Source organism: Mya arenaria, chromosome 5 (genome assembly GCF_026914265.1).
Source record: "Mya arenaria isolate MELC-2E11 chromosome 5, ASM2691426v1".
In the NCBI taxonomy this organism is placed as follows: domain Eukaryota; kingdom Metazoa; phylum Mollusca; class Bivalvia; order Myida; family Myidae; genus Mya; species Mya arenaria.
In genome coordinates this window covers 24,280,945-24,353,033 of record NC_069126.1, presented here as the reverse complement: position 1 = coordinate 24,353,033, position 72,089 = coordinate 24,280,945, and the positions used below count along the sequence as shown (strand labels likewise).

The window sequence follows — 72,089 nt, the reverse complement described above, 5'->3', positions numbered from 1 at the left end:
TCATTGTTGTAGTAGTTAAAAGGTAGTGCTGATCACTGTCACAGTAGTAGAACTGGTGATCTAGAAGTTGTTATCAGTGTGGTTATAGTAGTAAAGCCAATCATTGTGTAGTAGTTAAAAGGTAGTGCTGATCACTGTCACAGTAGTAGAACTGGTGATCTAGAAGTTGTTATCAGTGTGGTATAGTAGTAAAGCCAATCATTGTTGTAGTAGTTAAAAGGTAGTGCTGATCACTGTCACAGTAGTAGAACTGGTGATCTAGAAGTTGTTATCAGTGTGGTTATAGTAGTAAAGCCAATCATTGTTGTAGTAGTTAAAAGGTAGTGCTGATCACTGTCACAGTAGTAGAACTGGTGATCTAGAAGTTGTTATCAGTGTGGTTATAGTAGTAAAGCCAATCATTGTTGTAGTAGTTAAAAGGTAGTGCTGATCACTGTCACAGTAGTAGAACTGGTGATCTAGAAGTTGTTATCAGTGTGGTTATAGTAGTAAAGCCAATCATTGTTGTAGTAGTTAAAAAGGTAGTGCTGATCACTGTCACAGTAGTAGAACTGGTGATCTAGAAGTTGTTATCAGTGTGGTTAGTAGTAAAGCCAATCATTGTTGTAGTAGTTAAAAGGTAGTGCTGATCACTGTCACAGTAGTAGAACTGGTGATCTAGAAGTTGTTATCAGTGTGGTTATGGTAGTAAAGCCAATCATTGTTGTGTAGTTAAAAGGTAGTGCTGATCACTGTCACAGTAGTAGAACTGGTGATCTAGAAGTTATCAGTGGATATGTAGTAAAGCGCTCATTGTTGTAGTAGTTAAGGTAGTGCTGATCACTGTCACAGTAGTAGAACTGGTGATCTAGAAGTTATCAGTGCGGTAGTAGTAGTTAAGTCGATTATTGTTGTAGTAGTTAAGGTAGTGCTGATCACTGTCACAGTAGTAGAACTGGTGATCTAGAAGTTGTTATCAGTGTGGTTATAGTAGTAAAGCCAATCATTGTTGTGTAGTTAAAAGGTAGTGCTGATCACTGTCACAGTAGTAGAACTGGTGATCTAGAAGTTGTTATCAGTGTGGTTATAGTAGTAAAGCAATCATTGTTGTTGTAGTTAAAAGGTAGTGCTGATCACTGTCACAGTAGTAGAACTGGTGATCTAGAAGTTGTTATCAGTGTGGTTATAGTAGTAAAGCCATCATTGTTGTAGTAGTTAAAAGGTAGTGCTGATCACTGTCACAGTAGTAGAACTGGTGATCTAGAAGTTGTTATCAGTGTGGTTATAGTAGTAAAGCCAATCATTGTTGTAGTAGTTAAAGGTAGTGCTGATCACTGTCACAGTAGTAGAACTGGTGATCTAGAAGTTGTTATCAGTGTGGTTATAGTAGTAAAGCCAATCATTGTTGTAGTAGTTAAAAGGTAGTGCTGATCACTGTCACAGTAGTAGAACTGGTGATCTAGAAGTTGTTATCAGTGTGGTTATAGTAGTAAAGCCAATCATTGTTGTTGTAGTTAAAAGGTAGTGCTGATCACTGTCACAGTAGTAGAACTGGTGATCTAGAAGTTGTTATCAGTGTGGTTATAGTAGTAAAGCCAATCATTGTTGTAGTAGTTAAAAGTAGTGCTGATCACTGTCACAGTAGTAGAACTGGTGATCTAGAAGTTGTTATCAGTGTGGTTATAGTAGTAAAGCCAATCATTGTTGTAGTAGTTAAAAGGTAGTGCTGATCACTGTCACAGTAGTTAGAACTGGTGATCTAGAAGTTGTTATCAGTGTGGTTATAGTAGTAAAGCCAATCATTGTTGTGTAGTTAAAAGGTAGTGCTGATCACTGTCACAGTAGTAGAACTGGTGATCTAGAAGTTGTTATCAGTGTGGTTATAGTAGTAAAGCCAATCATTGTTGTAGTAGTTAAAAGGTAGTGCTGATCACTGTCACAGTAGTAGAACTGGTGATCTAGAAGTTGTTATCAGTGTGGTTATGTAGTAAAGCCAATCATTGTTGTTGTAGTTAAAAGGTAGTGCTGATCACTGTCACAGTAGTAGAACTGGTGATCTAGAAGTTATCAGTGGTATGTAGTAAAGGCTCATTGTGTAGTAGTTAAAAGGTAGTGCTGATCACTGTCACAGTAGTAGAACTGGTGATCTAGAAGTTATCAGCGGTATAGTAGTAAAGTCATTGTGTCGTAGTAGTTAAGGTAGTGCTGATCACTGTCACAGTAGTAGAACTGGTGATCTAGAAGTTTTATCAGTGTGGTTATAGTAGTAAAGCCAATCATTGTTGTTGTAGTTAAAAGGTAGTGCTGATCACTGTCACAGTAGTAGAACTGGTGATCTAGAAGTTGTTATCAGTGTGGTTATAGTAGTAAAGCCAATCATTGTTGTAGTAGTTAAAAGGTAGTGCTGATCACTGTCACAGTAGTTGAACTGGTGATCTAGAAGTTGTTATCAGTGTGGTTATAGTAGTAAAGCCAATCATTGTTGTAGTAGTTAAAAGGTAGTGCTGATCACTGTCACAGTAGTAGAACTGGTGATCTAGAAGTTGTTATCAGTGTGGTTATAGTAGTAAAGCCATCATTGTTGTAGTAGTTAAAAGGTAGTGCTGATCACTGTCACAGTAGTAGAACTGGTGATCTAGAAGTTGTTATCAGTGTGGTTATAGTAGTAAAGCCAATCATTGTTGTAGTAGTTAAAAGGTAGTGCTGATCACTGTCACAGTAGTAGAACTGGTGATCTAGAAGTTGTTATCAGTGTGGTTATAGTAGTAAAGCCAATCATTGTTGTAGTAGTTAAAAGGTAGTGCTGATCACTGTCACAGTAGTAGAACTGGTGATCTAGAAGTTGTTATCAGTGTGGTTATAGTAGTAAAGCCAATCATTGTGTAGTAGTTAAAAGGTAGTGCTGATCACTGTCACAGTAGTAGAACTGGTGATCTAGAAGTTGTTATCAGTGTGGTTATAGTAGTAAAGCCAATCATTGTTGTTGTAGTTAAAAGGTAGTGCTGATCACTGTCACAGTAGTAGAACTGGTGATCTAGAAGTTGTTATCAGTGTGGTTATAGTAGTAAAGCCAATCATTGTTGTAGTAGTTAAAAGGTAGTGCTGATCACTGTCACAGTAGTAGAACTGGTGATCTAGAAGTTGTTTTCAGTGTGGTTATGGTAGTAAAGCCAATCATTGTTGTAGTAGTTAAAAGGTAGTGCTGATCACTGTCACAGTATAGAACTGGTGATCTAGAAGTTGTTATCAGTGTGGTTATAGTAGTAAAGCCAATCATTGTTGTAGTAGTTAAAAGGTAGTGCTGATCACTGTCACAGTAGTAGAACTGGTGATCTAGAAGTTGTTATCAGTGTGGTTATAGTAGTAAAGCCAATCATTGTTGTTGTAGTTAAAAGGTAGTGCTGATCACTGTCACAGTAGTAGAACTGGTGATCTAGAAGTTGTTATCAGTGTGGTTATAGTAGTAAAGCCAATCATTGTTGTTGTAGTTAAAAGGTAGTGCTGATCACTGTCACAGTAGTAGAACTGGTGATCTAGAAGTTGTTATCAGTGTGGTTATGGTAGTAAAGCCAATCATTGTTGTAGTAGTTAAAAGGTAGTGCTGATCACTGTCACAGTAGTAGAACTGGTGATCTTGAAGTTATCAGTGGTAGTAGTAGTAAGCCAATATTGTGTAGTAGTTAAGGTAGTGCTGATCACTGTCAGAGTATAGAACTGGTGATCTAGAAGTTATCAGTGCGGTAGTAGAAGTTAAGCGATATTGTCGTAGTAGTTAAGGTAGTGCTGATCACTGTCACAGTAGTAGAACTGGTGATCTAGAAGTTGTTATCAGTGTGGTTATAGTAGTAAAGCCAATCATTGTTGTTGTAGTTAAAAGGTAGTGCTGATCACTGTCACAGTAGTAGAACTGGTGATCTAGAAGTTGTTATCAGTGTGGTTATAGTAGTAAGCCAATCATTGTTGTAGTAGTTAAAAGGTAGTGCTGATCACTGTCACAGTAGTAGAACTGGTGATCTAGAAGTTGTTATCAGTGTGGTTATGGTAGTAAAGCCAATCATTTTGTTGTAGTTAAAAGGTAGTGCTGATCACTGTCACAGTAGTAGAACTGGTGATCTAGAAGTTGTTATCAGTGTGGTTATAGTAGTAAAGCCAATCATTGTTGTAGTAGTTAAAAGGTAGTGCTGATCACTGTCACAGTAGTAGAACTGGTGATCTAGAAGTTGTTATCAGTGTGGTTATAGTAGTAAAGCCAATCATTGTTGTAGTAGTTAAGGTAGTGCTGATCACTGTCACAGTAGTAGAACTGGTGATCTAGAAGTTGTTATCAGTGTGGTTATAGTAGTAAAGCCAATCATTGTTGTAGTAGTTAAAAGGTAGTGCTGATCACTGTCACAGTAGTAGAACTGGTGATCTAGAAGTTGTTATCAGTGTGGTTATGGTAGTAAAGCCAATCATTTTGTTGTAGTTAAAAGGTAGTGCTGATCACTGTCACAGTAGTAGAACTGGTGATCTAGAAGTTGTTATCAGTGTGGTTATAGTAGTAAAGCCAATCATTGTTGTAGTAGTTAAAAGGTAGTGCTGATCACTGTCACAGTAGTAGAACTGGTGATCTAGAAGTTGTTATCAGTGTGGTTATAGTAGTAAAGCCAATCATTGTTGTAGTAGTTAAAAGGTAGTGCTGATCACTGTCACAGTAGTAGAACTGGTGATCTAGAAGTTGTTATCAGTGTGGTTATAGTAGTAAAGCCAATCATTGTTGTAGTAGTTAAAAGGTAGTGCTGATCACTGTCACAGTAGTAGAACTGGTGATCTAGAAGTTGTTATCAGTGTGGTTATAGTAGTAAAGCCAATCATTGTGTTGTAGTTAAAAGGTAGTGCTGATCACTGTCACAGTAGTAGAACTGGTGATCTAGAAGTTGTTATCAGTGTGGTTATAGTAGTAAAGCCAATCATTGTTGTGTAGTTAAAAGGTAGTGCTGATCACTGTCACAGTAGTAGAACTGGTGATCTAGAAGTTGTTATCAGTGTGGTTATAGTAGTAAAGCCAATCATTGTTGTAGTAGTTAAAAGGTAGTGCTGATCACTGTCACAGTAGTAGAACTGGTGATCTAGAAGTTGTTATCAGTGTGGTTATAGTAGTAAAGCCAATCATTGTTGTAGTAGTTAAAAGGTAGTGCTGATCACTGTCACAGTAGTAGAACTGGTGATCTAGAAGTTGTTATCAGTGTGGTTATAGTAGTAAAGCCAATCATTGTTGTTGTAGTTAAAAGGTAGTGCTGATCACTGTCACAGTAGTAGAACTGGTGATCTAGAAGTTGTTATCAGTGTGGTTATAGTAGTAAAGCCAATCATTGTTGTAGTAGTTAAAAGGTAGTGCTGATCACTGTCACAGTAGTAGAACTGGTGATCTAGAAGTTGTTATCAGTGTGGTTATAGTAGTAAAGCCAATCATTGTTGTAGTAGTTAAAAGGTAGTGCTGATCACTGTCACAGTAGTAGAACTGGTGATCTAGAAGTTGTTATCAGTGTGGTTATGGTAGTAAAGCCAATCATTGTTGTAGTAGTTAAAAGGTAGTGCTGATCACTGTCACAGTAGTAGAACTGGTGATCTAGAAGTTGTTATCAGTGGTGTTATAGTAGTAAAGCCAATCATTGTTGTAGTAGTTAAAAGGTAGTGCTGATCACTGTCACAGTAGTAGAACTGGTGATCTAGAAGTTATCAGTGCAGTAGTAGTAAGTCATTGTGTGTAGTAGTTAAGGTAGTGCTGATCACTGTCACAGTAGTAGAACTGGTGATCTAGAAGTTGTTATCAGTGTGGTTATAGTAGTAAAGCCAATCATTGTTGTTGTAGTTAAAAGGTAGTGCTGATCACTGTCACAGTAGTAGAACTGGTGATCTAGAAGTTGTTATCAGTGTGGTTATAGTAGTAAAGCCAATCATTGTTGTAGTAGTTAAAAGGTAGTGCTGATCACTGTCACAGTAGTAGAACTGGTGATCTAGAAGTTGTTATCAGTGTGGTTATAGTAGTAAAGCCAATCATTGTTGTAGTTAAAAGGTAGTGCTGATCACTGTCACAGTAGTAGAACTGGTGATCTAGAAGTTGTTATCAGTGTGGTTATAGTAGTAAAGCCAATCATTGTTGTAGTAGTTAAAAGGTAGTGCTGATCACTGTCACAGTAGTAGAACTGGTGATCTAGAAGTTGTTATCAGTGTGGTTATAGTAGTAAAGCCAATCATTGTTGTAGTTAAAAGGTAGTGCTGATCACTGTCACAGTAGTAGAACTGGTGATCTAGAAGTTGTTATCAGTGTGGTTATATTAGTAAAGCCAATCATTGTTGTAGTAGTTAAAAAGGTAGTGCTGATCACTGTCACAGTAGTAGAACTGGTGATCTAGAAGTTGTTATCAGTGTGGTTATAGTAGTAAAGCCAATCATTGTTGTAGTAGTTAAAAGGTAGTGCTGATCACTGTCACAGTAGTAGAACTGGTGATCTAGAAGTTGTTATCAGTGTGGTATGTAGTAAAGCCAATCATTGTTGTTGTAGTTAAAAGGTAGTGCTGATCACTGTCACAGTAGTAGAACTGGTGATCTAGAAGTTGTTATCAGTGTGGTTATAGTAGTAAAGCCAATCATTGTTGTTGTAGTTAAAAGGTAGTGCTGATCACTGTCACAGTAGTAGAACTGGTGATCTAGAAGTTGTTATCAGTGTGGTTATGTAGTAAAGCCAATCATTGTTGTAGTAGTTAAAAGGTAGTGCTGATCACTGTCACAGTAGTAGAACTGGTGATCTAGAAGTTGTTATCAGTGTGGTTATGGTAGTAAAGCCAATCATTGTTGTAGTAGTTAAAAGGTAGTGCTGATCACTGTCACAGTAGTAGAACTGGTGATCTAGAAGTTGTTATCAGTGTGGTTATAGTAGTAAAGCCAATCATTGTTGTAGTAGTTAAAAGGTAGTGCTGATCACTGTCACAGTAGTAGAACTGGTGATCTAGAAGTTGTTATCAGTGTGGTTATAGTAGTAAAGCCAATCATTGTTGTTGTAGTTAAAAGGTAGTGCTGATCACTGTCACAGTAGTAGAACTGGTGATCTAGAAGTTATCAGTGTGGTTATGTAGTAAAGCCAATCATTGTTGTAGTAGTTAAAAGGTAGTGCTGATCACTGTCAGAGTAGTAGAACTGGTGATCTAGAAGTTATCAGTGCGGTATAGTAGTAAGCCGATCATTGTTGTAGTAGTTAAGGTAGTGCTGATCACTGTCACAGTAGTAGAACTGGTGATCTAGAAGTTGTTATCAGTGTGGTTATAGTAGTAAAGCCAATCATTGTGTTGTAGTTAAAAGGTAGTGCTGATCACTGTCACAGTAGTAGAACTGGTGATCTAGAAGTTGTTATCAGTGTGGTTATAGTAGTAAAGCTAATCATTGTTGTAGTAGTTAAAAGGTAGTGCTGATCACTGTCACAGTAGTTGAACTGGTGATCTAGAAGTTGTTATCAGTGTGGTTATAGTAGTAAAGCCAATCATTGTTGTAGTAGTTAAAAGGTAGTGCTGATCACTGTCACAGTAGTAGAACTGGTGATCTAGAAGTTGTTATCAGTGTGGTTATAGTAGTAAAGCCAATCATTGTTGTAGTAGTTAAAAGGTAGTGCTGATCACTGTCACAGTAGTGAACTGGTGATCTAGAAGTTGTTATCAGTGTGGTTATAGTAGTAAAGCCAATCATTGTTGTTGTAGTTAAAAGGTAGTGCTGATCACTGTCACAGTAGTAGAACTGGTGATCTAGAAGTTGTTATCAGTGTGGTTATAGTAGTAAAGCCAATCATTGTTGTTGTAGTTAAAAGGTAGTGCTGATCACTGTCACAGTAGTAGAACTGGTGATCTAGAAGTTGTTATCAGTGTGGTTATAGTAGTAAAGCCAATCATTGTTGTAGTAGTTAAAAGTAGTGCTGATCACTGTCACAGTAGTAGAACTGGTGATCTAGAAGTTGTTATCAGTGTGGTTATAGTAGTAAAGCCAATCATTGTTGTAGTAGTTAAAAGGTAGTGCTGATCACTGTCACAGTAGTAGAACTGGTGATCTAGAAGTTGTTATCAGTGTGGTTATAGTAGTAAAGCCAATCATTGTTGTAGTAGTTAAAAGGTAGTGCTGATCACTGTCACAGTAGTAGAACTGGTGATCTAGAAGTTGTTATCAGTGTGGTTATAGTAGTAAAGCCAATCATTGTTGTAGTAGTTAAAAGGTAGTGCTGATCACTGTCACAGTAGTAGAACTGGTGATCTAGAAGTTGTTATCAGTGTGGTTATAGTAGTAAAGCCAATCATTGTTGTAGTAGTTAAAAGGTAGTGCTGATCACTGTCACAGTAGTAGAACTGGTGATCTAGAAGTTGTTATCAGTGGTTATTGTAGTAAAGCTCATTGTTGTAGTAGTTAAGGTAGTGCTGATCACTGTCACAGTAGTAGAACTGGTATATCTAGAAGTTATCAGTGCCGATATTGTAGTAAAGCCGCTCATTGTCGTAGTAGTTAAGGTAGTGCTGATCACTGTCACAGTAGTAGAACTGGTGATCTAGAAGTTATCAGTGCGATAGTAGTAAAGCCGTCATTGTCGTAGTAGTTAAGGTAGTGCTGATCACTGTCAGTAGTAGAACTGATCTAGAAGTTTATCAGTGTGGTATGTAGTAAAGCCAATCATTGTTGTTGTAGTTAAAGGTAGTGCTGATCACTGTCACAGTAGTAGAACTGGTGATCTAGAAGTTGTTATCAGTGTGGTTATAGTAGTAAAGCCAATCATTGTTGTAGTAGTTAAAAGGTAGTGCTGATCACTGTCACAGTAGTAGAACTGGTGATCTAGAAGTTGTTATCAGTGTGGTTATAGTAGTAAGCCATCATTGTGTAGTAGTTAAAAGGTAGTGCTGATCACTGTCACAGTAGTAGAACTGGTGATCTAGAAGTTACCAGTGCGGTAGTAGTAGTTAAGTCGATTATTGTCGTAGTAGTTAAGGTAGTGCTGATCACTGTCACAGTAGTAGAACTGGTGATCTAGAAGTTGTTATCAGTGTGTTATAGTAGTAAAGCCAATCATTGTTGTTGTAGTTAAAAGGTAGTGCTGATCACTGTCACAGTAGTAGAACTGGTGATTAGAAGTTGTTATCAGTGTGGTTATAGTAGTAAAGCCAATCATTGTTGTAGTAGTTAAAAGGTAGTGCTGATCACTGTCACAGTAGTAGAACTGGTGATCTAGAAGTTGTTATCAGTGTGGTTATGGTAGTAAGCCAATCATTGTTTAGTAGTTAAAAGGTAGTGCTGATCACTGTCACAGTAGTAGAACTGGTGATCTAGAAGTTGTTATCAGTGTGGTTATGGTAGTAAAGCCAATCATTGTTGTAGTAGTTAAAAGGTAGTGCTGATCACTGTCACAGTAGTAGAACTGGTGATCTAGAAGTTGTTATCAGTGTGGTTATAGTAGTAAAGCCAATCATTGTTGTAGTAGTTAAGGTAGTGCTGATCACTGTCACAGTAGTAGAACTGGTGATCTAGAAGTTGTTATCAGTGTGGTTATAGTAGTAAAGCCAATCATTGTTGTAGTAGTTAAAGGTAGTGCTGATCACTGTCACAGTAGTAGAACTGGTGATCTAGAAGTTGTTATCAGTGTGGTTATAGTAGTAAAGCCAATCATTGTTGTAGTAGTTAAAAGGTAGTGCTGATCACTGTCACAGTAGTAGAACTGGTGATCTAGAAGTTGTTATCAGTGTGGTTATGGTAGTAAAGCAATCATTGTTGTGTAGTTAAAAGGTAGTGCTGATCACTGTCACAGTAGTAGAACTGGTGATCTAGAAGTTGTTATCTGTGTGGTTATAGTAGTAAAGCCAATCATTGTTGTAGTAGTTAAAAGGTAGTGCTGATCACTGTCACAGTAGTAGAACTGGTGATCTAGAAGTTGTTATCAGTGTGGTTATAGTAGTAAAGCCAATCATTGTTGTAGTTAAAAGGTAGTGCTGATCACTGTCACAGTAGTAGAACTGGTGATCTAGAAGTTGTTATCAGTGTGGTTATAGTAGTAAAGCCAATCATTGTTGTAGTAGTTAAAAGGTAGTGCTGATCACTGTCACAGTAGTAGAACTGGTGATCTAGAAGTTGTTATCAGTGTGGTTATAGTAAAGCCAATCATTGTTGTAGTAGTTAAGGTAGTGCTGATCACTGTCACAGTAGTAGAACTGGTGATCTAGAAGTTGTTATCAGTGTGGTTATAGTAGTAAAGCTAATCATTGTTGTAGTAGTTAAGGTAGTGCTGATCACTGTCACAGTAGTAGAACTGGTGATCTAGAAGTTGTTATCAGTGTGGTTATAGTAGTAAAGCCAATCATTGTTGTAGTAGTTAAAAGGTAGTGCTGATCACTGTCACAGTAGTAGAACTGGTGATCTAGAAGTTGTTATCAGTGTGGTTATAGTAGTAAAGCCAATCATTGTTGTAGTAGTTAAAAAGGTTTTGCTGATCACTGTCACAGTAGTAGAACTGGTGATCTAGAAGTTATCAGTGCCGATATTGTAGTAAAGCCGCTCATTGTCGTAGTAGTTAAGGTAGTGCTGATCACTGTCAGAGTAGTAGAACTTATGATCTAGAAGTTATCAGTGCGGTAGTAGTAGTTAAGTCGATTATTGTCGTAGTAGTTAAGGTAGTGCTGATCACTGTCACAGTAGTAGAACTGGTGATATAGAAGTTGTTATCAGTGTGGTTATAGTTGTAAAGCTAATCATTGTTGTTGTAGTTAAAAAGTTCGAGAAGTTGTCATCAGTGTGGTAATAGTAGAAATTCAGCAAAACTTTGTTGTTGTAGTGAAAAAGGGAGTGCTGATCACTGTCACAGTAGTTGAACTGGTGATCTAGAAGTTTTCAGTGCAGTAGTAGTAGTAAAGCTAATCATTGACCCTAGAAGTTGTCTTCAGTGCGTAATAGTTAAGCAAATCATTGTTGTTGTTAAACAGGTAGTGCTGATCACTGTCACAGTAGTTGAACTGATGATCTAGAAGTTTTCAGTGCAGTAGTAGTAGTAAAGCTAATCATTGTTGTAGTAGTTAAAAGGGTAGTGCTGATCACTGTCGCAGTAGTTGAACTGGTGATCTAGAAGTTTTCAGTGCGGTAGTAGTAGTAAAGCTAATCATTGTTGTAGTAGTTAAAAAGGTAGTGCTGATCACTGTCACAGAAGTAGAACTGGTGATCTAGAAGTTATCAGTGCCGATATTGTAGTAAAGCCGCTCATTGTCGTAGTATTTAAGGTAGTGCTGATCACTGTCACAGTAGTAGAATTTATGATCTCGAAGTTGTTATCAGTGCGGTAGTAGTAGTTAAGTCGATTATTGTCATAGTAGTTAAGGTAGTGCTGATCACTGTCTCAGTAGTGGAACTGGTGATCTAGAAGTTGTTATAAGTGTGGTTATAGTAGTAAAGCTAATCATTGTTGTTGTAGTTAAAAAGGTAGTACTGATCACGGTCACAGTAGTTGAACTGGTGATCTAGAAGTTGTTATTAGTGTGGTTATAGTAGTAAAGCTAATCATTGTTGTTGTAGTTAAAAAGGTAGTGCTGATCACCGTCACAGTAGTTGAACTGGTGATCTAGAAGTTGGTATCAGGGCCGTTATTGTAGTAAAGTCAATCATTGTCGTAGTAGTTAAGGTAGTGCTAACGGTTTAAGAAAACATCATTTTTCAACTTAAACAGAAGTCTGCGATCTAATTTTTTATCAGCTGTGTTATAGAACTGGTTTCCATGCATTTTTGCAAAAATTGTCTTGTTCAAACTACACAAAGACAAAAAATAAAAATCTTGTCAAAATGTTCAATCTGTGAGTGTGCAGCTTTGAAGGGGTAGTGCCAATCATTGACGTAGCAGGTTAAGGGGTAGTGCCAATCATTGTCGTAGTAGTTAAAGATGTAGTGCTTATCATTGTCAGTGTAGTAAAAGGGGTAGTGACAATCATTGACTTAGTAGGTTAAGGGGTAGTGACAATCATTGTCGTAGTAAGTGAAGGGGTAGTGCCAATCATTGTCGTAGTAGGTGAAGGGTAGTGCCAATCATTGTCGTAGTAGGTGAAGGGTAGTGCCAATCATTGTCGATGTAGTTGAAGGGGTAGTGCCAATTTGTGCCACAGTGATCAATACTGCAGTTGTTAAAGTGTTAGCGTTGATGTAATATAAGTAAAGTGGTAGAACCAAGTGCTGTCACAGCAAAAGTTGTAAATGCCTGCTGCAATAGTAAAAAAAGGTAGTGTGACGTGTTGCAGTAGTAAAAAAGGTAGTATGACGCTGTTGCAGTAGTCGAGATGCTAATTATTATTGCTGCAACACTATGCCAGGTTTGAATGTATGTATTTATAGAGCTCTTATAGTCATTTACTTATGATTTCAAATACAAAGTTATTTTGCGGCTGTTCTGGTTTCGATCATATATTGTTTAGTTTTTGGTTACAAATATGTGTTTGGTTTCTTTAAGATATAAACAAGTATTGATGGACCAGATTTGAATGAAAAAGTGTTTAATCAAGGCTGCCTATTTCATTTCCAACTGTTGCATTTTGCTTGCAGGTAGCTAAATAAATAGTACCTCTTTTACAGCACTTTAAACAGTTTAAACGAATCACCAATATGCCTTAAAAGTAAGTTATCATTTATTTTAACTTATTAATTCCCCCTTCCATTAGAAAATGTAAGGTTATAACACAATTGTTCAGTTAGGGTTCTCACTTCTTACCAACGCAATCCGAAGTTCGCATCCGGGCCAGGGTGCACTTCACAGATTCACAAATATTGAGTTCATTTCCGCATTTAAACATGGCCAAGCAAATATGTATAATGGGATAAAAACAACAAAGGCATTTATTGCTTCTAGTTTAACATATACAAAATACCGTACAACATGGTTTAATATTTTCACAGGCTGTGACCAGCCATAAATACGTACATCATAATTCATTAAGTATATTAGCAGTCACTGGACAAAAATACAAACATCGTTATTAATATTAATAGGTATGTTGTACATAATTTATTCAACAATTTAAAAAATATTTATATTACAATATATGACCAAACAATAATATATAAAGCAAATTATTAAAACATTTCTAATACAATATATGACATCACAATAATATATTTAGCGAATTATGAAAATATTCATAATACAATATATGACATCACAATAATACATTTAGCAAATAATGAAAATATTCATAATACAATACATGTATATGACCAAACAATAATATATTTAGCGAACTATGAAAATATTCATAATACAATATATGACATCACAATAATATATTTAACAAATAATGAAAATATTCAGAATACAATATATGACCAAACAATGACATATTTAGCAAATAATGAAAGTATTTATAAAACAAAATATAACAAAACAAACACACATGTATTAAAGGATTCTAAATGACATACAAATTCTGATTGATAGATGCACATATTACGTACATCCTAGTGCATAAGATGAATGCAGATTAACTAAGATTATTTTAATTTTAATTTTGATATTTAACTGGTTTTGGCAATGTGTTGATTTTAGGACTAATTCTATTAATATTTAAAAGCTGCCTGTAAATTTTGTATAACTATTTCCTTTTTGGTTTATAATATTGATTACAAGGCGAGTCAAATGCTTTAATGTAGTACAAAGCAGAGGTGAACTTCTCTTTTCTGCAGTATAAAAACATTACTAGCTTAAATCTATTTGTACATCTGTTAGAGAAGATGACATGACTAGGGTGGGCCCTTAGAGTGGTGGGTTTGAAAGGGGACAGAAGGTCAGGGGTCGGGGAAGGGTATGGGAAAGGCAGGATATGGTGGGATGGACAAAGGCGGGACATCAGGCCTGGTCATTTTGTTTCGGGATAAGGTCAGAATACAGGGGCCCCTGATTTTTTTAGAAAAAGGCAGACACAGTTAGGGAACAGGACTGGGAATAAGGTCTGAATATCATTGACAGATTGATGTACAAATAGATTTATTTAAATACAAAATGTTGTAAATTAGCCACAAGGTCAATACAAAATCAATTCCTCAAATTACTATTTCACTCTTATACAGCTCCATTTTTGTAATTGCAGTCTCAAATCTAATAATTGTGCTTGAATTGCATTAAAAAAAACATATGCTGTTTAATTAAACACAGACTGGTTTACCAAACTGACCCTACATAACAGCACCTAAACAAGTAATAATATAATTATCTGAATTATACAGATGTAAAACTACGGTACATTTTTTGTAAATTCAAGATTTAATATTGCTTTTGAAAATAATTTTCATCCAAAGTGTTTAAGTTGTACTTAAGACACAGTTCTAAATTATCTAAATAAGTTTGAATAAAGATTAAATAAGAGCACCACAGGGAATAATACAATGCTTGACTGTTCTTTTACATCAAAAAGGGGAAGAACTCTTACACTATTATTTTAGCAAGAGTTACATACCTTGCTATGCATTAGCACAAATACACTCATCATTAAGAATTTCATGAATGCACTCAATTGTCATTACACATAAGTCAATCATATTCAACACTTTTATCATCAAGAATTTCATATATTCACTCAATTGTCATTACACATAAGTCAATCATATTCAACACTTTTATCATCAAGAATTTCATATATTCACTCAATTGTCTACCACATAAGTCAATCATATTCAACACTTTTATCATCAAGATTTTCATATATTCTCTCAATTGTCTACCACATAAGTCAATCATATTCAACACTTTTATCATCAAGAATTTCATATATTCACTCAATTGTCATACCACACAGGTCAATCATATTCAATCAGCTGCTTTCTGAAGTCAAATGCTGTACATATGAACATAATGTCATGGAAAATATATCACAAGGATTGAAGCATATTGCATAAGTATAATACAACAAGCAATGGTAAGTAACATTTGTTCCAACCTAAAACATTTCACTACAAAAGAGATCTAATACTAGATTATTTAACTGGAGAATGAGAAAGCATTTTAATTTGGGTCAAAATTAATAATGAGCAGGTTTCCAAACTTTTTAGTTTCAGCATAAGTATAGAACTTTCCTTGAATAACTGACAAATAAATTATATTACTTCTACAATAAGGAAAGAAGGACTCTTTACCAAATAGGACAAACACAGGTTAAAGTTTATTATCAACAGTTGCAGAAACAGCAACAACTAAATAAATGGTTTATTATCAACAGTTGCAGTAACAGCAACAACTAAATAAATGGTTTATCATCAACAGTTGCAGTAACAGCAACAACTAAATAAATGGTTTATCATCAACAGTTGCAATAACAGCAACAACTAAATCAATGGTTTATCATCAACAGTTGCGATAACAGCAACAACTAAATCAATGGTTTATCATCAACAGTTGCGATAACAGCAACAACTAAATTAATGAGAACTATTAATAAGTGTTCAAAATTCTAAATCACATTGTAATGCAGTACACAAAATAATGCATACAGTCACAACAGTAATAGCAACAGTAGAACATAAACACTCAATAATGTAAATACCCTACAGCATGAACATGGTTTTAAAATAGTTTACAAACTACATTTATACGCTTTCAGAAGCATCAGCACAAACATTTCGAACACTATTACAGAAAATAACAATAACTGAGGGAAATGTTGCGAATCATTCAAAAACAAAATACGTTGATAATCACCAACAAAAAAAGAGAGCGCACCAAAGTGAACGCCAACACTCGCCTTTTGTTCAGTGTAAAAAAAGGCATAATTCACAACCAATAACCAGAATTATGGCTTTGCTATTCATGTGTGTATTATAGCTCGCCACATGTGTACCAAGTTTCATTTTGATAGCTTGAACATTTGATATGCTTTGACACAATAATGACAACACCAAGGCTATGAGAATAGCTAGACTTGTTTCTTTGAAACAGTCCGGCTGAATTCAAATATGTACATAATTCAAACAAGATTTTTTTTTTATTTTTTAAGTTTAATTATTTTTTTTTGTATTTTTTATGTAAGTAAAACACAAAAAGGTATAAGTATTTGGTAAAACACGAACAGGTCTAAAATAATGACCATAATTATAATTCAATGCAAAAACAAAAAAAAGTTCCGAATAAAATAATATATATATAAAACTGCTTTTGAAGTTATTTTGAATATGTTTTTTGTTTGTTTTACCAATTAATTACACCTTTTTGTACACTATAAAACAAATAAATGCTTCAAAATAAATGAAACAAATAAACATACATAATAGGTTGCACAAAAATATTTTTTATTTGGTTTTATTTTTTTATAAAAGTTACTAGAACGTAACAAAATATTAAAAATCACTATATACATCCTCCAATCATCATCATCATCCTCATCATCATCACCTTTAACACCACTAACTGCAAGTCGTCAGCATACCGAAAAAATAAATAAAACTGCACAAAAGCAGAAAATAACAAATCAAACGAACGATTGCAACATTCCCCCAAAACAACTTCACTGAATGCAATCAGTAATAATACAGTATCGTATTGAAACGTTCATTCCCAACGAACATCTTATATTGTGTATAATGCTCTCGTAAATGGTTAATAGGCTTGCCTTTCTACTATATACCTTTGTAAACAATAACAGGTTTCATACATTTATCTTTTTTTGATATCCTGTGGTATTTCAGTTAATGTTATGAATGTTCTGCTCCGAATGTTTCAGTAGAGGTTATCCTCTGCTTTAATTGGCAAGTTTATTTAAAGTACATAATACAAAATACTGAAACTATGCCAGTCAATGGAAGCATACAGTTCAGGTTATCATGAACTAAAAAGGAACAGTTCTGACCATGCTGCCTTAATTTGTAGTTTCTTTAATTTGTTATATGGTAAAGCTTACTTTTTGTAGTAAAATTAATAACAAGACTTTGTGAATGCTTATATAATTTCATATACACATTCAATCTATTTGTACATCTATGTCTGTTAGAGAAGATGGTATGACTTGGGCCGGCCCTTAAGAAAGTGTAGAGTAGAAGGTTGGTTTGACAGTGGACAGGTCAGGGGTCAGGAAAGGATTTGGGGAAAGGCATTTGTTGGACGGGATAATGGTGGGATTGAAAATTGCCAGGCGTAGGCTAGGAGGGGGATTAAGTGGAGTACAGGGGCCCCTGTTTTCAATATCAAGATGGATCGCAGGACAGGGACTAAGGTCAGAATTGAACAGACAGCAATGTACAAATTGATAAATATCAATAAAAGATTCAAATAGATCATAGTTGTCCAATGCTCAGACAACATAAAAAAAATGAGTGAAGCCAAGGTCATGTATGAAACTGTTCAAAATCATATACAGCTAATACTTTGGAGCTTCAGTCAAGATCTGCTTTAGGCAATTAAACAAAGTAAAATAATGCATTTGTAGATATATGCAGTCAAGTCAAAAAGCTTGGATAACTACACCAACTAGTTTGAGGACTTTTCAGAAATTTATCTGATTTTAACAGGTGTGAAATAAGTCTAGTAATATGAACATCATACCTTTAAAACATGAAAGAGGCTATGAACATTCTCTTTTTTTTTTTAAAGAACACTGTTGAAAAAATGGCATCTTTCAAAAGGCAAACCTGTATTTAACCAATAAAAAATGAACACAAACAACTTAAAACAAATCGTCAGTTCTTGTTCGTGGGAATGTCCTTTCAAGTGTTTTTTTCAGACAACATTCACAATCAGGACGTTGTTGACGGTGGCCCATGGAGACCGGCATGACACAAACACAGCTCTAGCCATTGTAGAGCACTGCAGCCTTCGTATTATAGGTAAACTGCAGCCATGTATGTAGCGATGCTGAGCAGGGATTTTGTACAAGGTGAAGAAGAGGTGCGGAGCGATTTGGATCATAGTCGTTAAATACTTTGGATCAGAGAGAGATGTTGTTTGGCTGAGATGCAGAAGAGGGAGTCCGGTCGAGGGGTGGGGGAGGGGCAGGCATTTTTATTCTCATTTCCAAGCCGGTTTTTTCTTTGCCTGCCCCCCATCGTCATCAACACGCTTACGTTTTGTTGCTGAAAATATATAATAACAAAAATTAAGAAAAAGTTGAACACATGTAATAGAGAGATAAAAATTTGTAATAAAAAACAATTACTACTGCAAGTGGATGCCAAAGCTCCTCCATCTTATTTCCAGCGTTCATGTTTTGTTTCATTTCACATAGAATTATAAGGTTGTCAGGCAGGGACCCCACATAATAACGGATTATATCAAGGGGCTGGATAAGATTTTAAGTTGAATTTAATATGATGCAACATTTTGAATAAACCAGGGAATGAAAAGTGCTGTCATTAATTTCCATTCTTACTGTTGTTGTTTTGAGAATATTGATCCACACATTAAATGTACCAGCAAAAACATTCCTTTGAAGAATTAAACAGTTTTAATATCAGACACTCTGACCATACACAACACCTCTACTCGTTTCTTATCATAAGGTATGTACTTACAGACTTTTCCACGACCTCGAGCTGCCCCACCCTCGACCGTCTGCCCACCAGCTGATGATGTGCTGGGGGCAGAAGTCTGCCCACCAGCTGATGACATGCTGGGGGCAGTGGCAGCAGAGCTGCGGGCAGATGTTGTCTTCCGTGTAGAGCTGCCCACAGTTGCTGCCGTGCTGCGGGCAGAAGTACTGCGTGCAGTTGTTGATGCAGTTGTTGTTGATGTCCTGCACGCAGTTGACGTTGTAGAAGCACTGCCCGCAGCGAAGCCAGGTCTCCTGCGCACAGCTGCAAAAAGGCTCCTGTGCGCACTGGCAGATGCAGGTCCCTTTGGCCTTGGGATCTGAAATAAGAAAAGGTAAGAATAATGTGGCTGTTAACAAAATAGGTTTTAACTTAGGCAGTTATATTCTTCAAATGATGTCTGAAAGGTGATTATTAAATCTTTTGGACAGACATTTTTTCTATTCTATGTAACCTGAAACGACCAAACAGATTATCTATACAGTAATTTATAAATATTATTAAAAGTTGTAAAATTATCTTACCCTGCTCTGTTCTGCCATTTCAGTTGAAGGGGCCGTACAAGTATTGGCCCCTTCTTTAAGAGACCTGACTTCCTCCCTCAATTCTGCAATCTCAGCTCTCATGCGATCCATCTCCACTCTCATAGCTTCCATCGTTTCAAGCTGAAAAAAATATATATAGTTTTACAACCGCATAACAATTATAATAATTTTATGATATTACTTTAACAATCAGTAATTTTTGACTAAACGAGCAGTGCTGGCCTATCCTTTGGCCAAAGTACATAGATCAAGATAAAGTTTTTAGAGTCTTCTGAGGAACTCAGTTGAGATAATGATCTCAGGGGCTTCCATGTCTAACCTTAACCTGGGTGTGTGGCCGACGCTTAACACTTCGTGGAAAGGAATGCAAGTATAATAGCTCTCATTATATTTGTTATTCTAGTCGAGCTAAAGATGAATCTGTTTAAACATGATGCACAATTTACTCACTTCCTCTCTCTGATTTTTGCATTTGCGCTCCAGTCTCTTTCTGTCCGCTTCTTTCTCCTCCTGCCGCATCTGATGGTACAAACAACAGCAGGATTTTATAAAATGATAAAACTTGTGTCAAAAAAATGACTGAAAATTTTATAAGCTTACCGAAAATTGAAACAAGAATGAAAATGAATTTAAAAGTGGTGGAACGAAATCAACACTATACAATGTTATTATGTGAGATGATATCATGACAGCTGACCTTGGAAAAATAACTCGGCCAGAATGATATGACCTTATCAACATTATTATATCTTAACAAGAGGCCCAAAAGGGCCTTTGCTCTACTGGCATGGCTCTTGTGGTCATTTTTTATCCAGAGCATGTATGTATGGGTAAAGGGCAACAGATATATAGTTCACATTTTGTGTTTGGGTTACCTGAAAATGTTGCACGTTCAACATCTGAGCCCAGAAAGTATTGTAATCAGATTAGTTGCATGAACTATTTTAATATGTGCCAAGTAAAAGTCATCTATAAAAAAATATGCTTTCAAAACTGTACTCATGGTAAATATTTCTGTAGTTTTAAATTTAAAAAAAAAAAGGTTGGTCAAAAGGTCAAAGTCAAGGGCATCCTAGGACAACATTGATCAATTTAAACAAACATTCACAAGCAATTGTGCTGAGATGGATGTACAAACACAAACAGATTTTCAAAACTTTACCAATTTAAGTTGACCAAACCTGAGAACCCTGGGCCAGTAATGACCCCAGGTGCATAACTTCACAACCAATTTTGTTAAGATGAATGTGCAAACTACAGACACTTAGAGCTAAAAAAATGGTCTTTGGGCTTTCAACAAGAACAAGGCAGAGTAATTCACAAAATCAACTGCAGTACCAAAAAGCAAATTGTCTCCCTTAATCCTAGACTTTAATTTACATGTACATGTAAGCTGGGCTAAAAGTAGAATTCTCTCATGCAGACCTGCATGGCTAAAAATAAGTTGACCAAAATGAGCATTTTCAAGGCCCTTAATCTAGGCAAGCATGGGCGGATATAGCTGAACCAAGCTCTAATAAATATCTAAATACTGCAAAAGTTTCATTGAGATACAATCCAAACTGAAGACTGCATCACGTTAACAAGAAATTGATTACAGACGCACGGAGGCACATACAACGTACACATAACCATCGCATACGCTCTTCTGGCCTTTGGCCAGTAGAGCTAAAAATTGTTATAAAAAGATAAAAGTTGAAATCAATCATTCTCAGTAGTTGGCATGTACTTATGAGTTATCATTGACAAAAAAGCCCAGTTAGACTGGACATGTACCTTGTTGTGTTGTGCCACTCTGGTCTTACATGCCGGTCTCCATCTTATCTCTAGGTTTGGTAGTTTCAGGTGGGCCACCGTCTTCATTGTTTCAAATAATAGGGGACGAACCCTAAGCCTGAAATACATTTAAAACAGTTAAATAATATTCTAACACAATACAAATAAGGAGGCATTTAACCTCAACTTTTCTGACCCATATTTCAAAAAACTACTGAATTTTAAGGTCCGAAATATCTTCACCATGTATAAATCTCATTACGGTAAACATTAATTTCAGGCAATTTGTTTGATTTTATATATTTGTGCCAGAAAAATTTCATTTTATGAAGAATAGCAGGTCTTACATCAAGGTTAATATCATGTACTCACAATTTGTGCAAGTAAAGGGTTAAAATGTTGCAAATATTTCAGTAATAAACTCATTTGCATGTAAAATGCAAAAGCTGGTTGTCTTGTAACTTATGGGAAATAAGCTATCACAGGAGTGAAACATGGCCCTAAATTCCACCTCCACACAGGAATGTCAACTGATTCTTTAAAATAAGACCACCCCTCAGAGGTTATTGTTTTGTTAAAAATCGACAGATGTCCACTGAGTGATTCCAATATACACTTTGTTAATCAGGGAGTAAAAGCAGGAGCATAATTCTATTACTTTTACAAACATATTACCTCTGCAACATGTGTATTAAGTTTCATTTTGATGGCTTGAATGGATTTGACTTTAAGTTCAGGCCAAGGTTAATTTTACATGCATAATCACTCCAACTCCACATCATTTAAATCAGCCAATTATCACCTTATTTCAAAACCTCATATATCAGTTTGTGCTCAATATTCAATTTGAGTCCAATGGTTATCAACCACTGACTAAACCAAGTTTGAAGTTGCACCTATCATCTAAAAGTGTCTTCACTAGCAAGAATAAATAGACAGGTATTTTACAATGCAGCTAATTTCTCACCCTGACTGCTTCACATCCTGTAAACTATCCAAGATCTGCTCAAAAAGGTCTTCTGAATCTACAACATTCAACCTGTAGTTGTTGCACAATCTGCAATAAAAGAGAACAGTAAATATCTTTTGTGAGAGATCTATTTACAGGTACTTTATATAATACGTCTTTCTACAGCAGAATGTTGGATTTGTTAAATGTACAGATGTATTATGGCATAACACAGTTTGGAAAGATACATGTTACTTTTTATTATAACTACATGGACAGTACTAGTATGTTGTTCTTATAAATTATCTTCAGATCTTATCATGTTTTGGATGACAAATTGCCAAAATCTGGTACAAGGTATGTTGGTCCAGTTTAAATCATTATTTACAAGGTTTGTCAGTTAACACTTTTTGTCAACATGATAATCCACAAAACTAAATTATTTATCGTACATTGAGTCAAGTCACTATTGCGTGTGATCAACAACAACAAAATGATATATTTTTCACAGTTAGCAGACTGTGTTAGAAGGACTTGTTATATCATTCATGCATCTCAAGAGAATGATCTCTTTTGACCAATAAAAGTCTCCCTTTTTACAGAACACTCAAATGGTATCAATCTCTAACACATCCACTATACCTGTGGTAAAATTAGCACGAGCCCACAAGCCTTGCACTAGTGAATTGCATAATTGGTTTGATAAATTTTTTTAGATTACATACTGAATCTTGTTTTAACCATTTGATGCCAAGCACAAGTACACTATTTCTGTCTGCTTTCTTAGATTTTATGAGCAAAACAGATCTGTGTGTTCTGTAGTTTTCTTCAGAGACATCACATGTTGGCATAATTGAAAGTGGGTGCAATATTTTGGGCTTCACTACTTTTTTCCTTTTAACATACCCACCAAAAAGTATGTTCACTGCAACATATAGAAAAAGAAGATAATTGTTGAAGAATCACTAAAAGAATTACGTACTGTATAAAGTCTCTCTCCCGGCAAATAAATGTAAACAGGCAAGTGGGGTTCAGTTCTTCCTCCAATGTGAACCTCATCTCGGGCTGAAAAAAGGACAAACATGAATATGAAAAAGTTAACTAAAAAAATCAGTTCCACCGGATCTTACAAAGTAAAGTCATTTGTTCTGAGACTGCAATATACAACCAAACAATTCTGTTACAATGTAAAGCTGCTGTTTTTGTGGTCTGCTTAAATGTCCATTTTATTCCTAACATGCATAACCACAACAATTCAATTTAGCCACTCTTAGCTCAGCTTTTAACAAAAAACACCAACATGCGCCAAGTCATGTAGAGAAACATTTAATGCCGAGAAAAGAACTATTAGAACTATTTTAATTTACTATATCACTCAATTTTGTTGGCATGCAGACTGGTAGTACTTTTGTCAATGCCAAATTGATATAATAAAAGCATAATTAAACACTTCGTTCATTAATTAATTCCATATCATTGAATTCTTAAGCTATACCATATCATACTACCAAATTCAACTTACAATGCCAACCTCAACGGTCTCCCTTGTAACTCTGATCTTGGTTACCCTGAAAATACACAAACAAATATTCCTCTGAAAAATTACTGAAGTTTCAAGTAAATATAATAAGCTACAGTGGCAAGCAATAATATAAATGTATGACCAAATGTTGTGTTTTTTACCCTTGAAATTAAGCATACACACTGATTTGTAATAAAAGATTACATGTATTATTGTTGTAGTTTCTCAAACTTCAGGGTAGTATGGCCTTAAATGCGCAATAATTCAATCTTGAGCAATGTCATCAGGAAAAAATGCACAACTGAATGAAATATATATGCATTCACTGGAATGACAGCTTATTTGTCAGACATTTATTGCCTTTGAGGCAGTCTTATTAAGGATCATGACCATTCAAAAGTGTGGGGATAGTAGGTAGAGTTTTTAATGATGTTCAAATGATGACTGATATTTGCAGATAAATTTGTATCCTTGAAAGAGCACAGAACAAGTAAATAGGAGTTACATTTAACTTTGTTCACCTATATTCATATACAATTGTGATCTTGGCCTTTGACTCTATGACCTCAAAATCCATAGGGGTCATATATTATGAAATCACGTGACTGAACTGTGAAGACATGGATTTTACCGTGCTCGAAATAACTTAAAAAACAAGGGAATTATCTGTGTTTAATTGTGGAAACTTTTGGAGTAACATGTTTACGAATGCATTATCTTCATGTCGGGCGAAAATTCAAATCAAAATTCTAAACAAGGTAGCAAAAAACAACGAAAAGCAAAACGGAAAGCCACCTCCCCATTGTGTGAAGAAAGCAGACATTTTGATCATCTTTCATGCACGAGCGCATCGAGTGTACCGCGTTATATACCAGCTCAGGTAAACAATAGTACATTTACACCTGAACTTTATACGTCAAATATGAATTTAAACATGACCTCTCCTATTGGAAACTTCCAACAACCGTTCACCTATGGTATGCAGCAGTCACCAGGGATGTTTCAGCCAGCACCCCCGGCGCCGTCAACTCCGCCAAGTTGTGCTTTACAGATCATGGAAGATATTAAATCCATAAAAACGTCACTTCCAAATATTGAAAAGACAGTTAATACCATCAATCTCAAAATATCGGACATGGATATTAAAATCAACAATCTAGAGTCAAAGGTTACGGAAGTAGAAACGTCATGCAGCTTTATTAGTAATGAGTTTGAAAGACAGAAAACTGAAGTGAACGAGGCAAAAATTGAAATTAGAAAATTGCAACAAACATGTGGTGACTTAAAAAATCAATCGCACGAATTTGAAATCCAAAAAGATCAAATGAACGACAAGCTCTTAGACTTGGAATCAAGATCAATGCGGGATAATTTGATTTTCTACGGAATACAGGAACATGGTCCCGAGGAAAACTGTGACACTCTTGTAAAGGATTTTATAGCCTCTAAACTCGGCATTGAAACAAAAGACTTGTTATTTGACCGCATACATAGATTAGGTTCAAATAAAGCACCAAAGCCCCGACCGATCGTCGGTAAGTTTCACTATTACACCGACAGAGAAAAGATACGACAAAAATCGTACGACGAAGGCGTAAAAAAACAACTGAAAGAGGCCAGGCAGGGGGTCGGTGTTCAGAGACCGCAACAGACCAGGGATGCCAGGAAAGCGTTATTTGATATCATCAAAGCTGAAGAATCAAACGGGAAAACCACAAGGCTTGCTGGAAATAAACTTTACGTAAACGGCAACCTCTTCAAGACATACGTCAACGGGAAAGTATGCGATCCTCCACGTTACAACGCACAGGGCCAGAACTAGGGATGTCAGGAGAGTGATTTAAAGATCCTGTCATGGAATATTAATGGACTTTCAAGAAAATTAGCAGACCCAGACTTTCTTAATATATTATTTAACTACGATGTAATTTTTCTATCTGAAACTTGGTTATCCAATAACAACAAGATTAATTTAAACATTAAAGGATACCAAAGTGAACATTTATATGGTAATAAATCATTTAATACAAGGAAAGGTCGATATAGCGGTGGTATTTCAATTTACTATAAAGACTGTTTAAGGAGTAAAATAAGCATTGTGAAGAAACATCAGTGCGGTATAATATGGGTTAAATTATGCAGTTCATTGTTTAAGTTTGATCATGATGTATACTTCTGTAATACATATATTTTACCGCAAGGTTCCACTGTTTTAAACCAAAATGATATAGATTTTTTCGATATTATTGAATCTGATATTGAAAGTTTTAAATCTCTTGGCAAAATATTTATTTCAGGTGATATGAACTCAAGGACAGCGGATTTATCCGATGTATTAGATTTTGACAGATACATTGATTACGATGACAGCTATATGTCAAATATTGTTGATATTAAACCACGTGTCAATAGGGATCAAGTGATCGATTCGCACGGGCAACGCTTGATCGAGCTTTGTAAATCTACCTCGCTTCTTATTGGTAATGGCCGGTTATACAATGATAACGGCGACTTTACATTTCATTCACTAAATGGCTCGAGCACAGTGGATTATTTGTTATTAGATAAACATGATTTTGAATACATAAGTGACTTTAAGGTATTAGAACCGAATGAATTCTCGGATCATAATGGAATTAAAATACATTTACAACGTTATATTTACCAGCAGCCCGCGACTAATGTAAAAAATACGGAACGATTTATTAAATGGGATGAGTCTAAGATAAATGCTTTCCACGATCTTCTTTTAAATAGAGAAAATGTCGAATCTATGCAAACTCTTACAGAGCGTATTGAAAACTACACTCCAGACGAAAATTTAGATAATATTGTTATACAGTTTACTGATCTCTTGCAAGAAAATGCATTGAATATTTTCGGTAAAACTCGCCGTAATTTTGATAAGAACATAACAAATCATGCAAAAAAGAAAAAATGGTTTAACGAGGAATGTTACAGCGCTAGAAAACTATATACGATTGCAAGAAATGTGTTTTTAAAAAATAAAACAAACGAAAATAGACAACATTTTGTAAACACTAAAGCTAATTATAACCGAGTTAAGCGAAGAGAAAAGAATAAATTTAAAACTAGAGAAAAGAATACACTACGTAACTTAGCAACAAAACAACCAAGACAATTCTGGAAAAAGATCAAACAGCAATATAAAAGCAATAATAGTAATGCCGAAAATCTGAGTGTTGACGACTTATACTCTCATTTTGAGACCTTATTTGGTACTGAATCATATACTAATGCTGACAATGATACCCATATTCCGATTATTAATTATGACGACGAATTGGACATAGATATAAACTACGATGAACTTAAACACGCCGTTTTTTCACAAAATAATAATAAAAGTTCGGGCAATGATAACTTAATCGCAGAAATTTTTAAACATTCTTTCGATCAAACATCTGGATTTCTACTCAAACTGTGTACTCTATTTAATAACGGCGAATATCCAAACTCATGGGGACTGGGTATAATTGTACCAATCTTCAAAGGGGGGGACATAGAGGATCCCAAAAACTACAGAGGAATCACTCTGATAAATATTATAGGAAAAATATATTCACAGGTACTATTAAATAGGCTCACAAAATGGTCAAAAGAACATGAAAAAATTATAACGAATCAGTTTGGTTTCCAAAAGGAAAAGTCTACAGTTGATTGTATTTTCATTTTACAGTCCATTATTTCTAAAACACTTAGCTCGAAAAAGAAATTGTATTGTGCGTTTTTAGATTATGAAAAATGTTTTAAAATAGATAGATTACATCTATGGCAAAAACTACTTAACGAAAATGTGAGTTTAAAAATGGTAAAGGCGCTTCAAGCTATGTATAGCGTTGTCAAATCTTGTGTATGGTATAATTCGAACACATCACGGTATTTTGAATCAAATATCGGTGTTAAACAAGGGGATCCAAGTTCCAGTCTAATGTTTTTATTTTTCGTGAACGACATTATAAATAATATTAACGCTGATATAGCTGGTATTTTTACAGCAAATGAAATCAAGATATTTCTGTTACTCTTTGCAGATGATGCGGTGTTATTCGCTCAAACACCAGAAGCATTGCAGTCTATGTTAAATGACCTGGAACGATATTGCAATGACTGGGGACTAAAAATAAATACCACCAAAACAAAAGTTATGATATTTGAAAATGGACGTCACACAAACTTTGAATTCTTACTCTGTAATACTATACTAGACGTTGTAAAATCCTTCAAATATTTGGGCATCCACTTCTTTAAAAATGGTAATTGGTTTCGAACACAAAAGCGACTAGCACAGCACGCTTCATACGCACTCCATAACTTATTTATCGTTTTCAACCAAATCGAGTTACATTCAATTGATAAATGCAAACTATTTGACAGTCTTGTTTCACCAATTATTAACTATAGTGCAGAGGTATGGGGAAATCACGAATCTAAAAATATAGAAATAATCCATTGTAAATTTCTCCGAAAAATTTTAAACGTAAAAAAGTCGACCAATTTAGACGGATTATACGGTGAACTTGGGCGCTTCCCTATGATAATAGCTAGGCGATTAATAATGATAAAATATTGGATTAAAATATTAAAATCAAATAATGCGTTATTGGTAAATGCATATACATTTCTCAAGACTGACGCTGATAACAATAACATATATGGAGGCAAAAATTGGGCTAATCAAATTAAAGTAATATTAAACCAAATAGGAATGACAAACATCTGGCAAAATCAATACACTGCTGATATCAGCTTTGAATTAATTAAACAACGCATCGTCGATATATATAAGCAAACTTGGTATGCAAACATTAACAACTCAAGTAGACTATCATCATACGCAAGGTTTAAGCATGACTTTCAGTTTGAAAAATATCTAAACTGCGTTAATGAAAATAAATATAGAATAGCTATTACAAAATTTAGACTTTCGTCACACGACCTAGCCATTGAAACTGGAAGGTATATAAACATTATAAGATCGGAACGTAAATGCTTACACTGTAACATGAATGTCGTAGAAAGTGAGTATCATTTCTTACTCGTATGTCCTAAATACAAACTCCTCCGACAACAATATCTCAAACCTTATTATAACTCGTGGCCTAATCTTAATAAATTTGACAATCTTTTGTCATCAACATCTGTTCACTGTATTAACAACTTAGCGAAGTTTATCTATTTGCATTTTGCCTTAGAACAAATGCTACAGCAATAACACTTCATTATTGATCATTTATCTGAATGTAAATCTTAACGTATTGAAATATGTAAATTGTTACTATGTCTTTTTGTAACATGACACCTACTTTCTTGAATGTTTGACCTCTCTGTAAATAATCTGTGTCTTCATTGTTCCATATTGTACTTTATTATGTGGCTATAAATGTGCATATGCCGTTTAATGCTGAATAAAGATATGTTATGTTATGTTATATTAGTGTTTGGAATCAGACAGAAAAATACTATCGATAATCAGTTTATGAAACCTATATATATGATCAATTATTTATCGATTTGATCATGACCCATTCCCAAAGCAAAATATTATATTTTTCCCAATCTTCAGAAAAAAATCCAAATAATTTTTTTTTTTTTTTTTTAGGAAGTCTTTTTACCTGTACTGGTTCATTTTCAACATCCTTATAAATTATGTGATGTAAAGTTTGTTTGATAATTGAACTTGGAAATCAATAATTTTCATCACATTCAGAGATCAGTATAAACTATTTACTGTCATGATATATTGCAATAGATATTACACCCCAAGGATTGATATTTTTTGGGTCTTTTAAAGGGTAAATAAACAAATATTAAATCATTTCCTAATCGCAGGAGACTAGACGTTGTTGTTTTTTAACTGTAAAATTTACAAATTTTGGCATTTTCACAACACAATTTCCCAAAATGTCTAAGGTCTTTTTCCCAAAATGGGCAGAAAAAGCCCTGTCATATTTAAGGCATAAAGATACAGTACATGCACCAGTTTTAAGCACCAATGTTCCCTAACAATATTGTGTGTACATTTCTTTGCTAGATTACATTATTTATCCAGAACACAACTATCCTTTAGTGTTTACAAGTTACTATTACATAACATGTGACCACTAGCTCTGTGGTTTAACTTATATAATTTTATTTCATACTGTATACATGTCACTTGTGTAAAATAGACACAAAGAAAGATAAATTTCATGTTTAAACAAGAGGGCCAAGATGGCCCTATATCGCTCACCTCAGTAAAACTTTGTGCTATAGACTTGTTAAAATTAAAGGGCAATAACAGGGATTTGGCTTCTCTGATGTATGAAAATGTAACCTCTTAGTGTTTAACAAGGTATTTCTATATTTGGGCTCCGTGACTTAGTTTTTGACCCCAGATTAACCATATTCAAACTTGATTAGAAATCATGGAAACAACTTTTCTGACAAATTGACAGGATATTTGGGCTGAAAATGTTGTCTTGAGAGTGTTAACAATGTTTTTCCATATTTGGGCTGAAAATGATACCTCAAGAGAATTAATAAGGTTTTTCCTTATTTAGGCTCTGTGACCTAGTTTTTGACTCAAGATGACCCATATTCAAACTTGAGCTAGAAATTATCAAAACAACCTTTCTGACAAATTTCCAGGATATTTTGGCTGAAAATGGTACCTTGAGAGTGTTGACTTGGTTTTTCCTTATTTGGGCTCTGTGACCTAGTTTTTGACCCCAGATGACCCATATATGAATTTGAGTTAGAAATCATTGAAACAACATTTCTGACGAATTTCCAGGATATTTGGGCTAAAAATGTTACCTCGAGTGTTAACAAGGTATTTCCGTATTTGGGTCTGTGACCTGAGTTTTTGACCCCAGATGACCCATATTCGAACTTGAGTTAGAAATCATCAAAATAACCTTTCTGACAAATTTACAGGATATTTGGGCTGAAAATGTTACATCGAAAGTGTTAACAAGGTATTATTATATTTGGGCTCTGTGGCCTAGTTTTTGATCCCAGATAACCCATATTCGAACTTGTGCTAGAAATCATCAAACAAACTTTCTGACAAATTTCCAGGATATTTGGGCTGAAAATGTTACTTAGAGAGTGTTAACAAGGTATTTCAATATTTAGGCTCTGTGACCTAGTTTTTGACCCAGATGACCCATATTCGAACTTGAGCTGGAAATCATCTTAACAACCTTTCTGACAAATTTCCAGGATATTTGGGCTGAAAATGTTACCTCAAGAGTGTTAACAAAGTATTTCCATATTTGGGCTCTGTGACCTAGTTTTTGACACCAGATAACCCATATTCAAACTTGAGCTAGAAAACATCAAACAACCTTTCTGACAAATTTCCAAGAAAATGGTACTTCTAGAGTGTTAACAAGGTTTTTCCACATCTGGGCTCTGTGACCTAGTTTTTGACTCCAGTTAACCGTATTCAAACTTGAGCTAGAAATCAATAAACAACTTTCTGACAACTTTACACAACATTTGGGCTGAAAATGTTACTTCTAGAGTGTTAACAAGGTTTTTCCATATTGGGGCGCTGTGACCTAGTTTTTGACCCCAGATGACCCATTTTCGTACTCATTCGAGTAATTACTGGGACAAACGTCCTGACCAAGTTTCTTGACAATTCAGGCACAATGTGACCCCAAGAGTATTAACAAACTAAGTGTGTATGGACGACAGACGACGGACAATCATCAATCCTAAAAGCTCACCCTAAGCCTACAGCTAAGGTGAGCTAAAATTCACTTTTAAACCACAAATATGAGAAGTTTAGAACCAATCCATTAAGGTTTCAATTACAAGGACAATTTGTTATGATAAAGGTACTGTACATAGTAACTGACTGATTAGAAAATGACCAGATAACTTAACAGTTATACTGTAGCATTTCAACTTTAACTACCAAAAACCAGACTCAAAACATATTTTCATGACATATTTTGATTGGTAGCGGTTATGCCTCTTGTTTCGATAGTCGATTGTTCAAATTTCACTAGTGACTCTCTCCGACATAGGCCTTTCTGATCAATTATAATTGATCATCGGCACAACACTATCAAATACTGGTTTCCCCCAATCTAAATGCAAAGTTTGAGGGCCGTGGGTACAGGCATTGTCAAGTTATCAAACAGCCTTTTGCTATCAGGGTCACTGACCTGGACCCTTGACACAATGATCCCTAATATCAATATGGGTCATCTACTGGTCAATGAAATAAGAACATCATTTCAATTTGAATTTGACTTGATTGGTCCATAATGAAACAAGTGGATTTTCTCATTACGTCATAGTAAAGAATCAGCCAAAGATGGCAACAATTCCTCTACATTTACATATGAGAGATACACAAAGGTCCCTGCTGTGCACTGCAGCACTCATCAGTGATCATTTTTCCACCTTTGATAATTTACCAATCTTAAGTTATGCTTTCAGACCAAGAATCGAACCTGAGTGTCCTAAGTGGGAAGTGAGCATAATTATCTTAACAAATGATTGATATTTAGTATTTCAAAACGTTTTCGTACCTAGTACCCCAGGCCCAAAATTTGTTTTTCTTTTATTGAATGAAATGAAGTCCAGAAATTTAAGACCACATGAAAGTGTCTTTTTTGAAAAAACAACAACAATTTATTCATGATAAAATATTTTTTTAAAAGTTCACAGTAGTATCTGATAAGTTAAAAAACTTAATCAACCTCGATGCATTAGGTCTTGTCCAATAATTGAGCAATTAACTGCAGATTTATAAAATTCCGTCACATACCAATTGACACCCCTTTTGTAAATACTGTGTGACATTTTAATCCGACATGAAAAGACTTTTCAGATGAGCACTTTTATTACATAATCATCTTCATTCCATTAGCTTTACAAAAATAAATGTCAGAATCCAGTATTCCTCTAACAACTAGTTTAGGACTTATAGACACTGAAAGGACAAGAACTATCACAGAGACAGCGCGCTTGACTATTCCTCCGCTTATCAGTGTATGGATTGAAAAGTTTTGGCAAAACATCATGGATCACTGTTAGATTAGGTGTCAATGCAATACATGATCATTGATGTGCTGAGATATTTACATTAATTTAGAAAAAGGGGCATAATATTGTCAAAATGCTTGATCAAGTTACCTCCTCTTGTGTACAGTTCAGGGGGCATGATGGTGAACAAGTGTGCAAAGTTTCAAAGCCATACGTCAATGGACTTAAAAATATTTGAGGTGGTACGCAAACTTAACAAAAGCGGTAACGACGCTTGGGTGACTAGGATAGGTCTCCTTATTCTTTGAATAGATGAGCTAAAAATAGCACAATTATTGCAAATATGCAATAGTAGGGGTAATGATGTTAGATTTTCATACAGTAAATCTGTTTAGTTAACAATCAGATGCTTATAATAAATGAGTCATCTGTTATTAAATTTAATTTTTAAACATTTTTTTTTAGAATCCAGTTTTCTGATGCCTATAATTTAAAAGTAGTAACTGCAGAATTTTATTTTGTTTGCGACTTTCTTCAAATTGAGCATTGATGATTAAATTTACCAAACATAATGCAGAACCTGACATTGATTAAAGTTAACTCAAATGACTTTACTCTGATCACAGAAACAGAACAGATTTTTTTTTCGATTCAGACTTATATCAGTCTCACAGGTTTATTTCGCTATAATTTATTACTTGTACAGATTATCAGCTCAAATCTCAAACCTTTTGAAAAACATTTCCATCTGAAAGCTCAACTTTACATAGATAATTGACTCGGCATATTTTAAAGACTGACTAACAATTAATTAAGTCAACATAATTATACTGGATTTTGGATAGGTGTCCAGGCCTTTACTCAAATAACCACAGGTCTGAGTCTGACTATTGGACCCATTCTCAAAGCAAGAAATGTAATCTTTTTCCCAATCTTCAGAAAAATCCAAATTAAAAATTACTTTTTAGGAGTCTTTTTACCTGAGCTGATTCATTCAATATCCTAATAAATTATGTTAAGTTTTGGAAATATCATTTCAGAAATTATTGATCTTCATCCCATTCGGAGATCAGTATGAAATGTCTGTCATCATGTATTGTGATAGATATTTACATCGCAAGGATTGATCATACATGCAATACCTCAAAACGGTGGAATCCCCCATTATCTGCCTAAACTCGTTAAAAAATATATCATAAAACAAGAGCTGTCACAGTATGTGACGAATGCCCCCAAATGTGACACTGGCCTATGAACAAGGTTAGTACATGAAAATTTGATCTTGCCTTTACATGTCAAAAACATATGGCAAGTTATTTTGAATTGCCTCTGAACATAGAAAAAAACACCCATATTTGACATTTTCGTCTTGGTATGTGGAAAACATGTGGCAAGTTATTTTTAAATCTGTCCATACAAGAGAAAGTTAATTACAGCTTGGACACGACAACCTATACTCTTTGTCCATATATGCAGCACTCCATTGTGAACAAACACTAAGTGTGACCTTGACGTAAGAGGTAGGGACACGGATCTTGCACGCGACACGTCTTCTTGATATGTGGAGCACATGTGGCAAGTTATTTTAAAATATATCCATTGTCACAAATCTCATTTTACATTTATATTATGGTATTATTATTTAATACAATTTGCTTGTACTAGTTTAAACATTGATTTAAAATCAATCATTAGGTAGTATTGTATCGACACGATACGGTAACACTTGACCAATTTTCACTGCTCTGACCATTTTTCTGTCATCATAATTTGTACATGTTTTGGGTGTGTAATTCTCTAGTTAGTTGGGAACAGGTTTTTGACCAAGACAGACGTGTAACATTCTCTGGGTGGACGGACGGAACTGCCACGTCTGCAGTTATGCAGCCGAAAAGCTGTTGGGGAATGAATGTGCATTAATACTAAGTATTATTAACACCTGATACCAGGGTAAGTGCCATTACATTATAATTGTTTTATAGACATTCTTGCATTACAATTTAGGTTTGTAGATACAGTTAAATATTGTCTCCTGTACATGTACTTTGCAATTGTCAGGTTTTTATATTGCAAGTAAGCGTTGTAAGCGTTGTAAGCATTATTTGCTCATATAATTATCTAGAGAGCTATTTTCATTCGTGTTAAACTATAATTGTTTAGATTCTCACAGTTTGCCTTGACGGGGAATGAACCGACATTTTTTGTTTTGCTTTGCATAATTGTTGAGAGTAAAAGTGTATAATCATGATACTAAAGAAGAATCCAGACAAGTACAGTCATATTACCACAGACAAAAAGACAAATTTTAATTTTGATATTTAAACACACCCTTCTAAAATTTGTGAAAAAGCAACAACATTTTGTACAAGTCTGAAAATCATGGAAAATGGTTCAAATTGAGTATGAAAACAAAACATTCAATAAGAAAACCCCACATACCCCCCCCCCCTGTGACAGGGGTGGACCCCTCCCACTCGCATCCCCATGCGCCCCTATACTAGACTCTTGTTATGGTTGAATATAAACAATAAACATGAAAACAAACATTTTGAGTTGTGCATCAAATGCGCTTCTTTACCTACAAATTCTATGAAAATCAAACATGGAATTTTAAAAAATTCCTGATTTTGGGTCTTATTTAAACCCCTGGTGATGTTAATAGTCCATATTAACAGCCGCTTCAGAGTCTTTGATGATTTTTTATTTGGCAACTCAACGAGTCCATATCGCATTTGTTTTTTTTCCTAGCCTAGAATGACATATCCCAGCGCTAAGCATATTAAACAGAAGATAACAGCACCTGCTATACGGTTTCAAAATGGCTACGCTTTATTGACAAAAGTCTAAATCAGAAATGTGAACTCTATCATTGGAAGGTAAAATATACTGCTTTTGAGACCCGTCTAAGGCCATCCTGCAGATTTTTTAGCTATAAAAAACCTCAATCATATGAAATTGGCCTGAAAACTTATTTTAAAAACTTCAAAATTCTATTAACCATGCTAAAATACCATATAAATCTGTCACAAAAAGAACATAGTGCAATAAACAATTTATCGATTCACTTCACACTTTGGCCGAGATCGTTGCTAGGTTACCAATACAGTACTAAAGACCACTTTTGAATCAGCATTCTTTGTTAATTGGCATCCTACTAATCAGCATTTTTGTAAATATCAAGATATTATAAAACTGTTAAAACTCTTCTAAAATTTCCAAGGTGTTATTAATTATCTAGTGTATAAAATTTCACAAGCAGCTTTAACAAGACCTACTGCGTAAGTCACCGTACCAATTTCATAATCACGATATCCGAAAGTTTGTGTATCCGATTTCTTATTACTGTACCTGTTCTTATTATGGTGCTCGAAAGTAAATAGACTTTAATGGATAAGACTCAACATGCTATTTAAACAAAAAGGCCCTTTAAAACAGGTACATCACCGATGCCTTAATATATGAATTGCACATGGAATAATTTGTTATAATAACAAAATAATATTCCTTTTGGTGTTCGTTTGGTACCTTGTAGTTGTTTATCGAATTATGGCGTCATCGTCGCCTATGGTCTCGATGTACTTTATCGAATATTTTTTGCCGATATCATCTACTTATTCTGATGATGAATATGATGATGATATTGTCGCAGACAACACTAAGGTAGCAGTCAACATTTACAGACCATTTCTACTCCATTCGGAACTCATATGCCATTTTTATTGAAAATGAAATGGCCGAGGAGCTCCGAATATTTTTACTCAAATAGATCATGTAATTTACACTTAACTAATGGCATCTAGAAGATATCATGTCAACACTACACGCTTATTTAAACAAGAGCTTCAACTGAAAGCAGCCGTCTTGTACACATAAGAATACGAAATATACACCATGAATTACCAAAAAGAATTGCTTACGAATGCAAACAGCCTGGTGGTGCGGCTACCGGTCAACATTTTTTTTCCATATTTATAAATGTGTTAAACCACATGGTTCAGAAACGAACTATTTCTGGCATAAAAAAAATGTAAAATAAAACATAGATTTTTTTACATTTTCATGGGTAGTTTTTGTTATGGGAGTTTTATTTCAGAAAAAAGATTAATGTGACAACATTGTCACTGAAGAAACATATTCACATTTTATATAACACACAAACTCGACTACGTGGATATTTATAGTAACAGCTGGGGCCCGGTGGACGATGGAGAAAATATCTCGCCACTTTCGGATGTCTTAGAAGAGGCGTTAAAAACTGGTGTCACTGATGTAAGTGAATTATAAGAATACAGAGATAATAGAAGCCAAATGAAGGAGTCTTTGATAAAGTATGTGTAGTTATCTGTAGCAGGGTGAGGATCACGTGATTTAAAGGGGTTCTTACATGGGTCACCACGGGTCACAACCGATGTAAACATACAAGTACGTGACGTTAATTTCAAATTACTTTTTTGACCCCCTTAAGTCACGTGATTCTTCACCCTGTTTAAGAGAAAAAAGAAGCACCATGACCGGCCATCTATACTTAGCAATATTTAGAATGGTAATTAATTATTTCTCGCCTCAAATGGCATCATAAAACAGTTTTCACGCACCATTCAAGAAATAATGCTGCACTCTCCTCAGAACTATTTACGCATATCCATGACAACCACGAACTATCACATATCCAAACGCATTTATTTTCACTACGCACAAAAGAGTTCAAGCAAAAAAATACATTTTTTTTTCTTTATTTTGTTTAACTGAGGTGGGAGAAAAAGCATCTCACCATAGCCGCTCGTTAGTCTAAAATAATAGACGTGTTATACGGGATTCTTCCAATCCCTAACGTCTAAACGGGAATGTGCAAAAAACGGGGGTGTTATAAAAATATTGAAATTGTTTTAAGTGAAGTATTTTATGGTTGAAATTGATCATAAAGAGTTATATTCATATTTTACCATGTAAGTGAAATGTTATTTTGCACTGAACAAGCATTTAATGCATTAAAACATGTTGTTTACCTTTCCAATAAAACGAAAGTTGACTGACACAGACAACAATTATGCGAAGGGGAACAACTCGATACAATCGTAATAACTCGGCCTCCTCCGACAAAGCTTCGAGATAGACCTCGTTATACAATCGTTACAACTCGGCCATGGCCGAAATGTTCCGAGCGATTTAAAACTGTGCCCTAAAGCCTTGCAGGTGCCCTTTATGTATATATCGTAATGTTTTGACAGAATGAAATGAAGAAAAGCCGTCAAACTCATTATTATAAGTTGGATATTTAATTTTTGTGTACGGAACTAATATAAAATAACATTATCTGGTAATATTTCTTGTTTTTATGATATTTTATAGACGCTATATGCTTTAACCCGGAATCCTGATCGGAACAACTACCCACTTTTGATACTAAACAATTTGTACGTGAAGGATTTGCCATATCAAAAATCTAAAAAAAAATCCGTCAACGTACAATTATTTGGACTAAGCCGCTCGTGTAAGATAAGTTCATCCCAATCCTTGCGTAGGGTGTTTTGCGGAAACTCGGTAAACCTCGTTTCCGCAAAACACCCTACGCTCGGATCGGGATGAACCTATCTTATACTCTCGGTCATGAAAGATACTTATAATCTTCACCTCCCTTATCATGACGCTCGGTTATTTTTGTAGGGTCGGTCAGGCAAGGGTGCCATTTATGTTTGGGCTTCCGGAAATGGCGGGGAGGACGAAGACGATTGCAACGCAGACGGTTACGCGAGCAGTATTTATACGATCGGTATTAACGCAGTCTCTCAGACCGGGGCGCCCACGTACTACGCCGAGTGGTGTACTTCCGCCATGGCCGGAACGTACAGCGGAGACGATCCTAACCCGGACATAGTAGGTTACGTTTTAGAATTTGCCATAAATACAGTCGAAACCCGTTCGCTCGAAATCGACGGAGTCGTCGAGAAAAATTTGAGTGAACGAAAATTCGAGCCAAGCAAAACACATTGTACAAGATATCTTGACATTAGGCCTCTCCTTCCTATATTTTGTTCCTCAGGAAGAAGGCAATAAAGTCACATCTCGAAACATTATGTGACTCGAGCTAAAAGGTCGGTCCCTCGCGTCGTCGAGCTTACCTCCAATTGGTTTCTTTTCACCTGAGGATTGCTTTGTTATCGAATACACTAAACCTTTCGGAAAATTGTTCTTGATAATGTTTGAACTTTCTCCTAAATCTATGTGAAACATAGACATTGTGTTTCAGTATACGACGGGACCCAACGACGACTGCGTGAGCGATTTTTCCGGGACTTCTGCCGCCTGCCCTCTGGCTGCCGGGATATTTGCGTTGACGCTCGAGGCAAAGTATGCGTGTATACAGTTGACACGTTTTTTAACAATACATTTAGTCATAGTTTTTTTATTATTATATATAATACATCTGCATATTTACTGCGCGCCGATCTCGTGATACCTACGTCATGCAGTTTATGACACGTGCTAAAATGGGACAATGTCTGGCAAACGCAGTAATCAGAGAATACAAAATAAACAATAAAACATAAACATTATACTAAAACACACAAAATGTTAACCTATGGTTAAACTTGAGTTTCGGCTCAAGACTTTTGTAATAGACCAGAAAATTCAACTGAGTCCATGTGAAGTTGAAAATCATACTCGAGAGTTCCAAATTTCAATACAAATCAGTTTTTGAAACATACATGGAATAATGTTTAGTTTATATCTTTTCCTGTTTATTCAGAAGTAAGAGTGTGTGATAATTTGGATATATTAACAGTTAACAAACTTTAAAGTACGGATATGGAAGGGAATTCTCCTCTGAACTCGTAAAATTCTGGCAATTCTGACTAAAACCTCATTGGAACTATATTACATAATACTTCTATAAATAACGAAGATCAACCTAGTACAGGGGAGGGAACTGAGATACAATACATAATTAAATCAATGCAGTTGTCCCTTCTGAAAAATAAGTTAGTTAAATGGACTACTTGTACCCAGTAGAATTGTTGGTTAGACTGAACAACATACATCCTTTACATTGCCAATCAATTTAAACATCAGATTTTGCAAACGTATATTGACGTTCATACTCGCCTTAGTATTTAAAGCTTGGTCATTTTCCTCAGCATGGTTATGTATTTTTGTGCAAATCGAAAAATTATCCACACTTGTTTGTTTTTTTTCAGTCCGGACCTAACATGGCGAGATATGCATCACTTGATTGTAGAAACGGCCAATAATACCGGGTTACACTCGAACGCTTCCGTCTACACTAACGCTGCTGGGAAAGAAGGTAAGTAAAGCTCGTATCAATTGACCATTAATATTGAGTCAGAATGTTACGTGGATTACTCGCAAACGCGTCCTTTAATACTAACTTTGCTGTAAAATGACGGATTTAAGTAACCATAATATTAAACATATAAGGTAAGGTCTGTGTACTCGCGAAAGCATCTTTCTACGCGCTAAGGTCCATTCATATACTGCTGATGTCAATTTATTATAAATATCCATCTAAATAACCTCGTGTAAAGCTGTTGTCAAATGGCCGTAAACGTTGTTTTCAGGCAAATTCCATTCAGACATTCGACAAAAATGAAAATGAGGATAATTATGTATTCATTTAAGTGTAAGATCTTATTTTATTTAACAAGTGTCATAGAAAAAGAATGACATGGTTTGTATGTTTTTTAAAAACATTCCCTTTTTAAACATCCCTTTGTGACGTATAGGCGTCTGTCACACACAGTTTCGATCGCCGATGTCGTCACGGATCCACCACTTCTTCACCAATACAACAACTATATATACTATATAGCAACATGTTCACATGTCAAACTAATTTACGCGTTATATTCATGCTTCAGTGAGTTATTATTTTGGTTTCGGTCTGCTGGATGCGGAAGCTATGGTGGACGCGGCGCCCTCCTGGCTGACTGTGCCTGACGTTCTCTCCTGTTACGAGTTTTCCACTAATACAGGGTACGGACAAATTAATTAAGGTACGGACAAAATCGTATCTTAATATAACTATTCTAGTATCATGGCTTTTGGGCTACTATTTGAACTGTAAAAAATTATCAAATTGTTACTTCACTGTTTAAAACGGTGAAATATTATTTTTATTTCACTGATAAATCTATAAAACAAATTGTAATGTATAAAATGAAACACTTTTGATAAATGATAATATTTTTAGTAAGATCTCATTGTAAATATTTTACGCATGTCATGAAAGTCCGTTTCACACATAGCTGTTTAGGATAAAACAGTGTCCTACAAGGGGTGTTATTCAATATTAGTCTTACTTGGATCTCAGAACGATGTAGCTAATCGGAGTACGTGTTATAAATAAAGGACCTATACAGTGAGTGCAATCACTGATGTATGACCGTAAGATTGACTTAAGTTGTATATTGAATACCATCCCTGGTCCGAATCGAAATGTTATCATCGCGGTTGTAATGGTAGATAGAAACGTGGGTTATATTTCAATATTTCCAATTTTTTTCTTAAACAGTCGAACCCCGTTCGCTCGAACTCCCAGGGACCGGCGAAAATACCTCGAGCCTCAGGAAATTCGAGCTATGCGTGAATGCTTTCTTTCAGCAGAAAGACATCGGTCCTTTACATCCAGTTCGAGGCAACGAAGAAATCGAGCCAAGCGATTTTGAGCCAACGGGGTTCGACTGTATAAGTATAACATGTTTCGTTTACCACAATCGTTTCCAGGTCTGACACGGAAGCTATTACAGACACGCTCTCGATGACGGCGTGCCAGGTGGCCTACATTGAACACGTGACCGTGAAGATTCGCTACACACCGGAATGGCGCGGGAAAGTACAATTGGGACTTTACTCTCCGGGAGGGACGGAGGTGACTTTATTCAGGTGCACCTGCTGCTTGGTTTTTGCTGTGCCTTTAATTAATGGTCAAAGATTTACATCTTTAAGATTTTAGTGGTTTACATTATACTATTTAAACTACCCGATAACTTGGTACAGCCACTGTTTATTTCTACCGCTTCACTGATTAAATCGATAACGACTAGCTGCTGATTTACTGAATTAAATGTTTGGGCAAACTTGAGAATCAAACTATGAAATTGACCACTTATTTATAATCAGTACCGTTTTATTTTCTTATGATTCAAAACGAAATCATTAATCGTCAGATCTACTTCTTGACATGACATCTTAAAAGAATTAATGCCCCTTGGTTACAAAAGAGGACGAATAATGTAATGCGTATTGAAATAGTGCAAATTAAAATTCCACGTTTTAAGATTGCAAAGTTAATATCTTAAACAAATTTTAGTGAGGAATCGAAGGAATAGATAGTTATAGATAATTCACACAAATGTAGATGGAAATGTGTTGACTAAAATACTCTGCCTTAAATTACCAACTTCAAATAATCAAAACTTCTTAGCCAATATCGGATTTAGTTTGATTTACACTAACAATAACCTTGCAATGATTTATCAGTTTATATTTTAAAACTAGCTTATTGTATAAAAAATCATCACTTTACCTACTCTTTTAGGTAATGACAGGCACTCATCAGCTACAGTCTGGTGCCACTCAAGGTAAAAAATCGGGTTCAATCGTTATTGCCTTTGAACTGAATGGAAAACAAGTAAAATCCCGCATTTGGTGTCTACAGCCTTTCAACGCTTAACGCGCTTTGATTGTAATAGCTGCTCTCTTTCTCATTTTCATTTTGGCATTGTCAAAATGTCATTATATGTCGGCGTCTATGCAAGATATTCACTTGAAATTTAGTACACATAATAACCATGACAATTCGGACATATATACCAAATCACGAAACTCTTATTCTCATTGACAGTATTAAACTGAAAAATGTATTTTAGTCTGGTATAAAAGGGGTTGCGCTCATGTGTATGTAAAATGCACTATCTGTATGACGAAATACAGTGTGACAATTCATTTGGAGTGTTACAATTAAGACACTGAAGGCTGAAACACTTCGAAAAATATTATACTCAAATATTGTTTTATTCAGTCCACCATTTGTATAGCGTTAGTAAATCGGCTCAACAAAAGTCTTAAAGGTTAATTTATCCGTATGTTTGTGTCCCTGTGGGCGTGAGGTTTTGTTGTCGGTTTTCTAATTTTTCCTTGACTGTACCGGCGTGGGTTCGCATCCCACAAAAACAGAACATTGTTTTATACTTTAAAGCTGCACTCTCACAGATTGAACGTTTTGACAACATTTTTATTTTTTGTCTTAGAACGAGCCAATTTTTGCGAAAATACAAGGAAACCAATTATATAAGACAGCTGACAATGAAATTACAATGAAATTAGATCGCAGATTTTTATATTTAAGTTAAAAAATTGATGTTTTGTGCGTTTTTCTTAAACCGTTAGTAACGGTTTAAGCACTAAAACATTAATTTTCGAACGGAATTATGAAAATCTACGATCTGATTTTTGTCAGCAATCTTATATCATTGGTTTGCAGATATTTACGCAAAATTTTCCTCTTTCCAAGGCAAAAAATAAAAAAAGTTGCAAATCGGGTATATCTGTGAGAGTGCAGCTGTATTTTTCTGCAGTTTCGGTATCAAAGAGTACAATAGTGATTAACTACATTATACGGTCGAACCCCTTTGACTCGATCTCACAGGGACTGGGAAAATACCTCGAGCCTCGGAAATATCGAGCCAAGCGTGAATTCATACATTCAATAGTAAAGAATCGGTTATATACATCCAGTTCGAGCCAACGGGACAATCGAGCCAAGCGAGTTCGAGCCAACGGGGTTCGACTGTAGCGTGAATTGTTTGATACTGTGATATTTTACTTGAATATAAACAACGGCTATTGTCTCAAATCGTTATAGAAATTGTGCAGAACACAATATTATCCAATATACTTCAAGAATAGCAAAGATTTGAAAGTAAACAACGATGACGTTTACGATAGGTTGTTACCGTTAACAATGTTCGAGATAATCTACCCAATGTCAGTTACGTAAGATGTACAAAAGTCATAGAATTGTTAACATGTATATTTTAGCGCGCGGTACTGGGACTATGCGGAGGAAGAGACGAACCATCAGTTTATGACCGTTCACCTGTGGGAGGAAGATCCGGTAGGGGACTGGACTTTAGCCCTTAACGCCACATATAACGCTGGTTGTAAGTCCTTAAGCCTTATAATAAAGTAATCCGAAGAGTATGGAAATCGGTTTGGGACATGTCTATATCTTAAAGAAAGTTCCAAATTGTTACTTTGTTGTCAGTTTTTATTTGCAAATTGCTATTTTAGTTTCTGTTCGTTTTAATGATATTAAGATAATGGAATTTTCACTTTTTAACTAGGGTTTCGATTTCATTTCCAAACAAATAGGGAACAGTGTGTGTATACCATGTGATAAATTACGTCCTAAATGCTACGTCGGAAGGCAACATTTTTCCTAAAATAAAGATTTAAATCAAAGACAACTTTTTATTACCTACACCAATTTAAATAAAACAAAGGGCAGTCTATGCCGCTTACAGAGCCTCGCCTTCGTGTTATTACAGAGGTTTGATAAGGTGATTAGTTTCATCAAACACTTCGACAAACCTTTTTCCAAAATATTGTTTTGACAGTGCTCCGTCAAACGGCCGTATTGTGAAAAGGTTTGTCGAAGTGTTTATGAAAACTAAACTCTCAATCAAACTCTGGTAAAAGACCGAAGGCGGGCCTCCGTAAGCGATGTAGACTGCGCTATGTTTCATTTGAAATGATAAAGAGATAGTGAAGTTATCTTTGTTTAAAGTCATAATCCGAAGCAAAATATTGCCTTCCGACGTAGCATTTATGACGCAATATATCACGTGGTATACACACCTTATGAAGTTATCAAACTCCGGTAATAAAACGAAGGCGGGGCTCTTTAAGTGCATTCTTGTTTTAATTAAAATGGTTTTGTAAAAGAAAAATTATATTTGATTTAAGTCTTCATTTTAAGCAAAATGTTGCCTTCTGGTGTAGCATATATGACGTAATTTATCACGTGGTATACACATACTGTTACAGTGAATGTTCATTTTTTTTACTTCCTTTTAACATTTGTTTATAACATAACATAACAAAACGTTTATTCAGCATTAAATGACATATAATCTATAGCCAAAATGCAAAACATATTAAATAAATCATATGAAACGATCATATTAACGAGCAACCTTGCAAAGAATACTTCAACACATATTTTGCCAATGGCCAACACAGCAAAAGTTCATTACACTTTTATCATCAGACAGCAAGAAACTGTGCAAAGTGTTTGTTAATTTTGGTTTCACACATTTTTGTTACGATCGAAAACTTAATAATGTGAAGAATATTTTTGATACTAAATAATCTACTTCTCTATTGACCATGTATTTGCTCTTCACGATGTTTTGTATATGATTTATGTCATATGTTATGTCTCATGGATATGAATGTTGTAACATTTAATGTTGAATAAATGATATGTATGTATGCAATCGTATTTCAGGGAACATGAAGCTGTATTCCGGGCAGCTGACTGTGTACGGCACCGTCACAGACCCGACCGCAGGAGCACCAAGTGGTATGACCTAATTAATGCTAATCGCGTGCTGTAGCCACTTGTAAATAACTGGTTAACTTCTTGTTTGGTAAAATATTACCCAAACTGTTTGTTGATAGGTCAATATTAATTTAAAAATACTATTAGCAAATCAAAATGATTTTAACATGCAAACTAGCCTCAAGATACTGTACCAGTCAATTGTAACCTCGCCCCCCCCCCCCTCCCAGGTCCGGGGTCCGGGGAATAGCGGGGACTTTGACTTTCGGTCTAGCCATTACCCCGGGTAAAATCCCCACCCTGCGGGAACGAACTGCTGGTAAAATCCCCGACAAATGCCCCTGCACCCAAGGGACTCTAGGTAAGGCTCATTCCCCGCTGTTTTTGGTTCGAGGACAAAACCACCGCATTCACCCGGCACTGCTGGGCCACCTGGAAGGTAAAAACACGGCCCATTTCCCCGGCTATCCCCGGTATACCCTCGGACCTGGGGGCGTGGTTACAATTGACTGGTGCATAATGACCCCTTGTTGAGTTCTGCTCATTTTTCGACTTATGAAGTATGAAAAACACAGCAACTAAGATGTGGTTCAAACACCATCAGGGGCACGTTTTAACGAAATGTTACAAGCGCTAGCTACTCGGTACCTAGTAATTTAGTCAGATTTTCGCTGTCTCTTAAATCGACCTAACACACATATAGGAGCTGGAATTAAATAAACGACTTAACTCTTATGGTCATACATCATTCACTTTAAAGGTCCGTTTACTTATATTGAGTAATCTGATTAGCTACATCGTTCATAGATTCAATGAAGACCAATATTGAATACCAATTTAAGTTAAAAAAATGTCTTTATTGAAACTATTGCTCCCTTTAATTTCAGCCGGGTCGCTAGGTGGCGCATGTAATCCTGTTCCGGTTATTCGAAAGCTGCGTGCTCAAATCCGGACAACGTCTGCGTCAGCTGCTCGACAGGCTTCCATATTTACAGCACATATTGTTACCAAGGTAACACATTATACTTTCTAATATTGTTCACATTTTCTATTCGCTATTTTTTGTCTTAATGTCTTCTTCAGAGATGTTTATGCTCTCTCACACCAAGATATCAACGATAAGAAAGAATGACTCTGTTTGACTGACAGACAGGTCGTCAGAAAGTGACTTTCTATGGGTCGTTATGAGATCTTTAAAGTGACACTCTTATTCAATACATATACATGTATAACAAACATAGAATTTGGGTGATGAACCTTTAACTACTTACTAAATAATGCATAATGGAAAATATTTAATACTGATAACAAAATTGTAACCGTGTATTTAAAAGCTGAAAACGCAAAAATATTAAATGATTGGTGAATGCTAAAAGATTAACTTGTGATCTTCTTTAGTCTAGGTAGAAAAACCCATGTTTTTTTTAACCTTCCTTTGAAATTTAACCTGGTATCCTTCGTAAGAACCATTGTTTTCGACATTTATTCATCCTTTTGGGTATATTAAAACAATTGTATTTATTGTGGAAAATCTTATTTGGGAGTAAGAGTGCATCTTTAAGCAGAACGTTTATTGTATCTTCGATTAAATTGGTTTGAAGTGATATTTTTGTCTGTGCAATATCATACCATGTCATAATATCGTAAAACGAGTTTTAGCATCTGGTACATTACAATACATTATCAGTGTTCAATAGACAATAATAATTTGAATGAGAGGTTTTAAAAAATCATTCTACTTTTATTTAGTTCAATGAATTTTACAAAATTTAAATGTAAATTTCATACCCCTGTATCTTGATAGACGGACGGATAAACGGCTACTGTGACGACAGCACCCCGTGCCGCTCCTTTTCCGGTGACCTAGAATGTGTGGACGGCAGGTGTGGGGAGACATCAGGTATTTACGTTCGATTTATATGATACATGTTTAAAACTGTTGATCTTAACACTGAATTCAAAAGTATTCATAAGGAACGTATTTAACTATACACATTTTTAAGATTTGTATTCTAGTTTAGTTTTGAATATGGACAATAAGTTCTTAGTTTAGGCTTTCCAAAACCATTAACGGTTGACATTATGCTGCATACTGGTATCCATCTTTAGCTCATGAATAAGTAAGAATTTAAGGATGTATTAATATTTCTGCTATCTTATTTTTAACCAAAGAGACTAAGAAGAAAAATACCCATAAGTCTTTAAAGGCTGTTTAATAACAAAGGGAAGAAACTAACAATGGAGGTTACATACAACGAACAATGGTTTCTTACCGGAAAATAGTCCTGTAACATTTGGTCTTGCTTTTATGACATTTGTTGAGCGAGGTCGTAAAGTATACCGTACTACACATATTAATAGTGATAATTTCAATAACACACTGCGCCCAGGTGGTGTATACATTGTGTTTGTATACCATGTAATAAATTAGGCCATATATGTTATGTCAGAAGGCAATAGTTTGCTTAAAATGAAGATTTAAATCAGAGATAACTACAAGGTACACGCAATAACCACGTGGTATACACACACTGGTATAGCAGGAAGCAAAAAATAGGTGTTGTCAGACGACTGTCCATTTTTAGATCGAAAGAAGGACGGCACATTATGTATTACAACTTTGTTACAATATCTTCTTCAATTTCGAAAATAAATAATTGTCTATCTTTTTATGGTGAACTTATTGTAACTCGAAATTTTGGTTAAGATATTCAAATTGGTAAAACTAGTTCCTTTAATGCCTTAATTCTATTTATAGGCATTTATACATGTATATGTTTTCCAACGTTTTGCATTTTATCTTTCTCTTTCAATACAAAATATGAATCATTCGGTTTTGGCCAATGACATATCGACTTGAAGAAAATCATTCTTAATGTTGTTTTTTTCCTTTAAATGAGATTAAATAATAATAATTTGATAACGCTATTTTGTAGAAAATTCAAACTTAATTTTAAATAATGACATTTAAAACGTTAAATATCCTTTAATAGGCCAATTCTAATTATATAAAATAAGAAAGCGTTTCTGCTGCGTACAAAAGTCGTTCGAAGCAAAACTATTTCGGTGCCTATTGTGATGTTAACTGTACAAGGTAGTAGATATTGATAACAAACATAACAATTATAAATGCCACTAAGCACATAATATCAACAGCGTAACTAACATCCTTCCAGCTGAGCGTTACTTCCTTGTTGTCTTCGATTGCTACCTTCATTTCTGCACCTTGTTTCTCCATTGTCGGTTTAATGTCGGTTTCGGCAATGTCTTCAACTTTCTGAGACTTGAGAAATGTATTTCGGCAAAGTACTGCACCAGCTACGACTGAAATGCACTTTGGTGGTCGAGATTGCTCATTTTTATGGTATATTGAAAGATTCAGGATGGCCATAACACACATGAGCGTGCTGAGGGTCAGGGTTGCTAACAGATAATAGCTAAGCACGGGGAGCGGGTCTGACGTTTTCGGCAGGTTATCTCCAAGCAATGTCACAAACACTGCTAACGACAGGAGTAGAGTCACGGAGTATGATACCCGTTCCCCGGCATCGGGCGGCAGTACAAACACTAGCAGGTTGATTACAGCCAGAAACAATATTGGCAGAATGATGTTTACAACCATAAACGTCGACTTTCTCTCTAAGCTGACAGTGAATGTAGCTGCTGATGTATATTGGCTGACTAGTGTCACCGCTCTTGTCAGATTTAACAGGGACCATCCGCCGTCTCCTTCGAACGACGATGCGATATACGTTACAGTTCCTTCAATGAGGTTTACTTCTGTGTTTATGAAACCTGGGACAAGAAATTGAATGCCGAACGTCTGAAAACAAGTAAAATAAATATACATTTTTAGAATTGGTTTCGTTTCATTCTTTTTATTAATCAATGTTATTACAATCATTTGCATTTCAAAAAGTAGGACAAATTTGTTTAACATTTATTTACATTTGAATTACAATGAATTAACTTTCACTCGCTTCAAAATCTAAAATGACCAACCTGCTTATCATAGGGGTAATATTTCGAATCCAGCGGACTATTGACTGAATATACACCGGAAGGATAGAACGAGATTGTGCCGTCTGACGAAAGCCGAACATAGCTCCTGTCCTCAACTTTAAAAGCTGTTGCGGTGGTATCCGGGTTGCCAATGAACAGGGGCGGGTACCAAACCTCGGAGATGGGAACCATTATTGAATAAATGTAGTTGTAATCATCCGGTTTCCAGACAAGCTCCTCGTCTTTCCATATTAATTCCAATGTGCCAGTTACCGATACCTTCCCAGTTAGCTCGTTTATTTCCTAAAAACAATTGGTTATCATGGTGCTTAATTGATGTTTTAAACATGTAGACGAAATGTAAATTATTTTTTGTTTTAATAAGGGCTCTTTAAGTTCTCAACTGCGATTAACATGGAAACAATCAAATTTGTTAATTTACATTCTCTGCCTGATTAGGTAAAGTAGATGGAATGGAAATCAAGTGTAGGTGAAATAGTCCAAGCAAAACATGTAGTTGATTTAACCTTATAGAGTGATGGACTTTTGAAACTTTGATATGAGATAATAGCTTGTTTACAATTATTTGAAATTAATGGATATTGTATGTAGTGTAGCATATAGATCTCACATACATGTTGTAACATAGTGGTTTTACTCTATATTATGAAGGCAAACATTCTGATTAAGGTTCATAAAGATTGGACAAGAAATATTGCAAAAATATAGCTTCTAGTGTGTCCACAATAATTTTCTTACATTTGGCACACCACATGTTATTAAGTTTGAAACTAATCAAAGATTCGATAGAGGTTAATATTTTGATTAAGTTTTATGAAGCGGATGTATTGCCTTTGATTGTTCTCAAGATTTCTCTAACATTTGACCGTATGACCCCATTTGAACCACTTTTAAAGACAAGGTGAACATTCTGACCACAGTTTGAACAAAGTCTTACCAGTCAATACCACTATGTGATTGCGGACATGATTAATTTTCAATAATTTGACCTAATGACCTAGTTTCATATGACCCACTTTTAAATTTATCAATGATTTTATCAAAGAAAATATTTTGATAAGGTTTCATATGTGATGGACTAAATTCAACTCCTAAAGAGTGTGTTAAAACTATTTTTCCAATATACGACCTTGTGGCATTGTTTATGACCCCATGAGATCAACCTTTACATGTGGTTGAGAGGTGATCAATGGGAACATTCTGACTTAACAAAATCTAAACATAATCTAACCAACCCCTACAAAGACATGGTTCTAGACAAAAAATCTTAGATTCAGCTTCGTGATCTTATCTTTGATCACATGTGACCCAATTTTAAACATTTCCTTGAGTTCATCAAGGGAAATATTCTGAATAATATTGATTAATATTGGACTAAATATAATGTCTCTTCTTTGTTACAAAGATTTGACCCCACGAAAACCACTTTTACAGGCGGTGTAGATTTGATAGGAAAACATTTTGACCACTTTTAAATATTATCTGGCCGAACCCTACCAAGATATGGCTCCAACAAGAAGAATGTGAATTATGGAAGGACAGATGGACAGCACCCAGAATTTTTCTTAAGGTTTAGCGGGGGTTTCTAAAAATATAGCTGAACTCTGAAATAAAATATTATATGAATATTTCACAAAGCATTGGGAAACATAATAAGTTGTTTTCCCTTAGATTTTGAAATTAATGTCTCAGAGTCAAAATCATAAAAGTACGCTTAAAGGGACGAGACGACAGATGAAACAATTGCAAAACAAGAAAACTGTCAAAAGCTTACACAAAATTAATATCGTTGTGTACAACGCATGAAATTTTACTTACTGATGCACCTCGTCGCTAACGACGCATGTACCTTTCGCAGTTTTTGCTTATTGTTCAATTCTAAATCTACTGGACAGATATACCCAGTAAATTAAAAGAAATACATTTGTACACTCATCACATGCTAGATGTACAGACAACACGGCTCCCTAAAAGGATGGACTGTGCAATGAAGCGGGAAGTGCAGCAAGACACGGAGCACGACAAATTTACATGGATTTACAATTGATCGAAAGAGATAACCACTGCTGAAAATGACAGCGCTTTGGCTAAAACTTTTAAAGAAGTGAGTGTGTGAAACGCTCTCGTATTTTGCAAGGTGTTTGGAAAACTGAGCTTAAATTAACGAGGAATCAAAAATTACACAGGGATTGAGACAAAGCGATTGTTGCATTTATGCATTTGACACTTCTAGGTTTGTTTTGAGGAAATTCTACATATTGTTGTAGAAAAGCGATCATACTGTTTTACACTAAGGTATGTTTACAAAATCTAGGAATAGGCTATCTACGGAATGGTTAGGCGGATAAATCACCGTTTCACAATTGATAACAATGCATATCGACTTTATCTGTATGATTTGATATATAAACTTGTTTTAATATTGGAAAAAAATGGTGGTGCATAATCTTATACGGAAAGTAGGTAATTGAAAAGGTTATGTGTTACATGTCATTGACATGTTCCTTCATGATGAGTCAGAAAAAAATGAATTTTTCAGAGTTTTCTATAATTATTGTCTGAAACCCTGATGCATACGTTGGCACAATCAACACAACGGCAAACATAATTGGTGGAGTAATGTTAAGAAGATATATTTTTCTCCCACCTCAGATAAGTAGATCCAATAATTTAACCATGCTAGAAATTCTTTTCTCCCACCTCAGATAAGTAGATCCAATAATTTAACCATGCTAGATATTCTTATCTTGCCCACAGGCGAATATAAAATGCCCGTATGGAACTCCTTTTTAACGGTCACCACATTATAATAACCTCCCTTGTTGAAGACTGTCGTCAGAAGCATCAAGGAAATCTTGTCGTATGGTAATATATAGAATGCTAATTAATTATTTCTCGCTTCAAATGTCACCATAAAACAGTTTTCACGCATCATTCAAGAAATAATGCTTCATCTTCCTTAGAACTATTTAAAAAACCCTATTTGACTATAAACATTAACTGGATCACTGCGCGCGTATCCATGACAACCACATGCTATCGCATATCCGTACGCAATTATTTTCACTAAGCACAAAAGAGTTCCAGCAAAAAATACATTTTTAATTAATTTTGTTTAACTGAGGTGGGAGAAAAAGCAACTACCATAGCCGCTCGTGTAAGATAGTTTCATCCCGACCCTTGCGCAGGGTGTTTTGCGGAAACTCGGTAAACCTCGTTTCCGCAAAACACCCTACGCTCGGGTCGGAATGAACCTATATTACACTCTCGGCCATGGAAGATACTTATAATCTTGCCAACGGGTGAAGATAAAATGCCCGTAAGGGACTCCTTTTTAATTTTCGCCACATTGTAATTACCTCCCTTGTTGAAGACAGTCGTCTGTAGCATCATAGAAACCTTGTCTTGTGCCGATATTTAGAATGCTAATTAACTATTTCTTGCTTCAAATGTCACCATAAAAAAAGTTTTCACGCATATTTCAAGAAATAATGCTCCACTTTCCTCCGAACTATTTAAAGACCGATTTGACAAGTAACATAATCTGAATCACTGCGAGCATATCCATGACAACCACGAATTATCAAATATCCATACGCATTTATTTTCACTACGCACAAAAGAGTTCCAGCAAAAAATACATTTTTACACAATTTTGTTTAACTGAGGTGGGAGAAATAGCATCTACCATAGCCGCTCGTGTAAGATAGGTTTATCCCGACCCTCGTGCATGGTGTTTTGCGGGAACTCGGTAAACCTCGTTTCCGCAAAACACCCTACGCTTGGGTCGGGATGAACCTGTCTTACACTCTCGGCCATGGGATATACTTATAGGTTCCAGTTTTGTATGGAATAATTCTGCCATGGTCGACAGAAATCAAATTTATACCAATGTTCAAACAGAGAATGATGGACGGTTTCATGTGGCGAGAGGGTGGTGTGTTAACTGTTTATACAATTTCTAAATATAGTAACAAAATAATCGACGCGTTACTAGAAGTCTGACGAGGATGCTTCTATCTGATCATAAACTACGTGTCGAAACTGGATGGTACGGATCACAACGTGCCAACAGAAAAATAAAGACAGTGTTTATTATGTGTAAATACTACACGAGCCTTTTTTTGAAGAGCTCCACTTTGTTAAAAATGTGATTGTTGAAAAAAGGTAAGAAAACGTTATATTAAAAATGTGGAAGTTTCTTGTGTTGCTGTCTTAAAAAAAATCGTGTAAATAATTTGTGTACTTATATAACTAAAGCTATTGCAATTATAGAAACTCATTTATTAATATCATTCATTAACTTCATGTCTATGCCTTACTATGTGTTTTATTCTGTATTATTTGTCTTTGTTCATTTACATTTTGTGTTATAATTATGTGTATGAAGTGGAAACAATATGTTTAAGACCAAATAAACCATATTTCTGTTCTGTTATGTTCTTGTTTTGTGTGTGTGTTTTTTTAAGTCGACTCGCTACATCTTCATTATTATTTATTTCGTAAAACAATGTATGCTACAAAAACCAATTTACGAAAACATGGAAGATTCAAGTTCAGTTCGTTGAAATTTTGCCAAGAGCTATTTCGATTACGTATAAGTAATATAATAGTGATTTGGAAATCTGCCATTCTATTAATAATGCTAAAAGTGCCAACTTAAATGGGCACAATATAGGTTAATACAAACATTTGAGTTAAGTTATAAAAATATAAAAAACATATGATTTGTGTATCGATAACAAATATTAGCCTTAATAAAGAGATTTTTTTTTAATTAATAGCGCAGTGAACACACATTTTCAAGTAAAAATATCGGTAATATATATTTTTTATCTGTACATAAATTAAATGATTTTTTTTATTTTGATCATTTATGTCAAATTAGTAAACATAATAATTAAAGTAAAAAATAGTTTTGCATCAACCTTAATAAATCCCCTTTAATCTGTCTCAAATGGACTTCAATGGTAGAAATACTGAAATGATTAAACTCTTACATACACTTCAACTTATCAATAGAAGTGCAAATATAGAGTGGAAAAAACTGCTTCTTTAATGGGACATTTGAAATTAATTATTAATTGTGATTTTACTTATGGTTAATAATTATTCCTGTTTCGCAATATATTAACTTTTAGTATACGATCAGCGTCTGGACACGAGCGTGCATATTGTCAAGTTATCAGCATTACATTTTATACTTCACCCTTAGATTTTAGTTGGTGTTCGGTGTGTTTGCGGACACTTATCATTGCAAATCTTTGCTTGTTTACAATGAAACCCGTGAGAGATAGAGGAAAGAGGAAGTTTGTGTTATATTGATGTTTTTTAAATAAATGTCTACCAGTTTCAACAAAGACTGCTTTGAACCAGAGTAATACTGGTTCTGCTAAATATAACTAAAATCTAATATATTTTTAAATGTTCATGGCATATGCAATGGCACACCATATCGCCCAATTCTTAGCGGCGGTACCTTTGACAGTAATCGTTAAACGCATCGAAAAGATGAGATTTTCCGTGACGACGAAAAGCAATCGGGACGTTTTCATGACCATTAGCAGTGTAATATTTTACTATCGTTGTTCATGTTTAAGTTTTTTTGCCGCAAAGCCAATTAACTTTGAACAATCGTGGTGGCCACGATCGTCCTCGGGTCACAGAACGTTATTGAAACGTATCTAGTCGTTGGCACATACGTGACGGCGTCTTCGCGAATCTTGACGAATCGTGCGTACTGCTTAGGGATACAAATATTATGACTCGTTCAAAACGCCGAGGTTCGCGCTAAATCTCCTAAACAGTGAAATATTTGAATCTAGAAAAAAATATTAAATCTAGAATGCTTAGACCAAGTTGAGATTGATATCTTATATCAACACAGTGCATAGACTCTATACACTATATGGATATGCACGATACACCGTGACAGTACATACACTGGTGTTATATTCTATACCAGTATATACTGTGCACGGTATATATTCTATTCATTCTCAGAGGTGTTGAAGCAGTGCTTCAACACCCTTGTTCTCTATACAATGTATACAGCCAGAGATTTTGAAGATTTACTTCAACTCCTCTGTTATAGTCTATATACATTGTGGAAGCGTGCACTATACTCTATTCATTGTCAAGAGGTGTTGAAGCAGTGCTTCAACACCCCTGTTCTCTATACAATGTATACAGCCAGAGATTTTGAAGATTTACTTCAACTCCTCTGTTATAGTCTATATACATTGTGGAAGCGTGCACTATACTCTATTCATTGTCAAGAGGTGTTGAAGCAGTGCTTCAACACCCCTGTTCTCTATACAATGTATACAGCCAGAGATTTTGAAGATTTACTTCAACTCCTCTGTTATAGTCTATATACATTGTGGAAGCGTGCACTATACTCTATTCATTGTCAAGAGGTGTTGAAGCAGTGTTTCAACACCCCTGTTCTCTATGCAATGTATCAACCAGAGATTTTGAAACTTTACATCAATTCCTCTGTTATAGTCTATATACATTGTGGTGGCGTGCACTATACTCTATTCATTGTCAAGAGGTGTTGAAGCAGTGCTTCAACACCCCTGTTCTCTATGCAATGTATCAACCAGAGATTTTGAAACTTAACATCAATTCCTCTGTTATAGTCTATATACATTGTGGTGGCGTGCGCTATACTCTATTCATTGTCAAGAGGTGTTGAAGCAGTGCTTCAACACCCCTGTTCTCTATGCAATGTATCAACCAGAGATTTTGAAACTTTACATCAATTCCTCTGTTATAGTCTATATACATTGTGGTGGCGTGCACTATTCTCTATCTGTAAATTTGAACCTGTGTTATAGTCTATATACATTGTGGTAGCGTTGCACTATACTATACTCATTCTCAGAGGTGTTGAAGCAGTGCTTCAACACCTCTGTTCTCTATTCAATGTATACAAACGGAGATTTTTGAACAAAAAATGGAGAAAACTGCACAAAAATAATTTTGATGAATTTATGTCATATCAGGCAACATATTTAATATACTTAAATCATAGAACAATTATATGGCGCAAAAAATGATTTTTGGGGTAAAATGTTGGAAAAATTAAATGAAAATGACAATTTATGAATTTTGCCAATAACTCTGCCTTATTTTGCAATAAAAACACCAGAACTACTGCAGCTAATATATATCATTTAACATTATTACATATTATATAGAAACACAGTTTTTTTTTAAAATATGATTTTCGGGGTAAAATGTATGAAAAATTAAATGGAAATGAGAATTTCTGGAATTTGCCAATAACTTTTTCAAATATTGCAATAGAATGACCAGAATTACCGTATTTCATAAATATTACAGTTTAATATATCAAAAGTAAAGAAACTATGTAATTTTGTGAAATGTGAATTTTGGGGAAAATGTTTGAAAAATTAAATAAAAATGAGAATTTCTGAAATTGCAAATTATTAGCACAAATTTTGCAATACAATGACCAGAAATTTTACTGTATTCAATAGATACTATAAAACAGTATAACAAACCTAAAGTGTAGAAACCATGTATTGTGTGAAGTGTGATTTGGGGGGTAAAATGAAATTAAATAAAAATTGACACACAGCAGTTATCAAACAACACAAATAAACAAAAATCATTTATGTGCATTTTTCTGAAATTGTCTCCTTAATTTTTGAAGCTCTGCATCAATCCTCTGTCAAATCAATTAACCTTGTTCTCTGTATTCATTTATGATGATCCCCTTTTAGATTAATAAATCTTTTGAAATCATTGAAAATTGACCTTTTTCTCTGTCACCTGTATGTCGATGAATTTTATAATGCAGATATTTGCCAGACTCGCAAAATTCATAACAAACCAAAAGCCCAAGGCATTTTTTCAAGAATATAATGCGACAGTCACTTGGGTGTGGAGCCTTGCCCAGCAACGTCTACATTTTTAAATTGTCATAGCCTAAAATCATAGCCTAAAATTGTCATTTCCCGACATGCCAACATTTAGACATATCCAACATGATAACCCAAACTAAGGTCTCCCTAGGCTAAATACTTTTCCAGCTAGACACTAGAATTGGACCTACAATATCGAAGATGTCCATAAAACCCAATTCACATAACAGGACAGGAGACCAGGACAACCAAAAGACATGGTTGTCTATGTTATAAACAAACAAGACTATGCATTTACCATAACTGTATCTATTTTGAACATGAACAGAACATTAGTAAATTTAATCCTAAGAATCTGGCTCCAATTTCTCGAAACTTCTTAAGTCTCTTATAACAGGATTAAGCTAATCTCACTATTTTTGTTGTTCTATAAAATGTGTTATATTAACTTCTTCAAGAATTTTTAGAAATTATGTAGGAATATTCTGTATGATTATCAGAATAAACCATTTTTTATTTATCAAAATCCATTTTCAGTATGTATTTTGGCTAATTTAAATAACCGACTTAAGCCTGTTAAGCTTAAGAAGTTTCGAGAAATTGGGGCCAGATGTCAATAATCCTGTATATGTATGTATATCTATGTCCATCAATATGATAAGAAATGGAAGTTTCTTCTAAAACATACACAGAAACAGCTATTGTTCATATAAACCATAACATAAGGTGTCTTATAATTATGTCAACAAGAGCTGTCTTTGGACAGCACGCTCAATTAAATGAGGCTTTGTCTTAAAAATGAATACAATAATGATGTAATATGTGCCTGTCGAAAGCAATAAAAAGAGTCAAATTAAAAAGTTAACTAGAAATGCTGCAATGCAACAAGAACTTCAGCCTTTATTGTGAGATTCAGTTTTAAATGTATTAAAACTGAAGTTATTCAGTACCAAGCATTTTTCTATTTTTAGTTACAGTGACCATGACCCTAGGGACCCAAATCAAATATAACAAGAGTGACACTCACAAAATACGCCCATCAATAATTTCTTGGATTCTAAATTCATCCTTAATCGTACCCAAGAGACAATCAGTGTGTACTTGGCAAAGCATTTATACCGGCAAACATTCTTGGTAAAGATTTTATAGCTACAAACATTTTCAGCAAGTTTGGTGAAGGTCAGATGAGAATTGTTCAAGTTAGAGAGTAGACAAAGCTTAAATGGCAAGGGCAGTAATCCTGAAGTGCTTCGGGGCATTTGGCTGATTATCATACTTGACCGATTTATTTTACCAACAAATATTTTCAGCAAGTTTGGTGAAGATCAGATGATAACTGTTCAAATTAGACAGTGGACAAAGCAAAAATGGCAAATTTTGACCAATTCAAGGGCCATAATCCTGAAGAGCCTGGCTGGTTATAGAACTTTGCCAAGAATATATACCAACAAACATTTATAGTAGCAAGTTTGGTGAAATTCGGATAAAAACTGTTCAAGTTTGAGAGTAGACAAAGCTAAAATGGCCAATTTTGATAAAGTCAGGGGGCCATAACTCTGGAGTGCCTAAAGCGATTAGGCTTGTTATCGAACTTGACCTAGATATTTCACCTCAAACACTTTCATGAAGTTTGGTGGAAATTGGATGAGAAATGTTCAAGTTAGAGAGCGGACAAAGCTAAAATGGACAATTTTGACAAATTCAGGGGGCCATAACTCTGGAGTGCATAAAGCGATTTGGCTGGTTATTGAACTTGACCGAGATATTTCACCAACAAACACTTTCATGACGTTTGGTGGAAATTGGATGAGAAATGATCAAGTAAGAGAGCGGACAAAGCTAAAATGGCCAATTTTGACAAATTCAGGGGGCCATAACTCTGGAGTGCCTAAAGCGATTTGGCTGGTTATCGAACTTGACCTAGATATTTCACCAACAAACACTTTCATGAAGTTTGGTGGAAATTGGATGAGAAATGTTCAAGTTAGAGAGCAGACAACATTGTGGAGCCGCCCGCCCGCCGCCCGCCCGCCATGGGTGTTCCCATAATACGGCCATCGTAAGATGGGCGTATAAAAATGAATGGAAATTTTGCCTTTAGACAGTTATTAAATGGTAAATAATATTTGACAGTTATCTATGTTCATTTACATTTTAACTTTAAAAAGGTTTCCTTGACATTAAACAATCATTTGTTTTTATAAACAAAAAATTAACAAAACAATGTGGCGAACAGATCAAGAATCTAGGTTTAAGAAGTGACATTTCTAGAGGCTTACCATGTGCTCCAATATGTATGGAACTTAATAAGGTTTTATTGAATTTATACTGTCATATAGGGTAATGTGCAATATAGTTAACAGAACACTCAAAAGTACAATGATACATTTAGGTTAGAAGTTAAAATATAATTAGACAATTAGCCATAATTGACCAAGTCAGTATGGAAATTAACAACAGAACAATGTAACTAAAAAAAAAAAAATAGATTAAAAATAATAATATATGATTTGCATTCATTTAATTCAAGTTTAAAACAAACTTTTAATAATGAGCTAGCTCAATTGTTACTAAGCAATGTGCTTTATTGCTCACCTCAGAACCAGACACATTATTTGTTTCAATAATATGTTCACAAGCTTTTATTCACTAAAATATGTGCCTAATTATTAACTTTTTACATGTTATGCCTTATTTGTTGAAAAGTCTTGCTGGCTAAGTTGTGATTTATGATGAGGAAACGATACCTCTATGAATAGCAATTTTTAAGGTTTTTAATACTTGACTTAGTGACTCCTGTTTCATATTACCTACATTCATTCTTTAAGGAAAGCTTGGGAAGAGAATATGGCCTATAAAACTAGAACATAGTTTTTTTCTAAAACTTGACCAAATTTCATTCATATGAAGTGGAACTTGAGGCCACTCTAATCAAACACATTTTGACCAATAAACAAGTTTCACCTAATATTATTTAAATGTTGACGAGAATAAATACTGACAAATATCATGAAAAATTATATATATAGTTTCTGAAGCATTTACAGTTTATATTATTAGAACAAACAACCTACATGCTTTTTGTCCAACCTGAACAGTTATCAATCTCTATTAAGATTTTTTTGGTAAACATATTCTGGCCAGTATGAATAAAGACCAAAGAGACAAGAGCTGTCACAGAGACAGCGCTCTCGACTATTCCGCTGCTTTTCAGTGTAAGGATTGAAAAGTTTTGGCGAAACATGCATGGATCACTGTTACATTAGATTTCAATGCAATACATGATGTGCGGAGATATTAACATAAATGTGGTTACATGCAAAATTTTAACCAGAATTTTTATCTAACTTGATTATTCAATTAGGTTGGGTGGTTGTATAAAGTCTCAATGCAATTCATCCAGTAGTTGCTGAGATATTAACCTATGTGTGCTTACATGCAAAACCTTAACCAGAATTTCTGAGTGAAATCATAAAGGCAAGTATTTGAATTAAATGCAAACTAGAGTATCTCACTTGGTAAATTAAGTAGGTTGGATGGTTGAGTACCATTGTATCAAGTCTCAATGCAATACCTCAAGCAGTTGCTGAGATATTAACCTATGTGTGCTTGCATGCAAAACCTTAACCAGAATTTCCAAGTCAAATAATAAAGGCCTATTATTTACATTAAATGCAAACTAGAGTTATCTTACTTGTTTAAATAAGTAGGTTGGATGGTTGAGTACCATTGTATCAAGTCTCAATGCAATACCTCAAGTAGTTGCTGAGATATTAACCTATGTGTGCTTGCATGCAAAACCTTAACCAGAATTTCTAAGTCAAATATTAAAGGCCTATTATTGGCATTAAATGCAAAGTAGAGTTATCAAACTTGGTTAATTAAGTAGGTTGGATGGTTGAGTACCATTGTATAAAGTCTCAATGCAATACCTCAAGTAGTTGCTGAGATATTAACCTATGTGTGCTTGCACGCAAACCCTTAACCAAGGGGTGACGCCGACGCTTGGGTGAGTAGTATAGCTCTCCATATTCTTCGAAAAGTTGAGCTAAAAATGAGTCCCCATACTAAAGTGTTAACACTGTATGAAACTGTTAATAAAAATGAAGGACAGACTATGATCAATCACAATAGTTCAACATGAGCACTTTGTACTGTGTTGAGGTAAATGTTAATCATCCAACTTATTTAAGGGTAATCTATTTTCAAATCTATAATGTATTTGTCTGTTAAAAGTTAAAATTGGTATATCATTCCAATTTTAGTGAATCTTTATGTGACGGATGTCTTGTCCATTAAGTTGCCTTCAATGAAGATTTTGAAGTCAGATTGTCTCTTGTTGGATGTGGGGAGTTTTCTGAAAGAAAAAGGAACATTAAGCAATACATAAACACAGTTCCATTGTTGGCTTCAAATATTGAACTATTAAGGAGCTTTTCATTCATTTGTGCCATTGGCTTCAATGTTAAAATTTGATAGTTACCCCATATAAGTATTATTTGAAAGGGCTTTGCATACTGATTACTTATATGTAAAATCAATGACAAGAACATATTTTCACCTTGAAAAGTTATTGCTGGCATCCCAAAATCACATTATTGTTCATCAGATACATTAAGTTATTATCTATCTTGCAAAAGCTCTATGGTTGATTTTGAAATATGATAGTTCTTATACATATTATATCTTAATATTAAAAATTAGCCACACTTTTTGTGATATAGATTTTATATATATGCACATAAAAATATGTAACAAAAAATATACAAATAAATAAGAAATGATAAAAACACACAAATCTTAGTTTATTTTACATTGATAGATAGTTCATATAAACTTTGCTAAACACAGAAAGAAAATAATTGTTTCTATCACAGGATTTGAACCTGGACAATTAATTTTAATGTGAATGAGCATATTTGAGCATGATCACAACTGTGCATTACACCAAAGGATAACATTGAAAACTAACAAAGGGCAACTACTACAAAAAAATCTTGAGTTATGGTTTCTGTGCACTGCACTTCTGCTAAATGAGATCTATCTGTACATATTTGAAGTTTGAGATCAACACCTCAAAGACTTTTCAAGTTCTGCTGCAGACAAAAACTCAGTATGAAATATAACAAAGGGTTATTACAAAAAGAACTGTAAACAGAGTTATGGTCCCTTAACACTGCATTTCTTCTCAATAGGGATCTATCTGTATATGAAGTTTGAAGTTAATATCGGGGGGATTTATGCTCAAGATTACATTCCGTGCACACGCACACACACGTGCACAATTACACAATTACTGTATCCACTTTGCCTTTTGGCAAGGGATAATCAATAGATTAGTCCTCATCATCACGGTCTTAAACAAACATGATGAACATAATCTGGAATAAAAACTGTACCTAGATGAATTTGTAACAGGTGGCGATCATTCATCACTCTCCTGTTTCCTGTTTCTCATTGTGTCATTCCTGTATCTCATTGTGTCTTAGTTGGTTTAGTACAACTCTGGCCTGGTCCACAATTGCAACAACTGAAAAACAACTGAACAATTAGCAAAAGAGAACTTATACCTTAAATGTACATAATATATTGCTACTAAAAAATGACTCATACTGTCAAACACTTGTTTCCATAAAAAACTACAGCTATCACCTATTGTAATAAGAGGTTTCACTGAGAGTGATGTTTGCTTTTAAGCATACAGTAACCAATTAGGCAATAATTTTAAAACTGCCAAGCACAAAATAAACATAAGAAAATAATCCTTAATATACCAAAAACAGAATAGTGTTTTGTTAAATTAAAGTAAAAAATGAAAAAAAGTTATGAAGAGAAGAAAAAAATAAAAAAATATAAAGATAATAATCAAAGGTTTACAATTCTTTGACTACCATACACAATTTAATGATTCATATGCACAGCTATTTTTCTTATCACGTCCAATATGTGCATGAAGTTTGAAGTTAATACCTCAAAAACATAGAAAAGTGAAAGAAAAATAATCAAAGACCAATAACTCTAAAATACCATAAACAAAAATGTTTTTTGCACAGCACTTCTCCTCAACATATTTAATATGTGTTAGAAATCTCAGAAGCATTTGGAATTATGGATAAAAGAAGACTTGTCCAAATGAACCCTAACCATCAAGTGGTAGGAGTATAATAGCAGAGACAAATCATACATATGTCTTTATATTTAATATGTCAATGTATGTTTGAACAGAATAATTATGTTAATTCTCATTTCTTGGCTTACCTCATATTTATATTGTTATACATAGAATTAATCCAAAGAGAACTTACCATTCACTGACAAGATTTCCTCATTATACACAGGAGTACACAGGAGTATCTTCATACTTTTAGAATCACTCCATTTTTCTTCTCCATGGGAACTGCAATGCATAACACATAAGAAAGGAAATCAAACAATTGCATTTTTTAAAACAATTTGTAGAGAAAAATAAAACATGACTTCAGACACATGCAGAATTATTTGCATTTATTTTAAGCAAGTTACAAGAGTAACTGTACCCTATGCCATCTGAGTAAAATCTGCATGCAACAAACATGTGCATGCAAAATTGCATGGACTTTCATTTATTTGCTTAACAGTTTCAATTAAACCTAACAACCTGACCAAATACTTGAAATATCTTATACTTGAATACATTATGTTATACTAGGCCTAAAAAAAAATACATTTGGTTCGGGTTACCCGACCCTACCTACGGAATAGGCGCCGACCCTTCCGTTTTTATAGTCAGTTTGAAAAAAATAATGAAAAACTAAAAAAAAAAAAAAAAAAAAAAAAAAAAAATCCGTTTTTTTTTAATTGCTTTTCAATATTTAGTTTAAACCTTAAACGCTTATACAGAAGATAGCTTTAACACCATTCTCCAATGATATTCTTATATAAAGCCTAATAAAAAAAAAAAAAAAAAAAAAAAAAGCCTACCTACCCTACCTTTTTTTGAAAAGGATGTAACCCTAACCAAACAATTTATTTTTTTAGGCCCTAGTAAATGACATTGAGTACATGTAAATATGTGTTAAAAATCTACCTTTCAAATCCAATGCTTTCTTTGCATCAAAACGTTTGTCTGTTTGCCCTTAAATTGGTCCCTCAAAAGTATCTGGTCTGAAATAAATATAAAATTCACCTACTTTTAAGCTTAAATTAGCTATAATACTAACTTGGCTGATCTTAGGAAAAATGAGTCTTAAAGCTGCACTCTCACAGATTGACTGTTTTAACATTATTATTATCTCAGAGAATCAATGCCTTTAATTGCTGACAATAAAACAGATGTCATGTATTGAGAAATCTGCTTAATATTTCATTTTTCTGAAAGTGTTCAAATTTAAGTCACAAAACAACAATTATGAACGTACATATGAAAAACAGCTATCTGATATTTTTTCAGCAGTTTTAAATCATAGTTCGCGGACATAATTTATGCACTAACATTGCATGATTCATTCCATGATGAAAAAAAGTTGTCAGAGTGGTAAATCTGTGAAAATGCAGCTTTAATAACAATCCCCAACAGTTCCTCCAAAAGACTTGTTTAAAAGGGGCAGTAATCTGTTTAATGAAATAGCGGAAAAAAAGAAAATTGACGAAAACTGACATAAACTTGGTATCTATGTGTACAATGCATTAAAACTTACAAACTGAAGTACCACATAATTTACAATAAAAAAAATTCGCCAATATATTACAAGTTAGGTATAAAGATTAAATATTCCAATTGTTTAGGATAAGCCTTCATAGCACAGTGGATACAACACTGGACTGCAATTTTGGCGACACCGGTTCCAACCCATTCTCTGACTTGATATTTTTTTTTACATTTTGGTAAAAAAAAATTACCATTATGATATCAAAGATCAAAAGATTTTTTTAATAATTGTCTTGAGATTCTTTACAGAATATTTTTTTTTTTTTTGGGGGGGGGGGTCCCACCCCCTTTCTGGATCCGCTAGTGTGGGTTACTCCCGTAAAATGAACTGAATTTAATTTGGTGCAAAGCTCTAATAAAAATTTGTGTATTCAATTAAATTCATAAAACTAATTAATGTAAACAAACCATTTGCAACTATCCCTGAATAACTTTTAAATGATAGTGATTATTTTCATTTGCATGATAATTAAGAAAATATAAAATAAAACTTGAGTGTCCTGTATGGTATCCCGATATAGTCAATACTTACAACTTACATGTGCAGGAATCAGGAAGGAGTTCCATTCTACCAACTTAATACCATTCTTATTTGTCGTCTTCTTAACCGGATGCTTGAATTTTTGTAAACAAACCCAATGAACCCTGCATCGTTCCACTAGACTTTCTCGCTTAATATTTACGCTCGGTTGTGCCTGTATCGAAGAAAATGAAGACCAGTCCAAAACATTGCGTCATTTAGTATTTAGCACGCGCTAGAGTGATTCAAAACATCGAATTTGACCGACACTGAACAGACGTAAATGGCTATTTTCTTTGAAAATATAACACCTTCTAGTTCAAAAGGTAATTGAATTTATGTAGATACGTAAACAATTGACAGTTTAACGAGTATATTTTATTGATATAACGAAGTACTCCTTAAAGCTGCACTCTCACATATCAGATCGCAGATTTACATATTCCGTTAAAAAAATTGTTTTATGGCTAAAAGTGCTACTAACAGTTGGAAGAAAAATGCATAAAACATAATTTTCTTAAAGCTGCACTCTCACAGATTGAACATTTTGGCAACTTTTTTATGTTTTGTCTTGGAATGTACTAATTTTGGCGAAAATCCATGGAAAGCAGTTATATAAGACTGCTGACAAATATAGATCGCAGATTTTTATATATACCAGTTCAAAAATTGATGTTTTGTTCATTTTTCTAAAACGTTTATTAACGGTTTTAGCCATAAAACATTAATTTTCAAACGGAAATATGAAAATCTATGATCTGGGTTTTCGTAAGCAATCCTATATCATTGGTTTGCAGATATTTATACAAAAATTTGCTCTTTCCAAGACAAAAAATAAAAAAAGTTGTAAAAATGGTATATCTGTGAGAGTGAAGCTTTAACTTAAATATATATGCAATCCAATGTTTTTTTAAGCAGTCTTGTGTCACTGTTTTTCTTGCACTTATGCATTAATTGGCTTGTATAAAGACAAAAAATAAAACAGTTGTCAAAACATTTAATCTGTTAAAATGCAATGTTTATTTAAATATACTTGATGCTTGCCTCAATCATTGCCGCTGACAGATCATCAGATGACAGCACCAACATCCAACAATGCAGCGATATTTTTAAAGTCTCTTTCACATCATTCTGTATCCTAATATTTTAATTTATTTAAGTTAGTTGCTTATCAAGATGTTGAATGCATATTTTACAGCCTTTTAGGCTTTAGAGTGTATTCAATGTCATTTTCAGACAGAAATATCTTGATCAAAGCTAGGAACAAGCTCACAACTGGCATTAGTGAGTCATGCCTGTCAAAACTAATTTTGGGGTACATGCATGTGTCTTTTAAAGTAGAACAGTAGACATCAACTTTACAATGTACATGAATACATTGCATTCATACTTTAGTTATTTATGTATTCATGTACATTGTAAAGTTATTGTAGATGTAGATCGTGTCGATGAGAACCAGCCGTTCAGTTAGCTCAGTTGGTTACAGCGCCATGATAGTGTTCCAGCAGTTGTTGTTGGTTCAAGCTCCACACTGGGGCACTTCTCCTCCCAGGTTTACTTAAATGGTGGCAGTGGTACATGGCAGGAGTGCCTCCGTCAGCTTTAAACTACAGTCGAAACTCGATGGCTCGATATTCTAGGGACCAGCCAAAATACTTCAAGCCTCGAGAATATCGAGCCAAGCGGGATTGCTTACAGAATGTTATTTTTTTATTATTCGTTACAAAAAGTCTTGTTTACCTCGTTTGTTATTGGCTATGCTATCTCCGCAAGAGAAGAGTATTAATTGGACATAGTTACATGTCGTAAAGTTCGTAACATCACTTATTCGATACTTAGAAAATATTATTTGATTGTTTTTATTAATTATAAAAATTATGCGAAAACAACAAACAAGTAATTTTAAACAGTGGGTAACAAAAACATAGCTTATTAGTTATATCAGGATGCATTGAAATTTATACATGTATAACAATTAGGGAAATAACTTAGATAAAGTGATGGCATGTTTATTCAAACTGTTAAGTCATTCAAATTTGATAATAATTATAATAAATTGAATTAATTTTTATCGATTAGCGCCGTGTGCTAAATGAAGCCAACAAAACAAATCAAGGTGTGAGGTTCTTACCTGAACCCGCGAAAATGACATCGACCCAAGCAAACAAAATTGTGAAATTCTTACTTGGAACCGCGAAAATGACTTCGAGCGTGGAGAAATATCGACCCTGAGACAATATATCGAGCCATCCGATCAAATTTTATATGAACAAAGAGTTAAACAAAATCAGTTCTTTTAATCTGGTTCAAGCCAACGAGGATATCGAGCCATGAGATATCGAGCCAACGAGTTTCGACTGTAATATATATATAAAGGGTTAATGGAGAGGAGTGGAGTGTATTGTGTGTCACTGTCAGTGTGTAAGAACCAGCCGCTCCGATGTGGAAATACTTGTACCATAAGTCATGGTTTTTAAGTTTATTGTTTAAAGTTCCATTTTCTAGTTGTTTTGACCTTAAAGGTGCACTCTCACAGATTGAACGTTTTGACAATTTTTTTGTCTTGGAATGAGGCAATTTTTGCGAAAATCCATGGAAACCAGTTATTTAAGACAGCTGACAAAAAATTAGATAGCAGATTTTTATATTTAAGTTTAAAAAGTAATGTTTTATGCATTTTTCTTAAACCATTAGTAACGGTTTAAGCCATAAAACATTAATTTTCGAACGGAAATATGGAAATCTACGATCTGATTTTTTGGCAGCAATCTTATATCATTGGTTTGCAGATATTTATGCAAAAATTTGTTCTTTCCAAGACAAAATAAAAAAGTTGTAAAAATGGTATATCTGTGAGAGTGCAGCTTTAAATTTTATGATTTAATGACAACTGCCTTGAAATAGATAACTGATTTAAGCATTATGCCAATGTTTATAAATTTCTATTATATTTTACTGTGAAATAATGTAAATATATACATATAATTGTTTGTGTTAGTTTAAATTTGCTTGATTTATCATTAACCTAATTATATATTATTTCATTTTTTTTGTATTAACCCAATATTATGTCATATAATATATATATGGGTATATAATACCAAGGTAAACACATGTTCACAAATCACTTATTATTATGTATAGATAGTTTTTATTTCCATGTAACTCATTTGCCTACATACATTTTGGAAAATGTGGTCCATTACAGATAAAACCCAGATGTATATACATGGCCTGGATTTCCATATTATGCTGCCCAGAATAAAAGACGATGCAGTCCAGATAAAAACATTGTATGGCTCAATAATCTTTACCAAACTTGGTAAAAAAAAACTTTGTCATCTTATGAGAAATCCCTGTTTTTTTGTTAATTATGTTCATTCACAGTATATGCAATTCACCAAGCAACACAAGACTTAATGTCCACTTGACACATTTCTAGTATATTTGGCTTTTACATAAACATCACTTTTTCATAAGAGAATAAATCTCATGTAGGACATTTAGATTGCTCTAGAAATAATTGCCAAGACGTTTTGCATTTGAATCATGTTTAAAGCATACCCAACATTATTTGCATTTATTGTGTTCATGATTGTGTTGTATTCTTCCTTTTTAAGATGCATCAGATGAAGTCTTTGACTATCTAGAAAGGGATTTTGTAAGCTAGTACTGGACATGAAGACAGTCACTTGGAAATGATGATTGTGCAACAGCGGTTAAACATATGCAATACATCATATGGTAATTTCTTTTCACCTCAATGAATATTTAAGTGACCTACCCACAAATAAAGTGATTCTCTAATAGTTCCAATTTCCACTTTGATTTTGTAATCTGGTATTCTTCATTACTACTACCCGTAACTGGTATCTAAAAATAACATTATAATATTCATCAATAATATCATAAGACCATGTGAATATTCAGTAATTTATATATGTAATCAATTTGTTTTTGTGTATGTGGTGTTTATATGTTGGAGTTTGTAGTTCATTGTCAGTGATTTTTTTATTGTGAAAAACTCCATTTTCCCCAAAATTAAAAAAAATTACATTACATTCCGGATTAAAATAGCAATGAATTTCTTGAAATATAAACAAAATCTTGACAAGTCTTACTCTTTCACAGCATAAGGTATGCATAAAAAAGTTAAAAAATGTATATTTGCCATTATATAAGCAATTTTAGCCTGATTTTGTATTTTTCCCAAAGTTGACTTTTTACCGAATTTGCGAGGTACATTGTACAGGCAGTAAAAAGAATTCATAAAAAATCACTGATTGTTGTTAAGTGTTTTTTTTATGAATGTTGTTCAAGTTTCGTCCTTGGGGTCAAAGTTGTCCCAACCAGAGTTCCCCTGTTACTGATAGACTTCTAGGACAAAAATTGATACACATTCAAATCAGGCAATGACTTCTGCAGTAATGTATGAATTCCTTAGAAACTGATGTCTAAACTAAAAGGTATTTAGTTTCAAAGATTATGAAACAAGTTGTTACAACAATATAATAATCACCTTTTGGCAGAATGTTAAGCATGGTTTTGTCTTGTTGAGGAAATCGTAGACCTCGTAGTACCCTTAAGGAACCCACTTGTCTGACTTAGTGACTACAATCCAAACTCACAATGTCTTCCTTAACAACCACTTTATAAGCAACCAAGGACATCCTTATCAAATACTTCATTTACAGCAGCCAATGACTTCCATAAAAAATGATGACATCCTAAACAATCCTTGGCTTCTTTATCAACCAATGATTGCCTTAGCAACTACCTTCATCCATAGCAACAAATGAATTCCCATTCAACCAATGACTTCCTTAGCATCCAATTCCTTCCAACGCATCCATTAACTACCTTTATAGGCACCAATGCCTTATTTAGCAACCACTTTTTTCCTGAGCAACAGCCAACATTCATAGCAACCAATTACTTCCTTAGTAATCATTTACTTCCATAGCAACATTCTGGTTCATTACCGTAACATCCATTGACCATGGGAACAACCAGCTTACCATAATTCTCATTTCTGTTAACAAAGAGCAGCCTTCTTTGAGGAGTCCTTATCAACCATCAAATAACACAGCAACCACTAACCTGCTAAGCAAATAGCAACACCTTTCATAACCAGTTGTTACCTGACTGACTTGTTCATGGTCATTTTAATCAGGTGATCAATTAAGGGCCATGCTGGCCCTTTTGTTTTGAATGTACATTTCCTTAGCTTATTCATTTAATTTAGCAAATGTATAAACATAGTGTACAATTCTGGATACTTTCAAGTTTTGTCATTATTATATATTATCAATGTTTTAATTTTCAAACAGGTGACCAGACAGGGAGGAAACTAGGGAAATGGTTATCCACCAACAGCCCAAGTGCTTGGTTGATAAGAGGAGCCACAGCATTAAACATTACTGCACAAAGTGGTGTGCTTTGCTAACACTTATGATTGTGATTCGATAAAAAAGCAATGAATGAACGCTCATTATTCATAACTTTAACTAAAACATTGATATCAAAAGTTGTCAATTTTCAACATATATAGTATTTGAGATCCTGATCTATAGTTGTGTGCAATGGATTATCAAAGAAAAACAAAAGAGTGGGCAACAAAATGAATAGCATAATGCACCAGTCAATTGTAACCACATCCCGCCCCCAGGTCCGGGGACTTTTGACTTTTGGTCCAGCCTACCCCAGGTTAAATTCCCTGAACTGATCCTGAACTAAAATCCCTGCCAAATTCCCCCGCATCCAACATACCATAGGTAAGACAAAACCACCGCATTCACACCCAGTATACCCCCAGACGGGGGTGGTGGTGGTTACAATTGACATGTGCATTACCCACTACCCATTTACACCAGTAATTCATAATTATATTTGATAGACATGCCTCTTGTCAAAGGTTTTGAAGGGTATGAACGTCAGAACTACCTGCCTATGACCTTTCAAGATTTTATAACATTGTTAAACTAAAGAAATTATTATTAAGTTTATACTAGATCTTTGTTAAGAGTGACCCCTTTGATAATTCTGGAGAAAAACTATTAGGATTAGGTTCTGTATTTGTCCATAATTTGTCATATGACATGTAAGCAGGAGTTCATTCCTTCAAAGAATTGTGAATCTTATATAATTATGTATTTGACATCTTATGAATTTTATCACACTTTAACCTAGAGGCAGTTCAAATAAATCTTGCTATGATTGAACAAATACTGAATAAGGGCAAGAATTCCAAACAAGACGGTATACATCTAGTATCATGTTTGTCTGATAATTTTAAAATCATAGTGATTAAATCTAAAAGGATGTTAAAGCTGCACTGTCACTGATTAAGAGTTTTCACATTTGCTTTGAAAAAAAATAATTAAAATAGTCTGACTTTTGCATGAATGCCTTCAATCCAGTCATATAAGATAACTCTCAATGAAACAGAATTCAATTGTCTGAAAAACTGCCAAAATTTTCATTTCTTCTCAAGCATTACTAACCATTAAACATAGAGTTTTAAATGGTAATAGGAAAAACTGTGATTTTGTATGCAGTCTCATATAACTGTTATCAGACATGTGCACAAAAGTTTTTCATTCCAAGTTAAAAATAATAAAAATTCATATATCTGTGAGAGTGCAGCATTAACAATAAAAACAATTATTAATAATGGTATTTCCAACTGTGTATAATAATGCAACAACAATTTACCTTCTACTAGCACATTGAATTACAAGTTCTGCTTTTTCAAAGAAAACGGGCATATGGGAAGTACCATCACTTGCAGCGATATTTTTGTTGTAGCTTTTTTTATAAGAGACATTGGCAAAAACTGTTCATAGATTGTGTTTTAAGGTGTATGTTTTATAGACAGTACTCCAATTCTCTTTAATATGTAATATATGTTTGTTTCATTTAAGGCTTTTGTGTGTTTTAGGGCTGTTTCAGACCATTACTGATATCGTATTTTCATATAAACCCGGCAATCATAATTGCATACCTCTTTGCAAAAGAATAATAAACATTCACAGAAATTAAACAGTAACGGAATTTTTCGAATT

General features: G+C 34.6%; 4 protein-coding genes and 2 long non-coding RNA genes across 7 annotated transcripts; 3 read left to right on the top strand and 3 right to left on the bottom strand.

Moving 5' to 3' along the window:
* Positions 1–16,674: 16,674 nt before the first annotated feature.
* LOC128234953 (uncharacterized) lies at positions 16,675–35,709 on the bottom strand. Its single transcript, XM_052949602.1, has 9 exons — positions 35,666–35,709; positions 23,309–23,354; positions 22,769–22,851; positions 21,805–21,894; positions 20,838–20,955; positions 19,512–19,580; positions 19,041–19,181; positions 18,499–18,835; positions 16,675–18,060 (listed from the first exon to the last, which is right to left on the bottom strand). Exons 3-9 carry the CDS (start codon positions 22,843–22,845, stop codon positions 17,996–17,998), a joined length of 897 nt encoding a protein of 298 aa, XP_052805562.1. The 5' UTR covers positions 22,846–22,851; positions 23,309–23,354; positions 35,666–35,709; the 3' UTR covers positions 16,675–17,995.
* Positions 24,243–25,130, top strand: LOC128235570 (uncharacterized). Its single transcript, XM_052950383.1, has one exon. The coding sequence runs from the start codon at positions 24,243–24,245 to the stop codon at positions 25,128–25,130; it is 888 nt and encodes a 295-aa protein (XP_052806343.1).
* A 154-nt stretch (positions 35,710–35,863) lies between the features above and the next one.
* LOC128235569 (furin-like) lies at positions 35,864–46,823 on the top strand. The gene is made up of 9 exons (XM_052950381.1): positions 35,864–35,977; positions 37,982–38,191; positions 38,565–38,665; positions 39,514–39,620; positions 40,195–40,309; positions 41,060–41,218; positions 43,376–43,497; positions 44,847–44,921; positions 46,705–46,823. Exons 1-9 carry the CDS (start codon positions 35,864–35,866, stop codon positions 46,821–46,823), a joined length of 1,122 nt encoding a protein of 373 aa, XP_052806341.1.
* Positions 46,824–47,970: 1,147 nt separating this feature from the next.
* LOC128235568 (neuronal acetylcholine receptor subunit beta-4-like) lies at positions 47,971–49,094 on the bottom strand. The gene is made up of 2 exons (XM_052950380.1): positions 48,903–49,094; positions 47,971–48,723 (listed from the first exon to the last, which is right to left on the bottom strand). The coding sequence occupies exons 1-2, from the start codon at positions 49,092–49,094 to the stop codon at positions 47,971–47,973; spliced, it is 945 nt and encodes a 314-aa protein (XP_052806340.1).
* An 11,369-nt stretch (positions 49,095–60,463) lies between these two features.
* LOC128234960 (uncharacterized) lies at positions 60,464–65,283 on the bottom strand. Of its 2 annotated transcripts, none has more exons than XR_008261083.1 (5): positions 65,038–65,283; positions 63,885–63,961; positions 63,124–63,215; positions 62,218–62,348; positions 60,464–61,175 (listed from the first exon to the last, which is right to left on the bottom strand). It is a non-coding gene; the product is annotated as an uncharacterized LOC128234960 (long non-coding RNA). The 2 variants fall into 2 exon arrangements; XR_008261084.1 differs by having other exon boundaries at positions 65,045–65,283.
* A 2,968-nt stretch (positions 65,284–68,251) lies between these two features.
* Positions 68,252–70,487, top strand: LOC128234956 (uncharacterized). The gene is made up of 3 exons (XR_008261079.1): positions 68,252–68,347; positions 68,646–68,769; positions 70,356–70,487. It is a non-coding gene; the product is annotated as an uncharacterized LOC128234956 (long non-coding RNA).
* The last annotated feature ends 1,602 nt before the right edge of the window (positions 70,488–72,089 follow it).

Coding starts and splice junctions, on each gene's coding strand:
- LOC128235568 (XM_052950380.1), bottom strand. CDS start 49,094: ATGGTTCCCATCTCCGAGGTTTGGTACCCGCCCCTGTTCATTGGCAAC. Junction 48,724..48,902: donor ATTACCCCTATGATAAGCAG/GTTGGTCATTTT, acceptor ACTTGTTTTCAG/ACGTTCGGCATTCAATTTCT.
- LOC128235570 (XM_052950383.1), top strand. CDS start 24,243: ATGACCTCTCCTATTGGAAACTTCCAACAACCGTTCACCTATGGTATG.
- LOC128234953 (XM_052949602.1), bottom strand. CDS start 22,845: ATGAGGTTCACATTGGAGGAAGAACTGAACCCCACTTGCCTGTTTACA. Junction 20,956..21,804: donor CAGGATGTGAAGCAGTCAGG/GTGAGAAATTAG, acceptor AATGTATTTCAG/GCTTAGGGTTCGTCCCCTAT. Junction 18,061..18,498: donor TCGAGGTCGTGGAAAAGTCT/GTAAGTACATAC, acceptor ATATATTTTCAG/CAACAAAACGTAAGCGTGTT.
- LOC128235569 (XM_052950381.1), top strand. CDS start 35,864: ATGGCGTCATCGTCGCCTATGGTCTCGATGTACTTTATCGAATATTTT. Junction 38,192..38,564: donor ACGATCCTAACCCGGACATA/GTAGGTTACGTT, acceptor ATTGTGTTTCAG/TATACGACGGGACCCAACGA. Junction 39,621..40,194: donor TAACGCTGCTGGGAAAGAAG/GTAAGTAAAGCT, acceptor TTCATGCTTCAG/TGAGTTATTATTTTGGTTTC.